Below are 72,089 nucleotides of genomic sequence, written 5' to 3'. Positions count from 1 at the left end.
AACAATGAGTTTGAGTGTGCAATGCAGGCAGACGTGCTGCAAATATCTTTGCACTAGTGGTACAATACAGTAGTCCAACAGCCACGTTTAGGATGCCACTAAGTTTACTCAGTGTTTGCTAGTATACTGGCTTAGTAACAATACGTTTGAGTGTGCAATGCAGGCAGACGTGCTGCAAATATCTTTGCACAAGTGGGACAATACAGAAGTCCAACAGCTACTTTTAGGATGCCATTAAGTTTACTCAGTGTTTGCTAGTATAATGGCTTAGTAACATTGAGTTTGAGTGTGCAATGCAGGCAGACGTGCTGCAAATATCTTTGCACTAGTGGACAATATAGAAGTCCAACAGCCACATTTAGGATGCCACTAAGTTTACTCAGTGTTTGCTAGTATAATGGCTTAGTAACAATGAGTTTGAGTGTGCAATGCAGGCAGACGTGCTGCAAATATCTTTGCACTAGTGGGACAATACAGAAGTGCAACAGCCACGTTTAGGATGCCACTAAGTTTACTCAGTGTTTGCTAGTATAATGGCCTAGTAAAAATGAGTTTGAGTGTGCAATGCAGGCAGACGTGCTGCAAATATCTTTGCACTAGTGGGACAATACAGAAGTCCAGCAGCAACGTTTAGGATGCCACTAAGTTTACTCAGTATTTGCTAGTATAATGGCTTAGTAACAATGAGTTTGAGTGTGCAATGCAGGCAGACGTGCTGCAAATATCTTTGCACTAGTTTGACAATACAGAAGTCTAACAGCCACTTTTAGGATGCCACTAAGTTTACTCAGTGTTTGCTAGTATACTGGCTTAGTAACAATGAGTTTGAGTGTGCAATGCAGGCAGACGTGCTGCGAATATCTTTGCACTAGTGGGACAATACAGAAGTCCAACAGCCACATTTAGGATGCCACTAACTTTACTCAGTGTTTGCTAGTATAATGGCTTAGTAACAATGAGTTTGAGTGTGCAATGCAGGCAGACGTGCTGCAAATATCTTTGCACTAGTGGGACAATACAGAAGTACAACCGCCACGTTTAGGATGCCACTAAGTTTACTCAGTATTTGCTAGTATAATGGCTTAGTAACAATAAGTTTGAGTGTGCAATGCAGGCAGACATGCTGCAAATATCTTTGCACTAGTTTGACAATACAGAAGTCCAACAGCCACGTTTAGGATGCCACTAAGTTTACTCAGTGTTTGCTAGTATAATGGCTTAGTAACAATGAGTTTGAGTGTGCAATGCAGGCAGACGTGCTGCAAATATCTTTGCACTAGTGGGACAATACAGAAGTCCAACAGCAATTTTTAGTATACCACTAAGTTTACTCAATGTTTGCTATTATAATGGTTTAGTAACAATGAGTTTGAGTGTGCAATGCAGGCAGACGTGCTGCAAATATCTTTGCACAAGTGGGACAATACAGAAGTACAACAGCCACATTTAGGATGCCACTAAGTTTACTCAGTGTTTGCTAGTATAATGGCTTAGTAACAATGAGTTTGAGTGTGCAATGCAGGCAGACGTGCTGCAAATATCTTTGCACTAGTGGGACAATACAGAAGTCCAGCAGCCACGTTTAGGATGCCACTAAGTTTACTCAGTATTTGCTAGTATAATGGCTTAGTAACAATAAGTTTGAGTGTGCAATGCAGGCAGACGTGCTGCAAATATCTTTGCACTAGTTTGACAATACAGAAGTCTAACAGCCACTTTTAGGATGCCACTAAGTTTACTCAGTGTTTGCTAGTATACTGGCTTAGTAACAATGAGTTTGAGTGTGCAATGCAGGCAGACGTGCTGCAAATATCTTTGCACTAGTGGGACAATACAGAAGTCCAACAGCCACATTTAGGATGCCACTAAGTTTACTCAGTGTTTGCTAGTATAATGGCTTAGTAACAATGAGTTTGAGTGTGCAATGCAGGCAGACATGCTGCAAATATCTTTGCACTAGTGGGACAATACAGAAGTCCAACAGCCACGTTTAGGATGCCACTAAGTGTACTCAGTGTTTGCTAGTATAATGGCTTAGTAACAATGAGTTTGAGTGTGCAATGCAGGCAGACGTGCTGCAAATATATTTGCACTAGTGGGATAATACAGAAGTCTAACAGCCACTTTTAGGATGCCACTAAGTTTACTCAGTGTTTGCTAGTATACTGGCTTAGTAACAATGAGTTTGAGTGTGCAATGCAGGCAGACGTGCTGCAAATATCTTTGCACTAGTGGGACAATACAGAAGTCCAACAGCCACTTTTAGGATGCCACTACGTTTACTCAGTGTTTGCTAGTATAATGGCTTAGTAACAATGAGTTTGAGTGTGCAATGCAGGCATACGTGCTGCAAATATCTTTGCACTAGTAGGACAATACAGAAGTCCAACAGCCACGCTTAGGATGCCACTAAGTTTACTCAGTGTTTGCTAGTATAATGGCTTAGTAACAATGAGTTTGAGTGTGCAATGCAGGCAGACATGTTGCAAATATCTTTGCACTAGTGGGACAATACAGAAGTCCAACAGCCACGTTTAGGATGCCACTAAGTTTGCTCAGTGTTTGCTAGTATAATGGCTTAGTAACTATGAGTTTGAGTGTGCAATGCAGGCAGACGTGTTGCAAATATCTTTGAACTAGTGGGACAATACAGAAGTCCAACAGCCACATTTAGGATGCCACTAAGTTTACTCAGTGTTTGCTAGTATAATGGCTTAGTAACAATGAGTTTGAGTGTGCAATGCAGGCAGACGTGCTGCAAATATCTTTGCACTAGTGGGACAATACAGAAGTCCAACAGCCACATTTAGGATGCCACTAAGTTTACTCAGCGTTTGCTAGTATAATGGCTTAGTAACAATGAGTTTGAGTGTGCAATGCAGGCAGACATGTTGCAAATATCTTTGCACTAGTGGGACAATACAGAAGTCCAACAGCCACGTTTAGGATGCCACTAAGTTTGCTCAGTGTTTGCTAGTATAATGGCTTAGTAACTATGAGTTTGAGTGTGCAATGCAGGCAGACGTGTTGCAAATATCTTTGAACTAGTGGGACAATACAGAAGTCCAACAGCCACATTTAGGATGCCACTAAGTTTACTCAGTGTTTGCTAGTATAATGGCTTAGCAACAATGAGTTTGAGTGTGCAATGCAGGCAGACGTGCTGCAAATATCTTTGCACTAGTGGGACAATACAGAAGTCCAACAGCCACATTTAGGATGCCACTAAGTTTACTCAGTGTTTGCTAGTATAATGGCTTATGAACAATAAGTTTAAGTGTGCAATACAGGCAGACGTGCTGCAAATATCTTTGCACTAGTGGGACAATACAGAAGTCCAACAGCAATTTTTAGGATGCCACTAAGTTTACTCAGTGTTTGCTAGTATAATGGCTTAGTAACAATGAGTTTGAGTGTGCAATGCAGGCAGACATGCTGCAAATATCTTTGCACTAGTGGGACAATACAGAAGTCCAACAGCCACGTTTAGGATGCCACTAAGTGTACTCAGTGTTTGCTAGTATAATGGCTTAGTAACAATGAGTTTGAGTGTGCAAAGCAGGCAGACGTGCTGCAAATATCTTTGCACTCGTGGGACAATACAGAAGTCCAACAGCCACATTTAGGATGCCACTAAGTTTACTCAGTGTTTGCTAGTATAATGGATTAGTAACAATGAGTTTGAGTGTGCAATGCAGGCAGACACGCTGCAAATATCTTCGCACTAGTGGGGCAATACAGAAGTCCAACAGCCACGTTTAGGATGCCACTAAGTTTAGTCAGTATTTGCTAGTATAATGGCTTAGTAACAATGAGTTTGAGAGTGCAATGCAGGCAGACATGCTGCAAATATCTTTGCACAAGTGGGACAATACAGAAGTCCAACAGCTTCTTTTAGGATGCCACTAAGTTTACTCAGTGTTTGCTAGTATAATGGCTTAGTAACAATGAGTTTGAGTGTGCAATGCAGGCAGACGTGCTGCAAATATCTTTGCACTAGTGGGACCATACAGAAGTCTAACAGCCACTTTTAGGATGCCACTAAGTTTACTCAGTGTTTGCTAGTATAATGGCTTAGTAACAATGAGTTTGAGTGTGCAATGCAGGCAGACGTGCTGCAAATATCTTTGCACTAGTGGGACAATACAGAAGTCCAACAGTCACGTTTAGGATGCCACTAAGTTTACTCAGTGTTTGCTAGTATAATGGCTTAGTAACAATTAGTTTGAGTGTGCAATGCAGGCAGACGTGCTGCAAATATCTTTGCACTAGTGGTACAATACAGTAGTCCAACAGCCACTTTTAGGATGCCACTAAGTTTACTCAGTGTTTGCTAGTATAATGGCTTAGTAACAATGAGTTTGAGTGTGCAATGCAGGCAGACATGCTGCAAATATCTTTGCACTAGTGGGGCAATACAGAAGTCCAACAGCCACGTTTAGGATGCCACTAAGTTTAGTCAGTATTTGCTAGTATAATGGCTTAGTAACAATGAGTTTGGGAGTGCAATGCAGGCAGACGTGCTGCAAATATCTTTGCACAAGTGGGACAATACAGAAGTCCAACAGCTTCTTTTAGGATGCCACTAAGTTTACTCAGTGTTTGCTAGTATAATGGCTTAGTAACAATGAGTTTGAGTGTGCAATGCAGGCAGACGTGCTGCAAATATCTTTGCACTAGTGGGACCATACAGAAGTCTAACAGCCACTTTTAGGATGCCACTAAGTTTACTCAGTGTTTGCTAGTATAATGGCTTAGTAACAATGAGTTTGAGTGTGCAATGCAGGCAGACGTGCTGCAAATATCTTTGCACTAGTGGGACAATACAGAAGTCCAACAGTCACGTTTAGGATGCCACTAAGTTTACTCAGTGTTTGCTAGTATAATGGCTTAGTAACAATGAGTTTGAGTGTGCAATGCAGGCAGACGTGCTGCAAATATCTTTGCACTAGTGGTACAATACAGTAGTCCAACAGCCACGTTTAGGATGCCAATAAGTTTACTCAGTGTTTGCTGGTATAATGGCTTAGTAACAATAAGTTTGAGTGTGCAATGCAGGCAGACGTGCTGCAAATATCTTTGCACTAGTTTGACAATACAGAAGTCCAACAGCCACGTTTAGGATGCCACTAAGTTTACTCAGTGTTTGCTACTATAATTGCTTAGTAACAATGAGTTTGAGTGTGCAATGCAGACAGATATGCTGCAAATATCTTTGCACTAGTGGGACAATACAGAAGTGCAACAGCCTTGTTTAGGATGCCACTAAGTTTACTCAGTGTTTGCTAGTATAATGGCTTAGTAACAATGAGTTTGAGTGTGCAATGCAAGCAGTCGTGCTGCAAATATCTTTGCACTAGTGGGACAATACAGAAGTCCAACAGCCACGTTTAGGATGCCACTAAGTTTACTCAGTGTTTGCTAGTATAATGGCTTAGTAACAATGAGTTTGAGTGTGCAATGCAGGCAGACGTGCTGCAAATATCTTTGCACTAGTGGGACAATACAGAAGTCCAACAGCCACGTTTAGGATGCCACTAAGTTTACTCAGTGTTTGCTAGTATAATGGCTTAGTAACAATGAGTTTGAGAGTGCAATGCAGGCAGACGTGCTGCAAATATCTTTGCACAAGTGGGACAATACAGAAGTCCAACAGCTTCTTTTAGGATGCCACTAAGTTTACTCAGTGTTTGCTAGTATAATGGCTTAGTAACAATGAGTTTGAGTGTGCAATGCAGGCAGACGTGCTGCAAATATCTTTGCACTAGTGGGACAATACAGAAGTCCAACAGTCACGTTTAGGATGCCACTAAGTGTACTCAGTGTTTGCTAGTATAATGGCTTAGTAACAATGAGTTTGAGTGTGCAATGCAGGCAGACGTGCTGCAAATATCTTTGCACTAGTGGTACAATACAGTAGTCCAACAGCCATGTTTAGGATGCCACTAAGTTTACTCAGTGTTTGCTAGTATACTGGCTTAGTAACAATACGTTTGAGTGTGCAATGCAGGCAGACGTGCTGCAAATATCTTTGCACAAGTGGGACAATACAGAAGTCCAACAGCTACTTTTAGGATGCCATTAAGTTTACTCAGTGTTTGCTAGTATAATGGCTTAGTAACATTGAGTTTGAGTGTGCAATGCAGGCAGACGTGCTGCAAATATCTTTGCACTAGTGGGACAATATAGAAGTCCAACAGCCACATTTAGGATGCCACTAAGTTTACTCAGTGTTTGCTAGTATAATGGCTTAGTAACAATGAGTTTGAGTGTGCAATGCAGGCAGACGTGGTGCAAATATCTTTGCACTAGTGGGACAATACAGAAGTCTAACAGCTCCTTTTAGGATGCCACTAAGTTTACTCAGTGTTTGCTAGTATAATGGCTTTGTAACAATGAGTTTGAGTGTGCAATGCAGGCAGACGTGCTGCAAATATCTTTATACTAGTGGGACAATACAGAAGTCCAACAGCCATGTTTAGGATGCCACCAAGTTTACTCAGTGTTTGCTAGTATAATGGCTTAGTAACAATGAGTTTGAGTGTGCAATGCAGGCAGACGTGCTGCAAATATCTTTGCACTAGTGGGACAATAGAGAAGTCCAACAGCCACTTTTAGGATGCCACCAAGTTTACTCAGTGTTTGCTAGTATAATGGCTTAGTAACAATGAGTTTGAGTGTGCAATGCAGGCAGACGTGCTGCAAATATCTTTGCAAAAGTGGGGCAATACAGAAGTCCAACAGCCACGTTTAGGATGCCACTAAGTTTAGTCAGTGTTTGCTAGTATAATGGCTTAGTAACGATGAGTTTGAGTGTGCAATGCAGGCAGACGTGCTGCAAATATCTTTGCACTAGTGGGACAATACAGAAGTCCAACAGTCACGTTTAGGATGCCACTAAGTTTACTCAGTGTTTGCTAGTATAATGGCTTAGTAACAATGAGTTTGAGTGTGCAATGCAGGCAGACGTGCTGCAAATATCTTTGCACTAGTGGTACAATACAGTAGTCCAACAGCCACATTTAGGATGCCAATAAGTTTACTCAGTGTTTGCTGGTATAATGGCTTAGTAACAATAAGTTTGAGTGTGCAATGCAGGCAGACGTGCTGCAAATATCTTTGCACTAGTTTGACAATACAGAAGTCCAACAGCCACGTTTAGGATGCCACTAAGTTTACTCAGTGTTTGCTAGTATAATGGCTTAGTAACAATGAGTTTGAGTGTGCAATGCAGGCAGACGTGCTGCAAATATCTTTGCACTAGTGGGACAATACAGAAGTCCAACAGCCACGTTTAGGATGCCACTAAGTTTACTCAGTGTTTGCTAGTATAATGGCTTAGTAACAATGAGTTTGAGAGTGCAATGCAGGCAGACGTGCTGCAAATATCTTTGCACAAGTGGGACAATACAGAAGTCCAACAGCTTCTTTTAGGATGCCACTAAGTTTACTCAGTGTTTGCTAGTATAATGGCTTAGTAACAATGAGTTTGAGTGTGCAATGCAGGCAGACGTGCTGCAAATATCTTTGCACTAGTGGGACAATACAGAAGTCCAACAGTCACGTTTAGGTTGCCACTAAGTGTACTCAGTGTTTGCTAGTATAATGGCTTAGTAACAATGAGTTTGAGTGTGCAATGCAGGCAGACGTGCTGAAAATATCTTTGCACTAGTGGTACAATACAGTAGTCCAACAGCCATGTTTAGGATGCCACTAAGTTTACTCAGTGTTTGCTAGTATACTGGCTTAGTAACAATACGTTTGAGTGTGCAATGCAGGCAGACGTGCTGCAAATATCTTTGCACAAGTGGGACAATACAGAAGTCCAACAGCTACTTTTAGGATGCCATTAAGTTTACTCAGTGTTTGCTAGTATAATGGCTTAGTAACAATGAGTTTGAGTGTGCAATGCAGGCAGACGTGGTGCAAATATCTTTGCACTAGTGGGACAATACAGAAGTCTAACACCTCCTTTTAGGATGCCACTAAGTTTACTCAGTGTTTGCTAGTATAATGGCTTTGTAACAATGAGTTTGAGTGTGCAATGCAGGCAGACATGCTGCAAATATCTTTATACTAGTGGGACAATACAGAAGTCCAACAGCCATGTTTAGGATGCCACCAAGTTTACTCAGTGTTTGCTAGTATAATGGCTTAGTAACAATGAGTTTGAGTGTGCAATGCAGGCAGACGTGCTGCAAATATCTTTGCACTAGTGGGACAATACAGAAGTCCAACAGCCACTTTTAGGATGCCACCAAGTTTACTCAGTGTTTGCTAGTATAATGGCTTAGTAACAATGAGTTTGAGTGAGCAATACAGGCAGACGTCCTGCAAATATCTTTGCACTAGTGGGACAATACAGAAGTCTAACAGCCACGTTTAGGATGCCACTAAGTTTACTCAGTCTTTGCTAGTATAATGGCTTAGTAACAATGAGTTTGAGTGTGCAATGCAGGCAGACGTGCTGCAAATATCTTTGCACTAGTGGGACAATACAGAAGTCCAACAGCCACATTTAGGATGCCACTAACTTTACTCAGTGTTTGCTAGTATAATGGCTTAGTAACAATGAGTTTGAGTGTGCAATGCAGGCAGACGTGCTGCAAATATCTTTGCACTAGTGGGACAATACAGAAGTCCAGCAGCCACGTTTAGGATGCCACTAAGTTTACTCAGTATTTGTTAGTATAATGGCTTAGTAACAATAAGTTTGAGTGTGCAATGCAGGCAGACATGCTGCAAATATCTTTGCACTAGTTTGACAATACAGAAGTCCAACAGCCACGTGTAGGATGCCACTAAGTTTACTCAGTGTTTGCTAGTATAATGGCTTAGTAAAAATGAGTTTGAGTGTGCAATGCAGGCAGACGTGCTGCAAATATCTTTGCACTAGTGGGACAATACAGAAGTCCAACAGCATTTTTTAGTATGCCACTAAGTTTACTCAGTGTTTGCTATTATAATGGTTTAGTAACAATGAGTTTGAGTGTGCAATACAGGCAGACGTGCTGCAAATATCTTTGCACTAGTGGGACAACACAAAAGTCCAACAGCCACTTTTAGGATGCCACTAAGTTTACTCAGTGTCTGCTAGTATAATGGCTTAGTAACAATGAGTTTGAGTGTGCAATGCAGGCAGACGTGCTGCAAATATCTTTGCACTAGTCGGACAATACAGAAGTCCAACAGCCACGTTTAGGATGCTACTACGTTTACTCAGTGTTTGCTAGTATAATGGCTTAGTAACAATGAGTTTGAGTGTGCAATACAGGCAGACGTCCTGCAAATATCTTTGCACTAGTGGGACAATACAGAAGTCCAACAGCCACGTTTAGGATGCCACTAAGTTTACTCAGTGTTTGCTAGTATAATGGCTTAGTAACAATGAGTTTGAGTGTGCAATGCAGGCAGACGTGCTGCAAATATCTTTGCACTAGTGGGACAATACAGAAGTTCAACCGCCACATTTAGGATGCCACTAAGTTTTCTCAGTGTTTGCTAGTATAATGGCTTAGTAACAATGAGCTTGAGTGTGCAATGCAGTCAGACGTGCTGCAAATATCTTTGCACTAGTGGGACAATACATAAGTCCAACAGCCACGTTTAGGATGCCACTAAGTTTACTGAGTGTTTGCTAGTATAATGGCTTAGTAACAATGAGTTTGAGTGTGCAATGCAGGCAGACGTGCTGCAAATATCTTTGCACTAGTGGGACAATACAGAAGTCCAACAGGCACGTTTAGGATGCCACTAAGTTTACTTAGTGTTTGCTAGTATAATGGCTTAGTAACAATGAGTTTGAGTGTGCAATGCAGGCAGACGTGCTGCAAATATCTTTGCACTAGTGGGACAATACAGAAGTCCAACAGCCACATTTAGGATGCCACTAAGCTTACTCAGTGTTTGCTAGTATAATGGCTTAGTAACAATGAGTTTGAGTGTGCAATGCAGGCAGACGTGCTGCAAATATATTTGCACTAGTGGGACAATACAAAAGTCCAAGAGCCACGTTTAGGATGCCACTAAGTTAACTCAGTCTTTGCTAGTATAATGGCTTAGTAACAATGAGTTTGAGTGTGCAATGCAGGCAGACGTGCTGCAAATATCTTTGCACTAGTGGGACAATACAGAAGTCCAACAGCCACCTTTAGGATGCTACTACGTTTACTCAGTGTTTGCTAGTGTAATGGCTTAGTAACAATGAGTTTGAGTGTGCAATACAGGCAGACGTCCTGCAAATATCTTTGCACTAGTGGGACAATACAGAAGTCCAACAGCCACGTTTAGGATGCCACTAAGTGTACTCAGTGTTTGCTAGTATAATGGCTTAGTAACAATGAGTTTGAGTGTGAAATGCAGGCAGACGTGCTGCAAATATCTTTGCACTAGTGGGACAATACAGAAGTGCAACAGCCACATTTAGGATGCCACTAAGTTTACTCAGTGTTTGCTAGTATAATGGCTTAGTAACAATGAGTTTGAGTGTGCAATGTAGGCAGACATGCTGCAAATATCTTTGCACTAGTGGGACAATACAGAAGTCCAACAGCCACGTTTAGGATGTCACTACGTTTACTCAGTGTTTGCTAGTATAATGGCTTAGTAACAATAAGTTTAAGTGTGCAATACAGGCAGACGTCCTGCAAATATCTTTGCACTAGTGGGACAATACAGAAGTCTATCAGCCACTTTTAGGATGCCACTAAGTTTACTCAGTGTTTGCTAGTATAATGGCTTATGAACAATAAGTTTAAGTGTGCAATACAGGCAGACGTGCTGCAAATATCTTTATACTAGTGGGACAATACAGAAGTCCAACAGCAATTTTTAGGATGCCACTAAGTTTACTCAGTGTTTGCTAGTATAATGGCTTAGTAACAATGAGTTTGAGTGTGCAATGCAGGCAGACGTGCTGCAAATATCTTTGCACTAGTGGGACAATACAGAAGTACAACAGCCAAAATTTAGGATGCCACTAAGTTTACTCAGTGTTTGCTAGTATAATGGCTTAGTAACAATGAGTTTGAGTGTGCAATGCAGGCAGACATGCTGCAAATATCTTTACACTAGTAGGACAATACAGAAGTCCAACAGCCACGTTTAGGATGCCACTAAGTGTACTCAGTGTTTGCTAGTATAATGGCTTAGTAACAATGAGTTTGAGTGTGCAATGCAGGCAGACGTGCTGCAAATATCTATGCACTAGTGGGACAATACAGAAGTCCAGCAGCCACTTTTAGGATGCCACTAAGTTTACTCAGTGTTTGCTAGTATAATGGCTTAGTAACAATGAGTTTGAGTGTGCAATGAAGGCAGACGTGCTGCAAATATCTTTGCACTAGTGGGACAATACAGAAGTCCAACAGCCACGTTTAGGATGCCACTAAGTTTACGCAGTGTTTGCTAGTATAATGGCTTAGTAACAATGAGTTTGAGTGTGCAATGCAGGCAGACGTGCTGCAATTATCATTGCACTAGTGGGAAAATACAGAAGTCCAACAGCCACGTTTAGGATGCCACTAAGTTTACTCAGTGTTTGCTAGTATAATGCCTTAGTAACAATGAGTTTGAGTGTGCAATGCAGGCAGACGTGCTGCAAATATCTTTGCACTAGTGGGACCATATAGAAGTCTAACAGCCACTTTTAGGATGCCACTAAGTTTACTCAGTGTTTGCTAGTATAATGGCTTAGTAACAATGAGTTTGAGTGTGCAATGCAGGCAGACGTGCTGCAAATATCTTTGCACTAGTGGGACAATACAGAAGTCCAACAGTCACGTTTAGGATGCCACTAAGTTTACTCAGTGTTTGCTAGTATAATGGCTTAGTAACAATGAGTTTGAGTGTGCAATGCAGGCAGACGTGCTGCAAATATCTTTACACTAGTGGGACAATACAGAAGTCCAACAGCCACTTTTAGGATGCCACTAAGTTTACTCAGTGTTTGCTAGTATAATGGCTTACTAACAATGAGTTTGAGTGTGCAATACAGGCAGACGTCCTGCAAATATCTTTGCACTAGTGGGACAATACAGAAGTCCAACAGCCACGTTTAGGATGCCACTAAGTTTACTCAGTGTTTGCGAGTATAATGGCTTAGTAACAATGAGTTTGAGTGTGCAATGCAGGCAGACGTGCTGCAAATATCTTTGCACTAGTGGGACAATACAGAAGTACAACAGCCAAAATTTAGGATGAGACTAAGTTTACTCAGTGTTTGCTAGTATAATGGCTTAGTAACAATGAGTTTGAGTGTGCAATGCAGGCAGACATGCTGCAAATATCTTTGCACTAGTAGGACAATACAGAAGTCCAACAGCCACGTTTAGGATGCCACTAAGTGTACTCAGTGTTTGCTAGTATAATGGCTTAGTAACAATGAGTTTGAGTGTGCAATGAAGGCAGACGTGCTGCAAATATCTTTGCACTAGTGGGACAATACAGAAGTCCAACAGCCACATTTAGGATGCCACTAAGTTTACGCAGTGTTTGCTAGTATAATGGCTTAGTAACAATGAGTTTGAGTGTGCAATGCAGGCAGATGTGCTGCAAATATCTTTGCACTAGTGGGACAACACAAAAGTCCAACAGCCACTTTTAGGATGCCACTAAGTTTACTCAGTGTCTGCTAGTATAATGGCTTAGTAACAATGAGTTTGAGTGTGCAATACAGGCAGACGTCCTGCAAATATCTTTGCACTAGTGGGACAATACAGAAGTTCAACCGCCACATTTAGGATGCCACTAAGTTTTCTCAGTGTTTGCTAGTATAATGGCTTAGTAACAATGAGCTTGAGTGTGCAATGCAGTCAGACGTGCTGCAAATATCTTTGCACTAGTGGGACAATACATAAGTCCAACAGCCACGTTTAGGATGCCACTAAGTTTACTGAGTGTTTGCTAGTATAATGGCTTAGTAACAATGAGTTTGAGTGTGCAATGCAGGCAGACGTGCTGCAAATATCTTTGCACTAGTGGGACAATACAGAAGTCCAACAGCCACGTTTAGGATGCCACTAAGTTTACGCAGTGTTTGCTAGTATAATGGCTTAGTAACAATGAGTTTGAGTGTGCAATGCAGGCAGACGTGCTGCAAATATCTTTGCACTAGTGGGACAACACAAAAGTCCAACAGCCACTTTTAGGATGCCACTAAGTTTACTCAGTGTCTGCTAGTATAATGGCTTAGTAACAATGAGTTTGAGTGTGCAATACAGGCAGACGTCCTGCAAATATCTTTGCACTAGTGGGACAATACAGAAGTTCAACCGCCACATTTAGGATGCCACTAAGTTTACGCAGTGTTTGCTAGTATAATGGCTTAGTAACAATGAGTTTGAGTGTGCAATGCAGGCAGACGTGCTGCAAATATCTTTGCACTAGTGGGACAACACAAAAGTCCAACAGCCACTTTTAGGATGCCACTAAGTTTACTCAGTGTCTGCTAGTATAATGGCTTAGTAACAATGAGTTTGAGTGTGCAATACAGGCAGACGTCCTGCAAATATCTGCACTAGTGGGACAATACAGAAGTTCAACCGCCACATTTAGGATGCCACTAAGTTTTCTCAGTGTTTGCTAGTATAATGGCTTAGTAACAATGAGCTTGAGTGTGCAATGCAGTCAGACGTGCTGCAAATATCTTTGCACTAGTGGGACAATACATAAGTCCAACAGCCACGTTTAGGATGCCACTAAGTTTACTGAGTGTTTGCTAGTATAATGGCTTAGTAACAATGAATTTGAGTGTGCAATGCAGGCAGACGTGCTGCAAATATCTTTGCACTAGTGGGACAATACAGAAGTCCAACAGGCACGTTTAGGATGCCACTAAGTTTACTTAGTGTTTGCTAGTATAATGGCTTAGTAACAATGAGTTTTGAGTGTGCAATGCAGGCAGATGTGCTGCAAATATTTTTGCACTAGTGGGACAATACAGAAGTCCAACAGCCACGTTTAGGATGCCACTAAGTTTACTCAGTGTTTGCTAGTATAATGGCTTAGTAACAATGAGTTTGAGTGTGCAATGCAGGCAGACGTGCTACAAATATATTTGCACTAGTGGGAAAATACAGAAGTCCAGCAGCCACTTTTACGATACCACTAAATTTTTTCAGTGTTTGCTAGTATAATGGCTTAGTAACAATGAGTTTGAGTGTGCAATGCAGGCAGACGTGCTGCAAATATCTTTGCACTAGTGGGACAATACAAAAGTCCAAGAGCCACGTTTAGGATGCCACTAAGTTTACTCAGTGTTTGCTAGTATAATGGCTTAGTAACAATGAGTTTGAGTGTGCAATGCAGGCAGACGTGCTGCAAATATCTTTGCACTAGTGGGACAATACAGAAGTCCAACAGCCACCTTTAGGATGCTACTACGTTTACTCAGTGTTTGCTAGTGTAATGGCTTAGTAACAATGAGTTTGAGTGTGCAATACAGGCAGACGTCCTGCAAATATCTTTGCACTAGTGGGACAATACAGAAGTCCAACAGCCACGTTTAGGATGCCACTAAGTGTACTCAGTGTTTGCTAGTATAATGGCTTAGTAACAATGAGTTTGAGTGTGCAATGCAGGCAGACGTGCTGCAAATATCTTTGCACTAGTGGGACAATACAGAAGTGCAACAGCCACATTTAGGATGCCACTAAGTTTACTCAGTGTTTGCTAGTATAATGGCTTAGTAACAATGAGTTTGAGTGTGCAATGCAGGCAGACGTGCTGCAAATATCTTTGCACTAGTGGAACAATACAGAAGTACAACAGCCAAAATTTAGGATGCCACTAAGTGTACTCAGTGTTTGCTAGTATAATGGCTTAGTAACAATGAGTTTGAGTGTGCAATGCAGGCAGACGTGCTGCAAATATCTATGCACTAGTGGGACAATACAGAAGTCCAGCAGCCGTTTTTAGGATGCCACTAAGTTTACTCAGTGTTTGCTAGTATAATGGCTTAGTAACAATGAGTTTGAGTGTGCAATGAAGGCAGACGTGCTGCAAATATCTTTGCACTAGTGGGACAATACAGAAGTCCAACAGCCACGTTTAGGATGCCACTAAGTTTACTCAGTGTTTGCTAGTATAATGGCTTAGTAACAATGAGTTTGAGTGTGCAATGCAGGCAGACGTGCTGCAAATATCTTTGCACTAGTGGGACCATACAGAAGTCTAACAGCCACTTTTAGGATGCCACTAAGTTTACTCAGTGTTTGCTAGTATAATGGCTTAGTAACAATGAGTTTGAGTGTGCAATGCAGGCAGACGTGCTGCAAATATCTTTGCACTAGTGGGACAATACAGAAGTCCAACAGTCACGTTTAGGATGCCACTAAGTTTACTCAGTGTTTGCTAGTATAATGGCTTAGTAACAATGAGTTTGAGTGTGCAATGCAGGCAGACGTGCTGCAAATATCTTTACACTAGTGGGACAATACAGAAGTCCAACAGCCACTTTTAGGATGCCACTAAGTTTACTCAGTGTTTGCTAGTATAATGGCTTACTAACAATGAGTTTGAGTGTGCAATACAGGCAGACGTCCTGCAAATATCTTTGCACTAGTGGGACAATACAGAAGTCCAACAGCCACGTTTAGGATGCCACTAAGTTTACTCAGTGTTTGCTAGTATAATGGCTTAGTAACAATGAGTTTGAGTGTGCAATGCAGGCAGACGTGCTGCAAATATCTTTGCACTAGTGGGACAATACAGAAGTACAACAGCCAAAATTTAGGATGAGACTAAGTTTACTCAGTGTTTGCTAGTATAATGGCTTAGTAACAATGAGTTTGAGTGTGCAATGCAGGCAGACGTGCTGCAAATATCTTTGCACTAGTGGGACAACACAAAAGTCCAACAGCCACTTTTAGGATGCCACTAAGTTTACTCAGTGTCTGCTAGTATAATGGCTTAGTAACAATGAGTTTGAGTGTGCAATACAGGCAGACGTCCTGCAAATATCTTTGCACTAGTGGGACAATACAGAAGTCCAACAGCCACGTTTAGGATGCCACTAAGTTTACTCAGTGTTTGCTAGTATAATGGCTTAGTAACAATGAGTTTGAGTGTGCAATGCAGGCAGACGTGCTGCAAATATCTTTGCACTAGTGGGACAATACAGAAGTTCAACCGCCACATTTAGGATGCCACTAAGTTTTCTCAGTGTTTGCTAGTATAATGGCTTAGTAACAATGAGCTTGAGTGTGCAATGCAGTCAGACGTGCTGCAAATATCTTTGCACTAGTGGGACAATACATAAGTCCAACAGCCACGTTTAGAATGCCACTAAGTTTACTGAGTGTTTGCTAGTATAATGGCTTAGTAACAATGAGTTTGAGTGTGCAATGCAGGCAGACGTGCTGCAAATATCTTTGCACTAGTGGGACAATACAGAAGTCCAACAGGCACGTTTATGATGCCACTAAGTTTACTTAGTGTTTGCTAGTATAATGGCTTAGTAACAATGAGTTTGAGTGTGCAATGCAGGCAGACGTGCTGCAAATATCTTTGCACTAGTGGGACAATACAGAAGTCCAACAGCCACATTTAGGATGCCACTAAGCTTACTCAGTGTTTGCTAGTATAATGGCTTAGTAACAATGAGTTTGAGTGTGCAATGCAGGCAGATGTGCTGCAAATATATTTGCACTAGTGGGATAATACAGAAGTCCAACAGCCACGTTTAGGATGCCACTAAGTTTACTCAGTGTTTGCTAGTATAATGGCTTAGTAACAATGAGTTTGAGTGTGCAATGCAGGCAGACGTGCTGCAAATATCTTTGCACTAGTGGGACAATACAGAAGTCCAAGAGCCACGTTTAGGATGCCACTAAGTTTACTCAGTGTTTGCTAGTATAATGGCTTAGTAACAATGAGTTTGAGTGTGCAATGCAGGCAGACGTGCTGCAAATATCTTTGCACTAGTGGGACAATACAGAAGTCCAACAGCCACGTTTAGGATGCCACTAAGTGTACTCAGTGTTTGCTAGTGTAATGGCTTAGTAACAATGAGTTTGAGTGTGCAATGCAGGCAGACGTGCTGCAAATATCTTTGCACTAGTGGGACAATACAGAAGTCCAACAGCCACATTTAGGATGCCACTAAGCTTACTCAGTGTTTGCTAGTATAATGGCTTAGTAACAATGAGTTTGAGTGTGCAATGCAGGCAGATGTGCTGCAAATATATTTGCACTAGTGGGACAATACAGAAGTCCAACAGCCACGTTTAGGATGCCACTACGTTTACTCAGTGTTTGCTAGTATAATGGCTTAGTAACAATAAGTTTAAGTGTGCAATACAGGCAGACGTGCTGCAAATATCTTTGCACTAGTGGGGCAATACAGAAGTCCAACAGCAATTTTTAGGATGCCACTAAGTTTACTCAGTGTTTGCTAGTATAATGGCTTAGTAACAATGAGTTTGAGTGTGCAATGCAGGCAGACGTGCTGCAAATATCTTTGCACTAGTGGGACAATACAGAAGTACAACAGCCAAAATTTAGGATGCCACTAAGTTTACTCAGTGTTTGCTAGTATAATGGCTTAGTAACAATGAGTTTGAGTGTGCAATGCAGGCAGACATGCTGCAAATATCTTTGCACTAGTAGGACAATACAGAAGTCCAACAGCCACGTTTAGGATGCCACTAAGTGTACTCAGTGTTTGCTAGTATAATGGCTTAGTAACAATGAGTTTGAGTGTGCAATACAGGCAGACGTGGTGCAAATATCTATGCACTAGTGGGACAATACAGAAGTCCAGCAGCCACTTTTTGGATGCCACTAAGTTTACTCAGTGTTTGCTAGTATAATGGCTTAGTAACAATGAGTTTGAGTGTGCAATGAAGGCAGACGTGCTGCAAATATCTTTGCACTAGTGGGACAATACAGAAGTCCAACAGCCACGTTTAGGATGCCACTAAGTTTACGCAGTGTTTGCTAGTATAATGGCTTAGTAACAATGAGTTTGAGTGTGCAATGCAGGCAAACGTGCTGCAAATATCTTTGCACTAGTGGGACCATACAGAAGTCTAACAGCCACTTTTAGGATGCCACTAAGTTTACTCAGTGTTTGCTAGTATAATGGCTTAGTAACAATGAGTTTGAGTGTGCAATGCAGGCAGACGTGCTGCAAATATCTTTGCACTAGTGGGACAATACAGAAGTCCAACAGTCACGTTTAGGATGCCACTAAGTTTACTCAGTGTTTGCTAGTATAATGGCTTAGTAACAATGAGTTTGAGTGTGCAATGCAGGCAGACGTGCTGCAAATATCTTTACACTAGTGGGACAATACAGAAGTCCAACAGCCACTTTTAGGATGCCACTAAGTTTACTCAGTGTTTGCTAGTATAATGGCTTACTAACAATGAGTTTGAGTGTGCAATACAGGCAGACGTCCTGCAAATATCTTTGCACTAGTGGGACAATACAGAAGTCCAACAGCCACGTTTAGGATGCCACTAAGTTTACTCAGTGTTTGCTAGTATAATGGCTTAGTAACAATGAGTTTGAGTGTGCAATGCAGGCAGACGTGCTGCAAATATCTTTGCACTAGTGGGACAATACAGAAGTACAACCGCCACATTTAGGATGCCACTAAGTTTTCTCAGTGTTTGCTAGTATAATGGCTTAGTAACAATGAGCTTGAGTGTGCAATGCAGTCAGACGTGCTGCAAATATCTTTGCACTAGTGGGACAATACATAAGTCCAACAGCCACGTTTAGGATGCCACTAAGTTTACTGAGTGTTTGCTAGTATAATGGCTTAGTAACAATGAGTTTGAGTGTGCAATGCAGGCAGACGTGCTGCAAATATCTTTGCACTAGTGGGACAATACAGAAGTCCAACAGCCACATTTAGGATGCCACTAAGCTTACTCAGTGTTTGCTAGTATAATGGCTTAGTAACAATGAGTTTGAGTGTGCAATGCAGGCAGATGTGCTGCAAATATATTTGCACTAGTGGGACAATACAGAAGTCCAACAGCCACGTTTAGGATGCCACTAAGTTTACTCAGTGTTTGCTAGTATAATGGCTTAGTAACAATGAGTTTGAGTGTGCAATGCAGGCAGACGTGCTGCAAATATATTTGCACTAGTGGGACAATACAGAAGTCTATCAGCCACTTTTAGGATGCCACTAAGTTTACTCAGTGTTTGCTAGTATAATGGCTTAGTAACAATGAGTTTGAGTGTGCAATGCAGGCAGACGTGCTGCAAATATCTTTGCACTAGTGGGACAATACAGAAGTACAACAGCCAAAATTTAGGATGCCACTAAGTTTACTCAGTGTTTGCTAGTATAATGGCTTAGTAACAATGAGTTTTAGTGTGCAATGCAGGCAGACATGCTGCAAATATCTTTGCACTAGTAGGACAATACAGAAGTCCAACAGCCACGTTTAGGATGCCACTAAGTGTACTCAGTGTTTGCTAGTATAATGGCTTAGTAACAATGAGTTTGAGTGTGCAATGCAGGCAGACGTGCTGCAAATATCTATGCACTAGTGGGACAATACAGAAGTCAAGCAGCCACTTTTAGGGTGCCACTAAGTTTACTCAGTGTTTGCTAGTATAATGGCTTAGTAACAATGAGTTTGAGTGTGCAATGAAGGCAGACGTGCTGCAAATATCTTTGCACTAGTGGGACAATACAGAAGTCCAACAGCCACGTTTAGGATGCCACTAAGTTTACTCAGTGTTTGCTAGTATAATGGCTTAGTAACAATGAGTTTGAGTGTGCAATGCAGGCAAACGTGCTGCAAATATCTTTGCACTAGTGGGACCATACAGAAGTCTAACAGCCACTTTTAGGATGCCACTAAGTTTACTCAGTGTTTGCTAGTATAATGGCTTAGTAACAATGAGTTTGAGTGTGCAATGCAGGCAGACGTGCTGCAAATATCTTTACACTAGTGGGACAATACAGAAGTCCAACAGCCACTTTTAGGATGCCACTAAGTTTACTCAGTGTTTGCTAGTACAATGGCTTAGTAACAATGAGTTTGAGTGTGCAATGCAGGCAGACGTGCTGCAAATATCTTTGCACTAGTGGGACAATACAGAAGTACAACCGCCACATTTAGGATGCCACTAAGTTTTCTCAGTGTTTGCTAGTATAATGGCTTAGTAACAATGAGCTTGAGTGTGCAATGCAGTCAGACGTGCTGCAAATATCTTTGCACTAGTGGGACAATACATAAGTCCAACAGCCACGTTTAGGATGCCACTAAGTTTACTGAGTGTTTGCTAGTATAATGGCTTAGTAACAATGAGTTTGAGTGTGCAATGCAGGCAGACATGCTGCAAATATCTTTGCACTAGTGGGACAATACAGAAGTCCAACAGGCACGTTTAGGATGCCACTAAGTTTACTTAGTGTTTGCTAGTATAATGGCTTAGTAACAATGAGTTTGAGTGTGCAATGCAGGCAGACGTGCTGCAAATATCTTTGCACTAGTGGGACAATACAGAAGTCCAACAGCCACATTTAGGATGCCACTAAGCTTACTCAGTGTTTGCTAGTATAATGGCTTAGTAACAATGAGTTTGAGTGTGCAATGCAGGCAGATGTGCTGCAAATATATTTGCACTAGTGGGACAATACAGAAGTCCAACAGCCACGTTTAGGATGCCACTAAGTTTACTCAGTGTTTGCTAGTATAATGGCTTAGTAACAATGAGTTTGAGTGTGCAATGCAGGCAGACGTGCTGCAAATATATTTGCACTAGTGGGAAAATACAGAAGTCCAGCAGCCACTTTTACGATACCACTAAGTTTTTTCAGTGTTTGCTAGTATAATGGCTTAGTAACAATGAGTTTGAGTGTGCAATGCAGGCAGACGTGCTGCAAATATCTTTGCACTAGTGGGACAATACAGAAGTCCAAGAGCCACGTTTAGGATGCCACTAAGTTTACTCAGTGTTTGCTAGTATAATGGCTTAGTAACAATGAGTTTGAGTGTGCAATGCAGGCAGACGTGCTGCAAATATCTTTGCACTAGTGGGACAATACAGAAGTCCGACAGCCACGTTTAGGATGCCACTAAGTTTACTCAGTGTTTGCTAGTATAATAGCTTAGTAACAATGAGTTTGAGTGTGCAATGCAGGCAAACGTGCTGCAAATATCTTTGCACTAGTGGGACAATACAGAAGTACAACAGCCACGTTTAGGATGCCACTAAGTTTACTCAGTGTTTGCTAGTATAATAGCTTAGTAACAATGAGTTTGAGTGTGCAATGCAGGCAGACATGCTGCAAATATCTTTGCACTAGTGGCACAATACAGAAGTCCAACAGCCACATTTAGGATGCCACTAAGTTTACTCAGTGTTTGCTAGTATAATGGCTTAGTAACAATGAGTTTGAGTATGCAATGCAGGCAGACGTGCTGCAAATATCTTTGCACTAGTGGGACAATACAGAAGTCCAACAGCCACGATTAGGATGCCACTAAGTTTACTCAGTGTTTGCTAGTATAATGGCTTAGTAACAATGAGTTAGAGTGTGCAATGCAGGCAGACGTGCTGCAAATATCTTTGCACTAGTGGGACAATACAGAAGTCTAACAGCCACTTTTAGGATGCCACTACGTTTACTCAGTGTTTGCTAGTATAATGGCTTAGTAACAATGAGTTTGAGTGTGCAATGCAGGCAGACGTGCTGCAAATATCTTTGCACTAGTAGGACAATACAGAAGTCCAACAGCCACGTTTAGGATGCCACTAAGTTTACTCAGTGTTTGCTAGTATAATGGCTTAGTAACAATGAGTTTGAGTGTGCAATGCAGGCAGACGTGCTGCAAATATCAATGCACTAGTGGGACAATACAGAAGTCCAACAGCCACGTTTAGGATGCCACTAAGTTTACTCAGTGTTTGCTAGTATAATGGCTTAGTAACAATGAGTTTGAGTGTGCAATGCAGGCAGACGTGCTGCAAATATCTTTGCACTAGTGGGACAATACAGAAGTCCAACAGCCACGTTTAGGATGCCACTGAGTTTACTCAGTGTTTGCTAGTATAATAGCTTAGTAACAATGAGTTTAATTGTACAATGCAGGCAGACGTGCTGCAAATATCTTTGCACTAGTGGGACAATACAGAAGTCCAACAGTCACGTTTAGGATGCCACTAAGTTTACTCAGTGTTTGCTAGTATAATGGCTTAGTAACAATGAGTTTGAGTGTGCAATGCAGGCAGACGTGCTGCAAATATCTTTGCACTAGTGGGACAATACAGAAGTCCAACAGCCACGTTTAGGATGCCACTACGTTTACTCAGTGTTTGCTAGTATAATGGCTTAGTTACAATGAGTTTGAGTATGCAATGCAGGCAGACGTGCTGCAAATATCTTTGCACTAGTGGGACAATACAGAAGTCCAACAGCCACGATTAGGATGCCACTAAGTTTACGCAGTGTTTGCTAGTATAATGGCTTAGTAACAATGAGTTTGAGTGTGCAATGCATGCAAACGTGCTGCAAATATCTTTGCACTAGTGGGACCATACAGAAGTCTAACAGCCACTTTTAGGATGCCACTAAGTTTACTCAGTGTTTGCTAGTATAATGGCTTAGTAACAATGAGTTTGAGTGTGCAATGCAGGCAGACGTGCTGCAAATATCTTTGCACTAGTGGGACAATACAGAAGTCCAACAGTCACGTTTAGGATGCCACTAAGTTTACTCAGTGTTTGCTAGTATAATGGCTTAGTAACAATGAGTTTGAGTGTGCAATGCAGGCAGACGTGCTGCAAATATCAATGCACTAGTGGGACAATACAGAAGTCCAAGAGCCACGTTTAGGATGCCACTAAGTTTACTCAGTGTTTGCTAGTATAATGGCTTAGTAACAATGAGTTTGAGTGTGCAATGCAGGCAGACGTGCTGCAAATATCTTTGCACTAGTGGGACAATACAGAAGTCCGACAGCCACGTTTAGGATGCCACTAAGTTTACTCAGTGTTTGCTAGTATAATAGCTTAGTAACAATGAGTTTGAGTGTGCAATGCAGGCAAACGTGCTGCAAATATCTTTGCACTAGTGGCACAATACAGAAGTCCAACAGCCACTTTTAGGATGCCACTAAGTTTACTCAGTGTTTGCTAGTATAATGGCTTAGTAACAATGAGTTTGAGTGTGCAATGCAGGCAGACAAGCTGCAAATATCTTTGCACTAGTGGGACAATACAGAAGTCCAACAGCCACGTTTAGGATGCCACTACATTTACTCAGTGTTTGCTAGTATAATGGCTTAGTTACAATGAGTTTGAGTATGCAATGCAGGCAGACGTGCTGCAAATATCTTTGCACTAGTGGGACAATACAGAAGTCCAACAGCCACGATTAGGATGCCACTAAGTTTACTCAGTGTTTGCTAGTATAATGGCTTAGTAACAATGAGTTAGAGTGTGCAATGCAGGCAGACGTGCTGCAAATATCTTTGCACTAGTGGGACAATACAGAAGTCTAACAGCCACTTTTAGGATGCCACTACGTTTACTCAGTGTTTGCTAGTATAATGGCTTAGTAACAATGAGTTTGAGTGTGCAATGCAGGCAGACGTGCTGCAAATATCTTTGCACTAGTAGGACAATACAGAAGTCCAACAGCCACGTTTAGGATGCCACTAAGTTTACTCAGTGTTTGCTAGTATAATGGCTTAGTAACAATGAGTTTGAGTGTGCAATGCAGGCAGACGTGCTGCAAATATCAATGCACTAGTGGGACAATACAGAAGTCCAACAGCCACGTTTAGGATGCCACTAAGTTTACTCAGTGTTTGCTAGTATAATGGCTTAGTAACAATGAGTTTGAGTGTGCAATGCAGGCAGACGTGCTGCAAATATCTTTGCACTAGTGGGACAATACAGAAGTCCAACAGCCACGTTTAGGATGCCACTGAGTTTACTCAGTGTTTGCTAGTATAATAGCTTAGTAACAATGAGTTTAATTGTACAATGCAGGCAGACGTGCTGCAAATATCTTTGCACTAGTGGGACAATACAGAAGTCCAACAGTCACGTTTAGGATGCCACTAAGTTTACTCAGTGTTTGCTAGTATAATGGCTTAGTAACAATGAGTTTGAGTGTGCAATGCAGGCAGACGTGCTGCAAATATCTTTGCACTAGTGGGACAATACAGAAGTCCAACAGCCACGTTTAGGATGCCACTACGTTTACTCAGTGTTTGCTAGTATAATGGCTTAGTTACAATGAGTTTGAGTATGCAATGCAGGCAGACGTGCTGCAAATATCTTTGCACTAGTGGGACATTACAGAAGTCCAACAGCCACGATTAGGATGCCACTAAGTTTACGCAGTGTTTGCTAGTATAATGGCTTAGTAACAATGAGTTTGAGTGTGCAATGCAGGCAAACGTGCTGCAAATATCTTTGCACTAGTGGGACCATACAGAAGTCTAACAGCCACTTTTAGGATGCCACTAAGTTTACTCAGTGTTTGCTAGTATAATGGCTTAGTAACAATGAGTTTGAGTGTGCAATGCAGGCAGACGTGCTGCAAATATCTTTGCACTAGTGGGACAATACAGAAGTCCAACAGTCACGTTTAGGATGCCACTAAGTTTACTCAGTGTTTGCTAGTATAATGGCTTAGTAACAATGAGTTTGAGTGTGCAATGCAGGCAGACGTGCTGCAAATATCTTTACACTAGTGGGACAATACAGAAGTCCAACAGCCACTTTTAGGATGCCACTAAGTTTACTCAGTGTTTGCTAGTATAATGGCTTACTAACAATGAGTTTGAGTGTGCAATACAGGCAGACGTCCTGCAAATATCTTTGCACTAGTGGGACAATACAGAAGTCCAACAGCCACGTTTAGGATGCCACTAAGTTTACTCAGTGTTTGCTAGTATAATGGCTTAGTAACAATGAGTTTGAGTGTGCAATGCAGGCAGACGTGCTGCATATATCTTTGCACTAGTGGGACAATACAGAAGTACAAACGCCACATTTAGGATGCCACTAAGTTTTCTCAGTGTTTGCTAGTATAATGGCTTAGTAACAATGAGCTTGAGTGTGCAATGCAGTCAGACGTGCTGCAAATATCTTTGCACTAGTGGGACAATACATAAGTCCAACAGCCACGTTTAGGATGCCACTAAGTTTACTGAGTGTTTGCTAGTATAATGGCTTAGTAACAATGAGTTTGAGTGTGCAATGCAGGCAGATGTGCTGCAAATATATTTGCACTAGTGGGACAATACAGATGTCAAACAGCCACTTTTAGGATGCCACTAAGTTTACTCAGTGTTTGCTAGTATAATGGCTTAGTAACAATGAGTTTGAGTGTGCAATGCAGGCAGACGTGCTGCAAATATCAATGCACTAGTGGGACAATACAGAAGTCCAACAGCCACGTTTAGGATGCCACTAAGTTTACTCAGTGTTTGCTAGTATAATGGCTAAGTAACAATGAGTTTGAGTGTGCAATGCAGGCAGACGTGCTGCAAATATCAATGCACTAGTGGGACAATACAGAAGTCCAACAGCCACTTTTAGGATGCCACTAAGTTTACTCAGTGTTTGCTAGTATAATGGCTTAGTAACAATGAGTTTGAGTGTGCAATGCAGGCAGACGTGCTGCAAATATCTTTGCACTAGTGGGACAATACAGAAGTACAACAGCCAAAATTTAGGATGCCACTAAGTTTACTCAGTGTTTTCTAGTATAATGGCTTAGTAACAATGAGTTTGAGTGTGCAATGCAGGCAGACATGCTGCAAATATCTTTGCACTAGTAGGACAATACAGAAGTCCAACAGCCACGTTTAGGATGCCACTAAGTGTACTCAGTGTTTGCTAGTATAATGGCTTAGTAACAATGAGTTTGAGTGTGCAATGCAGGCAGACGTGCTGCAAATATCTATGCACTAGTGGGACAATACAGAAGTCCAGCAGCCACTTTTAGGATGCCACTAAGTTTACTCAGTGTTTGCTAGTATAATGGCTTAGTAACAATGAGTTTGAGTGTGCAATGAAGGCAGACGTGCTGCAAATATCTTTGCACTAGTGGGACAATACAGAAGTCCAACAGCCACGTTTAGGATGCCACTAAGTTTACGCAGTGTTTGCTAGTATAATGGCTTAGTAACAATGAGTTTGAGTGTGCAATGCAGGCAGACGTGCTGCAATTATCATTGCACTAGTGGGAAAATACAGAAGTCCAACAGCCACGTTTAGGATGCCACTAAGTTTACTCAGTGTTTGCTAGTATAATGGCTTAGTAACAATGAGTTTGAGTGTGCAATGCAGGCAGACGTGCTGCAAATATCTTTGCACTAGTGGGACAATACAGAAGTCCAACAGTCACGTTTAGGATGCCACTAAGTTTACTCAGTGTTTGCTAGTATAATGGCTTAGTACAATGAGTTTGAGTGTGCAATGCAGGCAGACGTGCTGCAAATATCTTTACACTAGTGGGACAATACAGAAGTCCAACAGCCACTTTTAGGATGCCACTAAGTTTACTCAGTGTTTGCTAGTATAATGGCTTAGTAACAATGAGTTTGAGTGTGCAATGCAGGCAGACGTGCTGCAAATATCTGTGCACTAGTGGGACAATACAAAAGTACAACCGCCACATTTAGGATGCCACTAAGTTTTCTCAGTGTTTGCTAGTATAATGGCTTAGTAACAATGAGCTTGAGTGTGCAATGCAGTCAGACGTGCTGCAAATATCTTTGCACTAGTGGGACAATACATAAGTCCAACAGCCACGTTTAGGATGCCACTAAGTTTACTGAGTGTTTGCTAGTATAATGGCTTAGTAACAATGAGTTTGAGTGTGCAATGCAGGCAGACGTGCTGCAAATATCTTTGCACTAGTGGGACAATACAGAAGTCCAACAGGCACGTTTAGGATGCCACTAAGTTTACTTAGTGTTTGCTAGTATAATGGCTTAGTAACAATGAGTTTGAGTGTGCAATGCAGGCAGACGTGCTGCAAATATCTTTGCACTAGTGGGACAATACAGAAGTCCAACAGCCACATTTAGGATGCCACTAAGCTTACTCAGTGTTTGCTAGTATAATGGCTTAGTAACAATGAGTTTGAGTGTGCAATGCAGGCAGATGTGCTGCAAATATATTTGCACTAGTGGGACAATACAGAAGTCCAACAGCCACGTTTAGGATGCCACTAAGTTTACTCAGTGTTTGCTAGTATAATAGCTTAGTAACAATGAGTTTGAGTGTGCAATGCAGGCAGACGTGCTGCAAATATATTTGCACTAGTGGGAAAATACAGAAGTCCAGCAGCCACTTTTACGATACCACTAAGTTTTTTCAGTGTTTGCTAGTATAATGGCTTAGTAACAATGAGTTTGAGTGTGCAATGCAGGCAGACGTGCTGCAAATATCTTTGCACTAGTGGGACAATACAGAAGTCCAAGAGCCACGTTTAGGATGCCACTAAGTTTACTCAGTGTTTGCTAGTATAATGGCTTAGTAACAATGAGTTTGAGTGTGCAATGCAGGCAGACGTGCTGCAAATATCTTTGCACTAGTGGGACAATACAGAAGTCCGACAGCCACGTTTAGGATGCCACTAAGTTTACTCAGTGTTTGCTAGTATAATAGCTTAGTAACAATGAGTTTGAGTGTGCAATGCAGGCAAACGTGCTGCAAATATCTTTGCACTAGTGGGACAATACAGAAGTACAACAGCCACGTTTAGGATGCCACTAAGTTTACTCAGTGTTTGCTAGTATAATAGCTTAGTAACAATGAGTTTGAGTGTGCAATGCAGGCAGACAAGCTGCAAATATCTTTGCACTAGTGGGACAATACAGAAGTCCAACAGCCACGTTTAGGATGCCACTACGTTTACTCAGTGTTTGCTAGTATAATGGCTTAGTTACAATGAGTTTGAGTATGCAATGCAGGCAGATGTGCTGCAAATATCTTTGCACTAGTGGGACAATACAGAAGTCCAACAGCCACGATTAGGATGCCACTAAGTTTACTCAGTGTTTGCTAGTATAATGGCTTAGTAACAATGAGTTAGAGTGTGCAATGCAGGCAGACGTGCTGCAAATATCTTTGCACTAGTGGGACAATACAGAAGTCTAACAGCCACTTTTAGGATGCCACTACGTTTACTCAGTGTTTGCTAGTATAATGGCTTAGTAACAATGAGTTTGAGTGTGCAATGCAGGCAGACGTGCTGCAAATATCTTTGCACTAGTAGGACAATACAGAAGTCCAACAGCCACGTTTGGGATGCCACTAAGTTTACTCAGTGTTTGCTAGTATAATGGCTTAGTAACAATGAGTTTGAGTGTGCAATGCAGGCAGACGTGCTGCAAATATCAATGCACTAGTGGGACAATACAGAAGTCCAACAGCCACGTTTAGGATGCCACTAAGTTTACTCAGTGTTTGCTAGTATAATGGCTTAGTAACAATGAGTTTGAGTGTGCAATGCAGGCAGACGTGCTGCAAATATCTTTGCACTAGTGGGACAATACAGAAGTCCAACAGCCACGTTTAGGATGCCACTGAGTTTACTCAGTGTTTGCTAGTATAATAGCTTAGTAACAATGAGTTTAATTGTACAATGCAGGCAGACGTGCTGCAAATATCTTTGCACTAGTGGGACAATACAGAAGTCCAACAGTCACGTTTAGGATGCCACTAAGTTTACTCAGTGTTTGCTAGTATAATGGCTTAGTAACAATGAGTTTGAGTGTGCAATGCAGGCAGACGTGCTGCAAATATCTTTGCACTAGTGGGACAATACAGAAGTCCAACAGCCACGTTTAGGATGCCACTACGTTTACTCAGTGTTTGCTAGTATAATGGCTTAGTTACAATGAGTTTGAGTATGCAATGCAGGCAGACGTGCTGCAAATATCTTTGCACTAGTGGGACAATACAGAAGTCCAACAGCCACGATTAGGATGCCACTAAGTTTACTCAGTGTTTGCTAGTATAATGGCTTAGTAACAATGAGTTTGAGTGTGCAATGCAGGCAGACGTGCTGCAAATATCTTTGCACTAGTGGGACAATACAGAAGTCTAACAGCCACTTTTAGGATGCCACTACGTTTACTCAGTGTTTGCTAGTATAATGGCTTAGTAACAATGAGTTTGAGTGTGCAATGCAGGCAGACGTGCTGCAAATATCTTTGCACTAGTGGGACCATACAGAAGTCTAACAGCCACTTTTAGGATGCCACTAAGTTTACTCAGTGTTTGCTAGTATAATGGCTTAGTAACAATGAGTTTGAGTGTGCAATGCAGGCAGACGTGCTGCAAATATCTTTGCACTAGTGGGACAATACAGAAGTCCAACAGCCACGTTTAGGATGCCACTAAGTTTACTCAGTGTTTGCTAGTATAATGGCTTAGTAACAATGAGTTTGAGTGTGCAATGCAGGCAGACGTGCTGCAAATATCTTTGCACTAGTGGGACAATACAGAAGTCCAACAGCCACGTTTAGGATGCCACTAAGTTTACTGAGTGTTTGCTAGTATAATGGCTTAGTAACAATGAGTTTGAGTGTGCAATGCAGGCAGACGTGCTGCAAATATCTTTGCACTAGTGGGACAATACAGAAGTCCAACAGGCACGTTTAGGATGCCACTAAGTTTACTTAGTGTTTGCTAGTATAATGGCTTAGTAACAATGAGTTTGAGTGTGCAATGCAGGCAGACGTGCTGCAAATATCTTTGCACTAGTGGGACAATACAGAAGTCCAACAGCCACATTTAGGATGCCACTAAGCTTACTCAGTGTTTGCTAGTATAATGGCTTAGTAACAATGAGTTTGAGTGTGCAATGCAGGCAGATGTGCTGCAAATATATTTGCACTAGTGGGACAATACAGAAGTCCAACAGCCACGTTTAGGATGCCACTAAGTTTACTCAGTGTTTGCTAGTATAATAGCTTAGTAACAATGAGTTTGAGTGTGCAATGCAGGCAGACGTGCTGCAAATATATTTGCACTAGTGGGAAAATACAGAAGTCCAGCAGCCACTTTTACGATACCACTAAGTTTTTTCAGTGTTTGCTAGTATAATGGCTTAGTAACAATGAGTTTGAGTGTGCAATGCAGGCAGACGTGCTGCAAATATCTTTGCACTAGTGGGACAATACAGAAGTCCAAGAGCCACGTTTAGGATGCCACTAAGTTTACTCAGTGTTTGCTAGTATAATGGCTTAGTAACAATGAGTTTGAGTGTGCAATGCAGGCAGACGTGCTGCAAATATCTTTGCACTAGTGGGACAATACAGAAGTCCGACAGCCACGTTTAGGATGCCACTAAGTTTACTCAGTGTTTGCTAGTATAATAGCTTAGTAACAATGAGTTTGAGTGTGCAATGCAGGCAAACGTGCTGCAAATATCTTTGCACTAGTGGGACAATACAGAAGTACAACAGCCACGTTTAGGATGCCACTAAGTTTACTCAGTGTTTGCTAGTATAATAGCTTAGTAACAATGAGTTTGAGTGTGCAATGCAGGCAGACAAGCTGCAAATATCTTTGCACTAGTGGGACAATACAGAAGTCCAACAGCCACGTTTAGGATGCCACTACGTTTACTCAGTGTTTGCTAGTATAATGGCTTAGTTACAATGAGTTTGAGTATGCAATGCAGGCAGATGTGCTGCAAATATCTTTGCACTAGTGGGACAATACAGAAGTCCAACAGCCACGATTAGGATGCCACTAAGTTTACTCAGTGTTTGCTAGTATAATGGCTTAGTAACAATGAGTTAGAGTGTGCAATGCAGGCAGACGTGCTGCAAATATCTTTGCACTAGTGGGACAATACAGAAGTCTAACAGCCACTTTTAGGATGCCACTACGTTTACTCAGTGTTTGCTAGTATAATGGCTTAGTAACAATGAGTTTGAGTGTGCAATGCAGGCAGACGTGCTGCAAATATCTTTGCACTAGTAGGACAATACAGAAGTCCAACAGCCACGTTTGGGATGCCACTAAGTTTACTCAGTGTTTGCTAGTATAATGGCTTAGTAACAATGAGTTTGAGTGTGCAATGCAGGCAGACGTGCTGCAAATATCAATGCACTAGTGGGACAATACAGAAGTCCAACAGCCACATTTAGGATGCCACTAAGCTTACTCAGTGTTTGCTAGTATAATGGCTTAGTAACAATGAGTTTGAGTGTGCAATGCAGGCAGATGTGCTGCAAATATATTTGCACTAGTGGGACAATACAGAAGTCCAACAGCCACGTTTAGGATGCCACTAAGTTTACTCAGTGTTTGCTAGTATAATAGCTTAGTAACAATGAGTTTGAGTGTGCAATGCAGGCAGACGTGCTGCAAATATATTTGCACTAGTGGGAAAATACAGAAGTCCAGCAGCCACTTTTACGATACCACTAAGTTTTTTCAGTGTTTGCTAGTATAATGGCTTAGTAACAATGAGTTTGAGTGTGCAATGCAGGCAGACGTGCTGCAAATATCTTTGCACTAGTGGGACAATACAGAAGTCCAAGAGCCACGTTTAGGATGCCACTAAGTTTACTCAGTGTTTGCTAGTATAATGGCTTAGTAACAATGAGTTTGAGTGTGCAATGCAGGCAGACGTGCTGCAAATATCTTTGCACTAGTGGGACAATACAGAAGTCCGACAGCCACGTTTAGGATGCCACTAAGTTTACTCAGTGTTTGCTAGTATAATAGCTTAGTAACAATGAGTTTGAGTGTGCAATGCAGGCAAACGTGCTGCAAATATCTTTGCACTAGTGGGACAATACAGAAGTACAACAGCCACGTTTAGGATGCCACTAAGTTTACTCAGTGTTTGCTAGTATAATAGCTTAGTAACAATGAGTTTGAGTGTGCAATGCAGGCAGACAAGCTGCAAATATCTTTGCACTAGTGGGACAATACAGAAGTCCAACAGCCACGTTTAGGATGCCACTACGTTTACTCAGTGTTTGCTAGTATAATGGCTTAGTTACAATGAGTTTGAGTATGCAATGCAGGCAGATGTGCTGCAAATATCTTTGCACTAGTGGGACAATACAGAAGTCCAACAGCCACGATTAGGATGCCACTAAGTTTACTCAGTGTTTGCTAGTATAATGGCTTAGTAACAATGAGTTAGAGTGTGCAATGCAGGCAGACGTGCTGCAAATATCTTTGCACTAGTGGGACAATACAGAAGTCTAACAGCCACTTTTAGGATGCCACTACGTTTACTCAGTGTTTGCTAGTATAATGGCTTAGTAACAATGAGTTTGAGTGTGCAATGCAGGCAGACGTGCTGCAAATATCTTTGCACTAGTAGGACAATACAGAAGTCCAACAGCCACGTTTGGGATGCCACTAAGTTTACTCAGTGTTTGCTAGTATAATGGCTTAGTAACAATGAGTTTGAGTGTGCAATGCAGGCAGACGTGCTGCAAATATCAATGCACTAGTGGGACAATACAGAAGTCCAACAGCCACGTTTAGGATGCCACTAAGTTTACTCAGTGTTTGCTAGTATAATGGCTTAGTAACAATGAGTTTGAGTGTGCAATGCAGGCAGACGTGCTGCAAATATCTTTGCACTAGTGGGACAATACAGAAGTCCAACAGCCACGTTTAGGATGCCACTGAGTTTACTCAGTGTTTGCTAGTATAATAGCTTAGTAACAATGAGTTTAATTGTACAATGCAGGCAGACGTGCTGCAAATATCTTTGCACTAGTGGGACAATACAGAAGTCCAACAGTCACGTTTAGGATGCCACTAAGTTTACTCAGTGTTTGCTAGTATAATGGCTTAGTAACAATGAGTTTGAGTGTGCAATGCAGGCAGACGTGCTGCAAATATCTTTGCACTAGTGGGACAATACAGAAGTCCAACAGCCACGTTTAGGATGCCACTACGTTTACTCAGTGTTTGCTAGTATAATGGCTTAGTTACAATGAGTTTGAGTATGCAATGCAGGCAGACGTGCTGCAAATATCTTTGCACTAGTGGGACAATACAGAAGTCCAACAGCCACGATTAGGATGCCACTAAGTTTACTCAGTGTTTGCTAGTATAATGGCTTAGTAACAATGAGTTTGAGTGTGCAATGCAGGCAGACGTGCTGCAAATATCTTTGCACTAGTGGGACAATACAGAAGTCTAACAGCCACTTTTAGGATGCCACTACGTTTACTCAGTGTTTGCTAGTATAATGGCTTAGTAACAATGAGTTTGAGTGTGCAATGCAGGCAGACGTGCTGCAAATATCTTTGCACTAGTGGGACCATACAGAAGTCTAACAGCCACTTTTAGGATGCCACTAAGTTTACTCAGTGTTTGCTAGTATAATGGCTTAGTAACAATGAGTTTGAGTGTGCAATGCAGGCAGACGTGCTGCAAATATCTTTGCACTAGTGGGACAATACAGAAGTCCAACAGCCACGTTTAGGATGCCACTAAGTTTACTGAGTGTTTGCTAGTATAATGGCTTAGTAACAATGAGTTTGAGTGTGCAATGCAGGCAGACGTGCTGCAAATATCTTTGCACTAGTGGGACAATACAGATGTCCAACAGGCACGTTTAGGATGCCACTAAGTTTACTTAGTGTTTGCTAGTATAATGGCTTAGTAACAATGAGTTTGAGTGTGCAATGCAGGCAGACGTGCTGCAAATATCTTTGCACTAGTGGGACAATACAGAAGTCCAACAGCCACATTTAGGATGCCACTAAGCTTACTCAGTGTTTGCTAGTATAATGGCTTAGTAACAATGAGTTTGAGTGTGCAATGCAGGCAGATGTGCTGCAAATATATTTGCACTAGTGGGACAATACAGAAGTCCAACAGCCACGTTTAGGATGCCACTAAGTTTACTCAGTGTTTGCTAGTATAATAGCTTAGTAACAATGAGTTTGAGTGTGCAATGCAGGCAGACGTGCTGCAAATATATTTGCACTAGTGGGAAAATACAGAAGTCCAGCAGCCACTTTTACGATACCACTAAGTTTTTTCAGTGTTTGCTAGTATAATGGCTTAGTAACAATGAGTTTGAGTGTGCAATGCAGGCAGACGTGCTGCAAATATCTTTGCACTAGTGGGACAATACAGAAGTCCAAGAGCCACGTTTAGGATGCCACTAAGTTTACTCAGTGTTTGCTAGTATAATGGCTTAGTAACAATGAGTTTGAGTGTGCAATGCAGGCAGACGTGCTGCAAATATCTTTGCACTAGTGGGACAATACAGAAGTCCGACAGCCACGTTTAGGATGCCACTAAGTTTACTCAGTGTTTGCTAGTATAATAGCTTAGTAACAATGAGTTTGAGTGTGCAATGCAGGCAAACGTGCTGCAAATATCTTTGCACTAGTGGGACAATACAGAAGTACAACAGCCACGTTTAGGATGCCACTAAGTTTACTCAGTGTTTGCTAGTATAATAGCTTAGTAACAATGAGTTTGAGTGTGCAATGCAGGCAGACAAGCTGCAAATATCTTTGCACTAGTGGGACAATACAGAAGTCCAACAGCCACGTTTAGGATGCCACTACGTTTACTCAGTGTTTGCTAGTATAATGGCTTAGTTACAATGAGTTTGAGTATGCAATGCAGGCAGATGTGCTGCAAATATCTTTGCACTAGTGGGACAATACAGAAGTCCAACAGCCACGATTAGGATGCCACTAAGTTTACTCAGTGTTTGCTAGTATAATGGCTTAGTAACAATGAGTTAGAGTGTGCAATGCAGGCAGACGTGCTGCAAATATCTTTGCACTAGTGGGACAATACAGAAGTCTAACAGCCACTTTTAGGATGCCACTACGTTTACTCAGTGTTTGCTAGTATAATGGCTTAGTAACAATGAGTTTGAGTGTGCAATGCAGGCAGACGTGCTGCAAATATCTTTGCACTAGTAGGACAATACAGAAGTCCAACAGCCACGTTTGGGATGCCACTAAGTTTACTCAGTGTTTGCTAGTATAATGGCTTAGTAACAATGAGTTTGAGTGTGCAATGCAGGCAGACGTGCTGCAAATATCAATGCACTAGTGGGACAATACAGAAGTCCAACAGCCACGTTTAGGATGCCACTAAGTTTACTCAGTGTTTGCTAGTATAATGGCTTAGTAACAATGAGTTTGAGTGTGCAATGCAGGCAGACGTGCTGCAAATATCTTTGCACTAGTGGGACAATACAGAAGTCCAACAGCCACGTTTAGGATGCCACTGAGTTTACTCAGTGTTTGCTAGTATAATAGCTTAGTAACAATGAGTTTAATTGTACAATGCAGGCAGACGTGCTGCAAATATCTTTGCACTAGTGGGACAATACAGAAGTCCAACAGTCACGTTTAGGATGCCACTAAGTTTACTCAGTGTTTGCTAGTATAATGGCTTAGTAACAATGAGTTTGAGTGTGCAATGCAGGCAGACGTGCTGCAAATATCTTTGCACTAGTGGGACAATACAGAAGTCCAACAGCCACGTTTAGGATGCCACTACGTTTACTCAGTGTTTGCTAGTATAATGGCTTAGTTACAATGAGTTTGAGTATGCAATGCAGGCAGACGTGCTGCAAATATCTTTGCACTAGTGGGACAATACAGAAGTCCAACAGCCACGATTAGGATGCCACTAAGTTTACTCAGTGTTTGCTAGTATAATGGCTTAGTAACAATGAGTTTGAGTGTGCAATGCAGGCAGACGTGCTGCAAATATCTTTGCACTAGTGGGACAATACAGAAGTCTAACAGCCACTTTTAGGATGCCACTACGTTTACTCAGTGTTTGCTAGTATAATGGCTTAGTAACAATGAGTTTGAGTGTGCAATGCAGGCAGACGTGCTGCAAATATCTTTGCACTAGTGGGACCATACAGAAGTCTAACAGCCACTTTTAGGATGCCACTAAGTTTACTCAGTGTTTGCTAGTATAATGGCTTAGTAACAATGAGTTTGAGTGTGCAATGCAGGCAGACGTGCTGCAAATATCTTTGCACTAGTGGGACAATACAGAAGTCCAACAGTCACGTTTAGGATGCCACTAAGTTTACTCAGTGTTTGCTAGTATAATGGCTTAGGACAATGAGTTTGAGTGTGCAATGCAGGCAGACGTGTTGCAAATATCTTTACACTAGTGGGACAATACAGAAGTCCAACAGCCACTTTTAGGATGCCACTAAGTTTACTCAGTGTTTGCTAGTATAATGGCTTAGTAACAATGAGTTTGAGTGTGCAATGCAGGCAGACGTGCTGCAAATATCTTTGCACTAGTGGGACAATACAGAAGTACAACCGCCACATTTAGGATGCCACTAAGTTTTCTCAGTGTTTGCTAGTATAATGGCTTAGTAACAATGAGCTTGAGTGTGCAATGCAGTCAGACGTGCTGCAAATATCTTTGCACTAGTGGGACAATACATAAGTCCAACAGCCACGTTTAGGATGCCACTAAGTTTACTGAGTGTTTGCTAGTATAATGGCTTAGTAACAATGAGTTTGAGTGTGCAATGCAGGCAGACGTGCTGCAAATATCTTTGCACTAGTGGGACAATACAGAAGTCCAACAGCCACATTTAGGATGCCACTAAGCTTACTCAGTGTTTGCTGGTATAATGGCTTAGTAACAATGAGTTTGAGTGTGCAATGCAGGCAGATGTGCTGCAAATATCTTTGCACTAGTGGGACAATACAGAAGTCCCACAGCCACGTTTAGGATGCCACTAAGTTTACTCAGTGTTTGCTAGTATAATAGCTTAGTAACAATGAGTTTGAGTGTGCAATGCAGGCAAACGTGCTGCAAACATCTTTGCACTAGTGGGACAATACAGAAGTCCAACAGCCACGTTTAGGATGCCACTAAGTTTACTCAGTGTTTGCTAGTATAATGGCTTAGTAACAATGAGTTTGAGTGTGCAATGCAGGCAGACGTGCTGCAAATATATTTGCACTAGTGGGAAAATACAGAAGTCCAGCAGCCACTTTTACGATACCACTAAGTTTTTTCAGTGTTTGCTAGTATAATGGCTTAGTAACAATGAGTTTGAGTGTGCAATGCAGGCAGACGTGCTGCAAATATCTTTGCACTAGTGGGACAATACAGAAGTCCAAGAGCCACGTTTAGGATGCCACTAAGTTTACTCAGTGTTTGCTAGTATAATGGCTTAGTAACAATGAGTTTGAGTGTGCAATGCAGGCAGACGTGCTGCAAATATCTTTGCACTAGTGGGACAATACAGAAGTCCCACAGCCACGTTTAGGATGCCACTAAGTTTACTCAGTGTTTGCTAGTATAATAGCTTAGTAACAATGAGTTTGAGTGTGCAATGCAGGCAAACGTGCTGCAAACATCTTTGCACTAGTGGGACAATACAGAAGTACAACAGCCACGTTTAGGATGCCACTAAGTTTACTCAGTGTTTGCTAGTATAATAGCTTAGTAACAATGAGTTTGAGTGTGCAATGCAGGCAGACATGCTGCAAATATCTTTGCACTAGTGGCACAATACAGAAGTCCAACAGCCACTTTTAGGATGCCACTAAGTTTACTCAGTGTTTGCTAGTATAATGGCTTAGTTACAATGAGTTTGAGTATGCAATGCAGGCAGACGTGCTGCAAATATCTTTGCACTAGTGGGACAATACAGAAGTCCAACAGCCACTTTTAGGATGACACTACGTTTACTCAGTGTTTGCTAGTATAATGGCTTAGTAACAATGAGTTTGAGTGTGCAATGCAGGCAGACGTGCTGCAAATATCTTTGCACTAGTAGGACAATACAGAAGTCCAACAGCCACGTTTAGGATGCCACTAAGTTTACTCAGTGTTTGCTAGTATAATGGCTTAGTAACAATGAGTTTGAGTGTGCAATGCAGGCAGACGTGCTGCAAATATCAATGCACTAGTGGGACAATACAGAAGTCCAACAGCCACGTTTAGGATGCCACTAAGTTTACTCAGTGTTTGCTAGTATAATGGCTTAGTAACAATGAGTTTGAGTGTGCAATGCAGGCAGACGTGCTGCAAATATCTTTGCACTAGTGGGACAATACAGAAGTCCAACAGCCACGTTTAGGATGCCACTGAGTTTACTCAGTGTTTGCTAGTATAATAGCTTAGTAACAATGAGTTTAATTGTACAATGCCGGCAGACGTGCTGCAAATATCTTTGCACTAGTGGGACAATACAGAAGTCCAACAGTCACGTTTAGGATGCCACTAAGTTTACTCAGTGTTTGCTAGTATAATGGCTTAGTAACAATGAGTTTGAGTGTGCAATGCAGGCAGACGTGCTGCAAATATCTTTGCACTAGTGGGACAATACAGAAGTCCAACAGCCACGTTTAGGATGCCACTACGTTTACTCAGTGTTTGCTAGTATAATGGCTTAGTTACAATGAGTTTGAGTATGCAATGCAGGCAGACGTGCTGCAAATATCTTTGCACTAGTGGGACAATACAGAAGTCCAACAGCCACGATTAGGATGCCACTAAGTTTACTCAGTGTTTGCTAGTATAATGGCTTAGTAACAATGAGTTTGAGTGTGCAATGCAGGCAGACGTGCTGCAAATATCTTTGCACTAGTGGGACAATACAGAAGTCTAACAGCCACTTTTAGGATGCCACTACGTTTACTCAGTGTTTGCTAGTATAATGGCTTAGTAACAATGAGTTTGAGTGTGCAATGCAGGCAGACGTGCTGCAAATATCTTTGCACTAGTGGGACAATACAGAAGTCCAACAGCCACGTTTAGGATGCCACTGAGTTTACTCAGTGTTTGCTAGTATAATAGCTTAGTAACAATGAGTTTAATTGTACAATGCAGGCAGACGTGCTGCAAATATCTTTGCACTAGTGGGACAATACAGAAGTCCAACAGTCACGTTTAGGATGCCACTAAGTTTACTCAGTGTTTGCTAGTATAATGGCTTAGTAACAATGAGCTTGAGTGTGCAATGCAGTCAGACGTGCTGCAAATATCTTTGCACTAGTGGGACAATACATAAGTCCAACAGCCACGTTTAGGATGCCACTAAGTTTACTGAGTGTTTGCTAGTATAATGGCTTAGTAACAATGAGTTTGAGTGTGCAATGCAGGCAGACGTGCTGCAAATATCTTTGCACTAGTGGGACAATACAGAAGTCCAACAGCCACATTTAGGATGCCACTAAGCTTACTCAGTGTTTGCTAGTATAATGGCTTAGTAACAATGAGTTTGAGTGTGCAATGCAGGCAGATGTGCTGCAAATATATTTGCACTAGTGGGACAATACAGAAGTCCAACAGCCACGTTTAGGATGCCACTAAGTTTACTCAGTGTTTGCTAGTATAATGGCTTAGTAACAATGAGTTTGAGTGTGCAATGCAGGCAGACGTGCTGCAAATATATTTGCACTAGTGGGAAAATACAGAAGTCCAGCAGCCACTTTTACGATACCACTAAGTTTTTTCAGTGTTTGCTAGTATAATGGCTTAGTAACAATGAGTTTGAGTGTGCAATGCAGGCAGACGTGCTGCAAATATCTTTGCACTAGTGGGACAATACAGAAGTCCAAGAGCCACGTTTAGGATGCCACTAAGTTTACTCAGTGTTTGCTAGTATAATGGCTTAGTAACAATGAGTTTGAGTGTGCAATGCAGGCAGACGTGCTGCAAATATCTTTGCACTAGTGGGACAATACAGAAGTCCGACAGCCACGTTTAGGATGCCACTAAGTTTACTCAGTGTTTGCTAGTATAATAGCTTAGTAACAATGAGTTTGAGTGTGCAATGCAGGCAGACGTGCTGCAAATATCTTTGCACTAGTGGGACAATACAGAAGTCCAACAGCCACGATTAGGATGCCACTAAGTTTACTCAGTGTTTGCTAGTATAATGGCTTAGTAACAATGAGTTTGAGTGTGCAATGCAGGCAGACGTGCTGCAAATATCTTTGCACTAGTGGGACAATACAGAAGTCTAACAGCCACTTTTAGGATGCCATTACGTTTACTCAGTGTTTGCTAGTATAATGGCTTAGTAACAATGAGTTTGAGTGTGCAATGCAGGCAGACGTGCTGCAAATATCAATGCACTAGTGGGACAATACAGAAGTCCAACAGCCACGTTTAGGATGCCACTAAGTTTACTCAGTGCTTGCTAGTATAATGGCTTAGTAACAATGAGTTTGAGTGTGCAATGCAGGCAGACGTGCTGCAAATATCTTTGCACTAGTGGGACAATACAGAAGTCCAACAGCCACGTTTAGGATGCCACTGAGTTTACTCAGTGTTTGCTAGTATAATAGCTTAGTAACAATGAGTTTAATTGTACAATGCAGGCAGACGTGCTGCAAATATCTTTGCACTAGTGGGACAATACAGAAGTACAACAGCCACGTTTAGGATGCCACTAAGTTTTCTCAGTGTTTGCTAGTATAATGGCTTAGTAACAATGTGTTTGAATGTGCAATGCAGGCAGACGTGCTGCAAATATCTTTGCACTAGAGGGACAATACAGAAGTCCAACAGCCACGCTTAGGATGCCACTAAGTTTACTCAGTGTTTGCTAGTATAATGGCTTAGTAAAAATTAATTTAATTGTGTGCAATGCAGGCAGACGTGCTGCAAATATCTTTGCACTAGTGGGACAATACAGAAGTCCAACAGCCAATTTTAGGATGCCACTAAGTTTACTCAGTGTTTGCTAGTATAATGGGTTAGAACCAATGAGTTTGAGAGTGCAATGCAGGCAGACGTGCTGCAAAAATCTTTGCACTTGTGGGACAATACAGAAGTCCAACAGCCACGTTTAGGATGCCACTAAGTTTGCTCAGTGTTTGCTAGTATAATGGCTTAGTAACTATGAGTTTGAGTGTGCAATGCAGGCAGACGTGTTGCAAATATCTTTGAACTAATGGGACAATACAGAAGTCCAACAGCCACATTTAGGATGCCACTAAGTTTACTCAGTGTTTGCTAGTATAATGGCTTAGTAACAATGAGTTTATGTGTGCAATGCAGGCAGACGTGCTGCAAATATCTTTGCACTAGTGGGACAATACAGAAGTCCAACAGCCACATTTAGGATGCCACTAAGTTTACTCAGCGTTTGCTAGTATAATGGCTTAGTAACAATGAGTTTGAGTGTGCAATGCAGGCAGCCATGTTGCAAATATCTTTGCACTAGTGGGACAATACAGAAGTCCAACAGCCACGTTTAGGATGCCACTAAGTTTGCTCAGTGTTTGCTAGTATAATGGCTTAGTAACTATGAGTTTGAGTGTGCAATGCAGGCAGACGTGTTGCAAATATCTTTGAACTAGTGGGACAATACAGAAGTCCAACAGCCACATTTAGGATGCCACTAAGTTTACTCAGTGTTTGCTAGTATAATGGCTTAGTAACAATGAGTTTGAGTGTGCAATGCAGGCAGACATGTTGCAAATATCTTTGCACTAGTGGGACAATACAGAAGTCCAACAGCCACGTTTAGGATGCCACTAAGTTTGCTCAGTGTTTGCTAGTATAATGGCTTAGTAACAATGAGTTTATGTGTGCAATGCAGGCAGACGTGCTGCAAATATCTTTGCACTAGTGGGACAATACAGAAGTCCAACAGCCACATTTAGGATGCCACTAAGTTTACTCAGCGTTTGCTAGTATAATGGCTTAGTAACAATGAGTTTGAGTGTGCAATGCAGGCAGCCATGTTGCAAATATCTTTGCACTAGTGGGACAATACAGAAGTCCAACAGCCACGTTTAGGATGCCACTAAGTTTGCTCAGTGTTTGCTAGTATAATGGCTTAGTAACTATGAGTTTGAGTGTGCAATGCAGGCAGACGTGTTGCAAATATCTTTGAACTAGTGGGACAATACAGAAGTCCAACAGCCACATTTAGGATGCCACTAAGTTTACTCAGTGTTTGCTAGTATAATAGCTTAGTAACAATGAGTTTGAGTGTGCAATGCAGGCAGACATGCTGCAAATATCTTTGCACTAGTGGCACAATACAGAAGTCCAACAGCCACTTTTAGGATGCCACTAAGTTTACTCAGTGTTTGCTAGTATAATGGCTTAGTTACAATGAGTTTGAGTATGCAATGCAGGCAGACGTGCTGCAAATATCTTTGCACTAGTGGGACAATACAGAAGTCCAACAGCCACTTTTAGGATGACACTACGTTTACTCAGTGTTTGCTAGTATAATGGCTTAGTAACAATGAGTTTGAGTGTGCAATGCAGGCAGACGTGCTGCAAATATCTTTGCACTAGTAGGACAATACAGAAGTCCAACAGCCACGTTTAGGATGCCACTAAGTTTACTCAGTGTTTGCTAGTATAATGGCTTAGTAACAATGAGTTTGAGTGTGCAATGCAGGCAGACGTGCTGCAAATATCAATGCACTAGTGGGACAATACAGAAGTCCAACAGCCACGTTTAGGATGCCACTAAGTTTACTCAGTGTTTGCTAGTATAATGGCTTAGTAACAATGAGTTTGAGTGTGCAATGCAGGCAGACGTGCTGCAAATATCTTTGCACTAGTGGGACAATACAGAAGTCCAACAGCCACGTTTAGGATGCCACTGAGTTTACTCAGTGTTTGCTAGTATAATAGCTTAGTAACAATGAGTTTAATTGTACAATGCCGGCAGACGTGCTGCAAATATCTTTGCACTAGTGGGACAATACAGAAGTCCAACAGTCACGTTTAGGATGCCACTAAGTTTACTCAGTGTTTGCTAGTATAATGGCTTAGTAACAATGAGTTTGAGTGTGCAATGCAGGCAGACGTGCTGCAAATATCTTTGCACTAGTGGGACAATACAGAAGTCCAACAGCCACGTTTAGGATGCCACTACGTTTACTCAGTGTTTGCTAGTATAATGGCTTAGTTACAATGAGTTTGAGTATGCAATGCAGGCAGACGTGCTGCAAATATCTTTGCACTAGTGGGACAATACAGAAGTCCAACAGCCACGATTAGGATGCCACTAAGTTTACTCAGTGTTTGCTAGTATAATGGCTTAGTAACAATGAGTTTGAGTGTGCAATGCAGGCAGACGTGCTGCAAATATCTTTGCACTAGTGGGACAATACAGAAGTCTAACAGCCACTTTTAGGATGCCACTACGTTTACTCAGTGTTTGCTAGTATAATGGCTTAGTAACAATGAGTTTGAGTGTGCAATGCAGGCAGACGTGCTGCAAATATCTTTGCACTAGTGGGACAATACAGAAGTCCAACAGCCACGTTTAGGATGCCACTGAGTTTACTCAGTGTTTGCTAGTATAATAGCTTAGTAACAATGAGTTTAATTGTACAATGCAGGCAGACGTGCTGCAAATATCTTTGCACTAGTGGGACAATACAGAAGTCCAACAGTCACGTTTAGGATGCCACTAAGTTTACTCAGTGTTTGCTAGTATAATGGCTTAGTAACAATGAGCTTGAGTGTGCAATGCAGTCAGACGTGCTGCAAATATCTTTGCACTAGTGGGACAATACATAAGTCCAACAGCCACGTTTAGGATGCCACTAAGTTTACTGAGTGTTTGCTAGTATAATGGCTTAGTAACAATGAGTTTGAGTGTGCAATGCAGGCAGACGTGCTGCAAATATCTTTGCACTAGTGGGACAATACAGAAGTCCAACAGCCACATTTAGGATGCCACTAAGCTTACTCAGTGTTTGCTAGTATAATGGCTTAGTAACAATGAGTTTGAGTGTGCAATGCAGGCAGATGTGCTGCAAATATATTTGCACTAGTGGGACAATACAGAAGTCCAACAGCCACGTTTAGGATGCCACTAAGTTTACTCAGTGTTTGCTAGTATAATGGCTTAGTAACAATGAGTTTGAGTGTGCAATGCAGGCAGACGTGCTGCAAATATATTTGCACTAGTGGGAAAATACAGAAGTCCAGCAGCCACTTTTACGATACCACTAAGTTTTTTCAGTGTTTGCTAGTATAATGGCTTAGTAACAATGAGTTTGAGTGTGCAATGCAGGCAGACGTGCTGCAAATATCTTTGCACTAGTGGGACAATACAGAAGTCCAAGAGCCACGTTTAGGATGCCACTAAGTTTACTCAGTGTTTGCTAGTATAATGGCTTAGTAACAATGAGTTTGAGTGTGCAATGCAGGCAGACGTGCTGCAAATATCTTTGCACTAGTGGGACAATACAGAAGTCCGACAGCCACGTTTAGGATGCCACTAAGTTTACTCAGTGTTTGCTAGTATAATAGCTTAGTAACAATGAGTTTGAGTGTGCAATGCAGGCAGACGTGCTGCAAATATCTTTGCACTAGTGGGACAATACAGAAGTCCAACAGCCACGATTAGGATGCCACTAAGTTTACTCAGTGTTTGCTAGTATAATGGCTTAGTAACAATGAGTTTGAGTGTGCAATGCAGGCAGACGTGCTGCAAATATCTTTGCACTAGTGGGACAATACAGAAGTCTAACAGCCACTTTTAGGATGCCACTACGTTTACTCAGTGTTTGCTAGTATAATGGCTTAGTAACAATGAGTTTGAGTGTGCAATGCAGGCAGACGTGCTGCAAATATCAATGCACTAGTGGGACAATACAGAAGTCCAACAGCCACGTTTAGGATGCCACTAAGTTTACTCAGTGCTTGCTAGTATAATGGCTTAGTAACAATGAGTTTGAGTGTGCAATGCAGGCAGACGTGCTGCAAATATCTTTGCACTAGTGGGACAATACAGAAGTCCAACAGCCACGTTTAGGATGCCACTGAGTTTACTCAGTGTTTGCTAGTATAATAGCTTAGTAACAATGAGTTTAATTGTACAATGCAGGCAGACGTGCTGCAAATATCTTTGCACTAGTGGGACAATACAGAAGTACAACAGCCACGTTTAGGATGCCACTAAGTTTTCTCAGTGTTTGCTAGTATAATGGCTTAGTAACAATGTGTTTGAATGTGCAATGCAGGCAGACGTGCTGCAAATATCTTTGCACTAGAGGGACAATACAGAAGTCCAACAGCCACGCTTAGGATGCCACTAAGTTTACTCAGTGTTTGCTAGTATAATGGCTTAGTAAAAATTAATTTAATTGTGTGCAATGCAGGCAGACGTGCTGCAAATATCTTTGCACTAGTGGGACAATACAGAAGTCCAACAGCCAATTTTAGGATGCCACTAAGTTTACTCAGTGTTTGCTAGTATAATGGGTTAGAACCAATGAGTTTGAGAGTGCAATGCAGGCAGACGTGCTGCAAAAATCTTTGCACTTGTGGGACAATACAGAAGTCCAACAGCCACGTTTAGGATGCCACTAAGTTTGCTCAGTGTTTGCTAGTATAATGGCTTAGTAACTATGAGTTTGAGTGTGCAATGCAGGCAGACGTGTTGCAAATATCTTTGAACTAATGGGACAATACAGAAGTCCAACAGCCACATTTAGGATGCCACTAAGTTTACTCAGTGTTTGCTAGTATAATGGCTTAGTAACAATGAGTTTATGTGTGCAATGCAGGCAGACGTGCTGCAAATATCTTTGCACTAGTGGGACAATACAGAAGTCCAACAGCCACATTTAGGATGCCACTAAGTTTACTCAGCGTTTGCTAGTATAATGGCTTAGTAACAATGAGTTTGAGTGTGCAATGCAGGCAGCCATGTTGCAAATATCTTTGCACTAGTGGGACAATACAGAAGTCCAACAGCCACGTTTAGGATGCCACTAAGTTTGCTCAGTGTTTGCTAGTATAATGGCTTAGTAACTATGAGTTTGAGTGTGCAATGCAGGCAGACGTGTTGCAAATATCTTTGAACTAGTGGGACAATACAGAAGTCCAACAGCCACATTTAGGATGCCACTAAGTTTACTCAGTGTTTGCTAGTATAATGGCTTAGTAACAATGAGTTTGAGTGTGCAATGCAGGCAGACATGTTGCAAATATCTTTGCACTAGTGGGACAATACAGAAGTCCAACAGCCACGTTTAGGATGCCACTAAGTTTGCTCAGTGTTTGCTAGTATAATGGCTTAGTAACTATGAGTTTGAGTGTGAAATGCAGGCAGACGTGTTGCAAATATCTTTGAACTAGTGGGACAATACAGAACTCCAACAGCCACATTTAGGATGCCACTAAGTTTACTCAGTGTTTGCTAGTATAATGGCTTAGTAACAATGAGTTTGAGTGTGCAATGCAGGCAGACGTGCTGCAAATATCGTTGCACTAGTGGGACAATACAGAAGTCCAACAGCCACTTTTAGGATGCCACTACGTTTACTCAGTGTTTGCTAGTATAATGGCTTAGTAACAATGAGTTTGAGTGTGCAATGCAGGCAGACGTGCTGCAAATATCTTTGCACTAGTGGGACAATACAGAAGTCCAACAGCCACTTTTAGGATGCCACTACGTTTACTCAGTGTTTGCTAGTATAATGGCTTAGTAACAATGAGTTTGAGTGTGCAATGCAGGCAGACGTGCTGCAAATATCTTTGCACTAGTGGGACAATACAGAAGTCCAACAGCCACGTTTAGGATGCCACTGAGTTTACTCAGTGTTTGCTAGTATAATAGCTTAGTAACAATGAGTTTAATTGTACAATGCAGGCAGAGGTGCTGCAAATATCTTTGCACTAGTGGGACAATACAGAAGTACAACAGCCACGTTTAGGATGCCACTAAGTTTTCTCAGTGTTTGCTAGTATAATGGCTTAGTAACAATGTGTTTGAATGTGCAATGCAGGCAGACGTGCTGCAAATATCTTTGCACTAGAGGGACAATACAGAAGTCCAACAGCCACGCTTAGGATGCCACTAAGTTTACTCAGTGTTTGCTAGTATAATGACTTAGTAACAATTAATTTAATTGTGTGCAATGCAGGCAGACGTGCTGCAAATATCTTTGCACTAGTGGGACAATACAGAAGTCCAACAGCCAATTTTAGGATGCCACTAAGTTTACTCAGTGTTTGCTAGTATAATGGCTTAGTAACAATGAGTTTGAGTGTGCAATGCAGGCAGACGTGCTGCAAATATCTTTGCACTAGTGGGACAATACAGAAGTCCAACAGCCACGTTTAGGATGCCACTAAGTTTGCTCAGTGTTTGCTAGTATAATGGCTTAGTAACTATGAGTTTGAGTGTGCAATGCAGGCAGACGTGTTGCAAATATCTTTGAACTAGTGGGACAATACAGAAGTCCAACAGCCACATTTAGGATGCCACTAAGTTTACTCAGTGTTTGCTAGTATAATGGCTTAGTAACAATGAGTTTGAGTGTGCAATGCAGGCAGACGTGCTGCAAATATCTTTGCACTAGTGGGACAATACAGAAGTCCAACAGCCACATTTAGGATGCCACTAAGTTTACTCAGTGTTTGCTAGTATAATGGCTTAGTAACTATGAGTTTGAGTGTGCAATGCAGGCAGACATGTTGCAAATATCTTTGCACTAGTGGGACAATACAGAAGTCCAACAGCCACGTTTAGGATGCCACTAAGTTTGCTCAGTGTTTGCTAGTATAATGGCTTAGTAGCAATGAGTTTGAGTGTGCAATGCAGGCAGACGAGCTGCAAATATCTTTGCACTAGTGGGACAATACAGAAGTACAACAGCCACATTTAGGATGCCACTAAGTTTACTCAGTGTTTGCTAGTATAATGGCTTAGTAACAATGAATTTGAGTGTGCAATGCAGGCAGATGTGCTGCAAATATCTTTGAACTAGTGGGACAATACAGAAGTCCAACAGCCACATTTAGGATGCCACTAAGTTTACTCAGTGTTTGCTAGTATAATGGCTTAGTAACAATGAATTTGAGTGTGCAATGCAGGCAGATGTGCTGCAAATATCTTTGCACTAGTGGGACAATACAGAAGTCCAAGAGCCACGTTTAGGATGCCACTAAGTTTACTCAGTGTTTGCTAGTATAATGGCTTAGTAACTATGAGTTTGAGTGTGCAATGCAGGCAGACGTGTTGCAAATATCTTTGAACTAGTGGGACAATACAGAAGTCCAACAGCCACATTTAGGATGCCACTAAGTTTACTCAGTGTTTGCTAGTATAATGGCTTAGTAACAATGAATTTGAGTGTGCAATGCAGGCAGATGTGCTGCAAATATCTTTGCACTAGTGGGACAATACAGAAGTCCAAGAGCCACGTTTAGGATGCCACTAAGTTTACTCAGTGTTTGCTAGTATAATGGCTTAGTAGCAATGAGTTTGAGTGTGCAATGCAGGCAGACGAGCTGCAAATATCTTTGCACTAGTGGGACAATACAGAAGTACAACAGCCACATTTAGGATGCCACTAAGTTTACTCAGTGTTTGCTAGTATAATGGCTTAGTAACAATGAGTTTGAGTGTGCAATGCAGGCAGACGTGCTGCAAATATCTTTGCACTAGTGGGACAATACAGAAGTCCAACAGCCACGATTAGGATGCCACTAAGTTTACTCAGTGGTTGCTAGTATAATGGCTTAGTAACAATGAGTTTGAGTGTGCAATGCAGGCAGACGTGCTGCAAATATCTTTGCACTAGTGGGACAATACAGAAGTCCCACAGCCACGTTTAGGATGCCACTAAGTTTACTCAGTGTTTGCTAGTATAATGGCTTAGTAACAATGAGTTTGAGTGTGCAATGCAGGCAGACGTGCTTCAAATATCTTTGCACTAGTGGGACAATACAGAAGTCCAACAGCCACGTTTAGGATGCCACTAAGTTTACTCAGTGTTTGCTAGTATAATGGCTTAGTAACAATGAGTTTGAGTGTGCAATGCAGGCAGACGTGCTGCAAATATCTTTGCACTAGTGGGACAATACAGAAGTCCAACAGCCACGTTTAGGATGCCACTAAGTTTACTCAGTGTTTGCTAGTATAATAGCTTAGTAACAATGAGTTTGAGTGCGCAATGCAGGCAGAAGTGCTGCAAATATCTTTGCACTGGTGGGACAATACAGAAGTACAACAGCCACGTTTAGGATGCCACTAAGTTTACTCAGTGTTTGCTAGTATAATGGCTTAGTAACAATGAGTTTGAGTGTGCAATGCAGGCAGACGTGCTGCAAATATCTTTGCACTAGTGGGACAATAGAAAAGTCGTACAGCCACGTTTAGGATGCCACTAAGTTTACTCAATGGTTGCTAGTAAAATGGCTTAGTAACAATAAATTTGAGTGTGCAATGCAGGCAGACGTGCTGCAAATATCTTTGCACTAGTGGGACAATACAGAAGTCCAACAGCCACTTTTAGGATGCCTCTAAGTTTACTCAGTGTTTGATAGTATAATGGCTTAGTAACAATGAATTTGAGTGTGCAATGCAGGCAGACGTGCTGCAAATATCTTTGCACTAGTGGGACAATACAGAAGTCCAACAGCCACGTTTAGGATGCCACTAAGTTTACTCAGTGTTTGCTAGTATAATGGCTTAGTAACAATGAGTTTGAGTGTGCAATGCGGGCAGACGTGCTGCAAATATCTTTGCACTAGTTGCACAATACAGAAGTCCAACAGCCACTTTTAGGATGCCACTAAGTTTACTCAGTGTTTGCTAGTATAATGGCTTAGTAACAATGAGTTTGAGTGTGCAATGCAGGCAGACGTGCTGCAAATATCTTTGCACTAGTGGGACAATACAGAAGTCCAACAGCCACGATTAGGATGCCATTAAGTTTACTTAGTGTTTGCTATTATAATGGCTTAGTAACAATGAGTTTGAGTGTGCAATGCAGGCAGACGTGCTGCAAATATCTTTGCACTAGTGGGACAATACAGAAGTCCAACAGCCACTTTTAGGATGCCACTACGTTTACTCAGTGTTTGCTAGTATAATGGCTTAGTAACAATGAGTTTGAGTGTGCAATGCAGGCAGACGTGCTGCAAATATCAATGCACTAGTGGGACAATACAGAAGTCCAACAGCCACGTTTAGGATGCCACTAAGTTTACTCAGTGTTTGCTAGTATAATGGCTTAGTAACAATGAGTTTGAGTGTGCAATGCAGGCAGACGTGCTGCAAATATCTTTGCACTAGTGGGACAATACAGAAGTCCAACAGCCAAGTTTAGGATGCCACTGAGTTTACTCAGTGTTTGCTAGTATAATAGCTTAGTAACAATGAGTTTAATTGTACAATGCAGGCAGACGTGCTGCAAATATCTTTGCACTAGTGGGACAATACAGAAGTACAACAGCCACGTTTAGGATGCCACTAAGTTTACTCAGTGTTTGCTAGTATAATGGCTTAGTAACAATGTGTTTGAATGTGCAATGCAGGCAGACGTGCTGCAAATATCTTTGCACTAGTGGGACAATACAGAAGTCCAACAGCCACGTTTAGGATGCCACTGAGTTTACTCAGTGTTTGCTAGTATAATAGCTTAGTAACAATGAGTTTAATTGTACAATGCAGGCAGACGTGCTGCAAATATCTTTGCACTAGAGGGACAATACAGAAGTCCAACAGCCACGCTTAGGATGCCACTAAGTTTACTCAGTGTTTGCTAGTATAATGGCTTAGTAACAATTAATTTAATTGTGTGCAATGCAGGCAGACGTGCTGCAAATATCTTTGCACTAGTGGGACAATACAGAAGTCCAACAGCCAATTTTAGGATGCCACTAAGTTTCTCAGTGTTTGCTAGTATAATGGCTTAGTACCAATGAGTTTGAGAGTGCAATGCAGGCAGACGTGCAGCAAAAATCTTTGCACTAGTGGGACAATACAGAAGTCCAACAGCCACGTTTAGGATGCCACTAAGTTTGCTCAGTGTTTGCTAGTATAATGGCTTAGTAACTATGAGTTTGAGTGTGCAATGCAGACAGACGTGCTGCAAATATCTTTGCACCAGTGGGACAATACAGAAGTCCAACAGCCACATTTAGGATGCCACTAAGTTTACTCAGTGTTTGCTAGTATAATGGCTTAGTAACAATGAGTTTGAGTGTGCAATGCAGGCAGACATGTTGCAAATATCTTTGCACTAGTGGGACAATACAGAAGTCCAACAGCCACGTTTAGGATGCCACTAAGTTTACTCAGTGTTTGCTAGTATAATGGCTTAGTAACTATGAGTTTGAGTGTGCAATGCAGGCAGACGTGTTGCAAATATCTTTGAACTAGTGGGACAATACAGAAGTCCAACAGCCACATTTAGGATGCCACTAAGTTTACTCAGTGTTTGCTAGTATAATGGCTTAGTAACAATGAGTTTGAGTGTGCAATGCAGGCAGACGTGCTGCAAATATCTTTGCACTAGTAGGACAATACAGAAGTCCACCAATAAGTAAATACGCCTAAAATATAACTTTTAATAATAAATAAAAGGTAAAAGGACCAAAACAAACATATATAGCGCAAATGCGCCTAAAAATTGTCACCAGCTGTGATATCCTATGTCTCTGGTATTAGGATTGTACTGTCACAGACAACAATAAATAGTAGGCAGTAGAATAATCGGCAATATGTAACCCTCATCAGGTATCATATGATAGGGAAATAAAAGGCAACAATCTCACCCGTCTTCAATTCAATTCATCAGGGGTGTGTGTTCCTTAGCCGCAGTAAGTGTAAACAGACGGAGTTGCCACATTATATCGAGGTCCTATGGCTTCCACATATAATCCACGGAATCCCTCATAGACAACTCCGATGTCATATCAACGAAAACTTGTAATTCTCAACGCGTTTCAATTAATCATCAGGAGAATTAGAAGAAATTATGATGTCTTCCAGTAAAACGGCATATCCGCCGCAGAGTTCAGACACCCATCCACATCCAATGCCACATAAATGTGTCCCTCATGGGATCGGCACATCAGCCACTATATGGGTCCAAAAGGTTAAAATAAGTCATCAAGCAAAAATAGCTAGTCTCACATATATCAAATAGCCTCAGTTCAGAGGGCCAAATGTGAATTACGTACTCACCAGGGTCCCGACACGTGGCACTAACTGGTACTACGCCACCGTGCCGAGCGCCGGCATACAGTTTAAATAACAGAGCATTGCCGCTCTGAGGGTAGGCGTGTTTGTAAGCGAAAGTGAATTTGCGGCAAAAGAGACGGCTTTACAAAATACTATCGAGAAACACCAATACCATCTAAAAGAAAAAAAGCATAAATTTTATGTGAGGGATAAACAAGATTTCCGTGATAATAAAGCATACTTGTTCCCAATAAATAGATTCAATAAACCGAGTGACACAGAAGGGACCTCGACAGATACGGAAGCCTCAGATACAGAGGGTGGCAACCGTAACCGTAAAAATAAAAATAAAGGTAGAGGGAGATATCAGAACAGGGGTGGCCATAATCCAGGTCATTTTTTAGATCAGGGCCACTACCTGCGGAGCAAAAAGACCCCCCCGAATGTGTTCCCACAATCAGATCAAATCAGATAATTAATCTGTCTAGTAAAACTTTGTCCGCCCCAGCTATGACGGTCCTCAGCAAAGGACTCTCGTTTGTTCCTACGACGGACTTTAATTTGTTTGAGGCGGTCAAAGATTTGAATCTATTTATTAGAAAATTAAAATGGAAAAAACATTTTTCTCTTGAAAACAAAAAAGTCTCTAGGGAAATGGGGATACCTGAGGACATCCTTGAGGACGTGAGGTTCCTATTTAACCTGGCCGACCTGGATCCGAATTCGGTAGGAAAAGGTCCGTTTACTGACCTTAAATTGAAAAGCAAAAAGATGCCACCTATCACCAGTGATGTCAATCCCATTGACATTTTTTGTAACTTAGTGACTAGGGATCTTGAATCCCTCATGAGTAAACATAGGAGAAAGTTTAATTTAACCAAACCTGAAATGGACTCCCTGATGGATCTAGAAGGGGATGATGATATAGTCATTAAGGAATCTGACAAGGGGGGAAACGTTGTACTAATGGACACGTGTAAGTACAAGACCCTATGTCTAGATATCCTTAAGGATACAGACAATTATGAAAAACTTAATGGCAATCCCACCACTGGTTACATAAAGGGACTACGAGTAATTCTCGATAGAGCACTGGAGAGGAATCTCATAGTCAAGTCCGAGTTTGAGTTTTTGCTGCCAACCACCCCAATCATTCCAACTTTCTATTGTCTCCCAAAAATTCATAAGGGGCTTGATCCCCTACGTGGGAGACCTATAGTCTCCGGTATTGGCAGTGTGACCCAGAATGTGGGGATCTATGTAGACAAGGTATTGAGACCCTTTGTGTTGGCCCTTGGGTCATACCTGCGTGACACCACGGATCTTTTAAAAAAATTGGAGGGCGTGGTGTTGGACGATGAGACTCTACTTGTGAGTATAGATGTTGAAGCACTATATTCATCCATAAAACATCAAGATGGTTTGAGGGCAGTTGAATACTTCCTCAGTAGTAGAGGCAGACAGTATGATGGTCACAATGGTTTCATTTTGGAATTACTAGACTTTGGTCTCAGATGTAACACCTTTACCTTTGGGGGCTCTTTCTTCCACCAGCTCAGGGGTACAGCGATGGGGAGCCCTAGTGCCCCGTCGTATGCTAACCTGACCCTGGGCTGGTGGGAGGAGACTATTGTTTTTGGAGAGGACTCACCCATCCCAACTGACAAGATACTCCTCTGGTGTCGTTTTATAGACGATGTGTTCCTATTGTGGAGGGGTGATGAGTCTGAACTCTTAGATATGGTTGGAATGCTCAATATCAATACACTTGGCCTAAAATTCACTTTCGAATGGAACAAGGACAGACTTCCGTTTCTTGATGTGCTGATTGAGAGAGGTATGGACGGCCAAATCAGGACCAGCACATACCGAAAACCAACAGCAACAAACTCTCTTTTGAGGTGGGAGAGTGGCCACCCCAAGAGTCAAAAGAAGGGGATTCCAAAGGGCCAGTTTTTGAGACTCAGAAGAAACTGCTCGGAGACTCCCCTTTTTTTGGAACAGGCGGCTGACCTGAATAAGAGATTAAAACAGAGAGGATACCCGGAGGGGGTCATTGACCAAGCTTTTTCTGAAGCGAGTGTCAGAAACAGGACATCCTTGCTAAATTCGGCCTCACGGAACAGCCCGAAGGATGAGGTGGTACGCTTTATAACTACCTACAATAATGGGGCTGAGGACTTTCGTAAAATCCTCAAAAAACACTGGTCAATCCTTGGGATGGACAATGACATTGCACCCGCCCTAACACCGTCTCCCACCATTACCTTTAAAAAGGCACGTTCTTTAGGTGACAGATTGGTGCACAGCCATTTCATCCCCAAAAATTCTTCATGGATCCGAAGTGAGTTAAAAGGCTGCTACAAATGTAGTGGCTGCGTGGCATGTGGCTCCATAAAGGTGGGGAAAAAATTCCAATCTGTTGTGACCGGCAGGGATTACACCATTAAGCATTTTATCAATTGTAGATCAAAAGGCGTTGTTTATAAAGCTACCTGCACATGCCCAAAGGAGTATGTGGGAAAAACTAAAAGAGAATTTAGACGTAGAGTGGGGGAACATCTAAGGGACATCCGTAACAAAAGTGACACCCCATTGGCAAGGCATATTGCCGAAAAACACAATGGTGACCCCAACTCCGTCCATTTCCAGGGAATTGATCTGGTACCACAACCTTTGAGAGGGGGAGACTGGGACAATCTTATCCTAAAGCAGGAGACGAGATGGATTTTCTGGCTCAGGACAGTGAGTCCCCTGGGCCTAAACGAGATGCTATCCTTTGCACCCTTTGTGTAACCCAGTAACAGGGTGAGATTTCTGACAGGGCTATACGACGGCCGAGTGGGGGCACCATCCACCGTTTCCTTTTAGGGTGCCGACCCCCACATGATAGGCAGGTGTAAGATCAGACTTTAGGGCCATTTTACATGGTGATGGGTCTTTTTCTATTCCCATCCGTTTTGGCCCAGGTACCTTCTTAACTGTTCCTGACCGGATTTCCCCTTAAATTGGTCATTATAATCCTCGGGTCCCTTCTCCCCGCCCCTCGGCCCTTTCCCTCCCTCATCCCTCCCCCTCCCTCTCCCTAGCTTATCTGTACCATAACGTATGAAGTGTTGTTTAAGTTGTCCGCTTTACCATGATGGCACAGTCATATTTAACCTGGATCATCTGTGTCTGGGATAGTGTGTCCCAGGGCATGATGTCGTGGAATATTTACTATGTCAATATTCCTGTACACGATGACAGCAGGCGGATGCGCCGACTACAATGTAAGATGCAGCGGCCATACATCTGCGCATGCGCGGAGCGTCCTGCGTTCCAGGACTCTATCCTGGGTCGCATGCGTCTCAACACGGGATGACCCGCAGGAAGTGGGCGGGCACCCGTGGGACGGATGTGACGTCACACGCCTACCCTCAGAGCGGCAATGCTCTGTTATTTAAACTGTATGCCGGCGCTCGGCACGGTGGCGTAGTACCAGTTAGTGCCACGTGTCGGGACCCTGGTGAGTACGTAATTCACATTTGGCCCTCTGAACTGAGGCTATTTGATATATGTGAGACTAGCTATTTTTGCTTGATGACTTATTTTAACCTTTTGGACCCATATAGTGGCTGATGTGCCGATCCCATGAGGGACACATTTATGTGGCATTGGATGTGGATGGGTGTCTGAACTCTGCGGCGGATATGCCGTTTTACTGGAAGACATCATAATTTCTTCTAATTCTCCTGATGATTAATTGAAACGCGTTGAGAATTACAAGTTTTCGTTGATATGACATCGGAGTTGTCTATGAGGGATTCCGTGGATTATATGTGGAAGCCATAGGACCTCGATATAATGTGGCAACTCCGTCTGTTTACACTTACTGCGGCTAAGGAACACACACCCCTGATGAATTGAATTGAAGACGGGTGAGATTGTTGCCTTTTATTTCCCTATCATATGATACCTGATGAGGGTTACATATTGCCGATTATTCTACTGCCTACTATTTATTGTTGTCTGTGACAGTACAATCCTAATACCAGAGACATAGGATATCACAGCTGGTGACAATTTTTAGGCGCATTTGCGCTATATATGTTTGTTTTGGTCCTTTTACCTTTTATTTATTATTAAAAGTTATATTTTAGGCGTATTTACTTATTGGTGGATTACCAAGCTTTATTACTACTTTGTCCATACGGTATATCCATATCCAGTTGCTTTATTTATATTATTACAATACAGAAGTCCAACAGCCACATTTAGGATGCCACTAAGTTTATTCAGCGTTTGCTTGTATAATGGCTTAGTAACAATGAGTTTGAGTGTGCAATGCAGGCAGACATGTTGCAGATATCTTTGCACTAGTGGGACAATACAGAAGTCCAACAGCCACGTTTAGGATGCCACTAAGTTTGCTCAGTGTTTGCTAGTATAATGGCTTAGTAACTATGAGTTTGAGTGTGCAATGCAGGCAGACGTGTTGCAAATATCTTTGAACTAGTGGGACAATACAGAAGTCCAACAGCCACATTTAGGATGCCACTAAGTTTACTCAGTGTTTGCTAGTATAATGGCTTAGTAACAATGAGTTTGAGTGTGCAATGCAGGCAGACGTGCTGCAAATATCTTTGCACTAGTGGGACAATACAGAAGTCCAACAGCCACATTTAGGATGCCACTAAGTTTACTCAGCGTTTGCTAGTATAATGGCTTAGTAACAATGAGTTTGATTGTGCAATGCAGGCAGACGTGTTGCAAATATCTTTGAACTAGTGGGACAATACAGAAGTCCAACAGCCACATTTAGGATGCCACTAAGTTTACTCAGTGTTTGCTAGTATAATGGCTTAGTAACAATGAGTTTGAGTGTGCAATGCAGGCAGACGTGCTGCAAATATCGTTGCACTAGTGGGACAATACAGAAGTCCAACAGCCACTTTTAGGATGCCACTACGTTTACTCAGTGTTTGCTAGTATAATGGCTTAGTAACAATGAGTTTGAGTGTGCAATGCAGGCAGACGTGCTGCAAATATCTTTGCACTAGTGGGACAATACACAAGTCCAACAGCCACGTTTAGGATGCCACTAAGTTTACTTAGTGTTTGCTAGTATAATGGCTTAGTAACAATGAGTTTGAGTGTGCAATGCAGGCAGATGTGCTGCAAATATATTTGCACTAGTGGGACAATACAGAAGTCCAACAGCCACATTAAGGATGCCACTAAGCTTACTCAGTGTTTGCTAGTATAATGGCTTAGTAACAATGAGTTTGATTGTGCAATGCAGGCAGATGTGCTGCAAATATCTTTGCACTAGTGGGACAATACAGAAGTCCAAGAGCCACGTTTAGGATGCCACTAAGTTTACTCAGTGTTTGCTATTATAATGGCTTAGTAACAATGAGTTTGAGTGTGCAATGCAGGCAGACGTGCTGCAAATATCTTTGCACTAGTGGGACAATACAGAAGTACAACAGCCACATTTAGGATGCCACTAAGTTTACTCAGTGTTTGCTAGTATAATGGCTTAGTAACAATGAGTTTGAGTGTGCAATGCAGGCAGACGTGCTGCAAATATCTTTGCACTAGTGGGACAATACAGAAGTCCAACAGCCACGATTAGGATGCCACTAAGTTTATTCAGTGGTTGCTAGTATAATGGCTTAGTAACAATGAGTTTGAGTGTGCAATGCAGGCAGACGTGCTGCAAATATCTTTGCACTAGTGGGACAATACAGAAGTCCCGCAGCCACGTTTAGGATGCCACTAAGTTTACTCAGTGTTTGCTAGTATAATGGCTTAGTAACAATGAGTTTGAGTGTGCAATGCAGGCAGACGTGCTGCAAATATCTTTGCACTAGTGGGACAGTACAGAAGTCCAACAGCCACGTTTAGGATGCCACTAAGTTTACTCAGTGTTTGCTAGTATAATGGCTTAGTAACAATGAGTTTGAGTGTGCAATGCAGGCAGACGTGCTGCAAATATCTTTGCACTAGTGGGACAATTGAGAAGTCGTACAGCCACGTTTAGGATGCCACTAAGTTTACTCAGTGGTTGCTAGTATAATGGCTTAGTAACAATAAATTTGAGTGTGCAATGCAGGCAGACGTGCTGCAAATATCTTTGCACTAGTGGGACAATACAGAAGTCCAACAGCCACTTTTAGGATGCCTCTAAGTTTACTCAGTGTTTGCTAGTATAATGGCTTAGTAACAATGAGTTTGATTGTGCAATGCAGGCAGATGTGCTGCAAATATCTTTGCACTAGTGGGACAATACAGAAGTCCAAGAGCCACGTTTAGGATGCCACTAAGTTTACTCAGTGTTTGCTATTATAATGGCTTAGTAACAATGAGTTTGAGTGTGCAATGCAGGCAGACGTGCTGCAAATATCTTTGCACTAGTGGGACAATACAGAAGTACAACAGCCACATTTAGGATGCCACTAAGTTTACTCAGTGTTTGCTAGTATAATGGCTTAGTAACAATGAGTTTGAGTGTGCAATGCAGGCAGACGTGCTGCAAATATCTTTGCACTAGTGGGACAATACAGAAGTCCAACAGCCACGATTAGGATGCCACTAAGTTTATTCAGTGGTTGCTAGTATAATGGCTTAGTAACAATGAGTTTGAGTGTGCAATGCAGGCAGACGTGCTGCAAATATCTTTGCACTAGTGGGACAATACAGAAGTCCCGCAGCCACGTTTAGGATGCCACTAAGTTTACTCAGTGTTTGCTAGTATAATGGCTTAGTAACAATGAGTTTGAGTGTGCAATGCAGGCAGACGTGCTGCAAATATCTTTGCACTAGTGGGACAGTACAGAAGTCCAACAGCCACGTTTAGGATGCCACTAAGTTTACTCAGTGTTTGCTAGTATAATGGCTTAGTAACAATGAGTTTGAGTGTGCAATGCAGGCAGACGTGCTGCAAATATCTTTGCACTAGTGGGACAATTGAGAAGTCGTACAGCCACGTTTAGGATGCCACTAAGTTTACTCAGTGGTTGCTAGTATAATGGCTTAGTAACAATAAATTTGAGTGTGCAATGCAGGCAGACGTGCTGCAAATATCTTTGCACTAGTGGGACAATACAGAAGTCCAACAGCCACTTTTAGGATGCCTCTAAGTTTACTCAGTGTTTGATAGTATAATGGCTTAGTAACAATGAATTTGAGTGTGCAATGCAGGCAGACGTGCTGCAAATATCTTTGCACTAGTGGGACAGTACAGAAGTCCAACAGCCACGTTTAGGATGCCACTAAGTTTACTCAGTGTTTGCTAGTATAATGGCTTAGTAACAATGAGTTTGAGTGTGCAATGCAGGCAGACGTGCTGCAAATATCTTTGCACTAGTGGCACAATACAGGAGTCCAACAGCCACTTTTAGGATGCCACTAAGTTTACTCAGTGTTTGCTAGTATAATGGCTTAGTAACAATGAGTTTGAGTGTGCAATGCAGGCAGACGTGCTGCAAATATCTTTGCACTAGTGGGACAATACAGAAGTCCAACAGCCACGTTTAGGATGCCACTACGTTTACTCAGTGTTTGCTAGTATAATGGCTTAGTAACAATGAGTTTGAGTATGCAATGCAGGCAGATGTGCTGCAAATATCTTTGCACTAGTGGGACAATACAGAAGTCCAACAGCCACGATTAGGATGCCACTAAGTTTACTCAGTGTTTGCTAGTATAATGGCTTAGTAACAATGAGTTTGAGTGTGCAATGCAGGCAGACGTGCTGCAAATATCTTTGCACTAGTGGGACAATACAGAAGTCCAACAGCCACTTTTAGGATGCCACTACGTTTACTCAGTGTTTGCTAGTATAATGGCTTAGTAACAATGAGTTTGAGTGTGCAATGCAGGCAGACGTGCTGCAAATATCTTTGCACTAGTAGGACAATACAGAAGTCCAACAGCCACGTTTAGGATGCCACTAAGTTTACTCAGTGTTTGCTAGTATAATGGCTTAGTAACATTGAGTTTGAGTGTGCAATGCAGGCAGACGTGCTGCAAATATCTTTGAACTAGTGGGACAATACAGAAGTCCAACAGCAATTTTTAGTATGCCACTAAGTTTACTCAGTGTTTGCTAGTATAATAGCTTAGTAACAATGATTTTAATTGTACAATGCAGGCAGACGTGCTGCAAATATCTTTGCACTACGGGGACAATACAGAAGTACAACAGCCACGTTTAGGATGCCACTAAGTTTACTCAGTGTTTGCTAGTATAATGGCTTAGTAACAATGTGTTTGAATGTGCAATGCAGGCAGAGGTGCTGCAAATATCTTTGCACTAGAGGGACAATACAGAAGTCCAACAGCCAAATTTAGGATGCCACTAAGCTTACTCAGTGTTTGCTAGTATAATGGCTTAGTAACAATGAGTTTTAGTGTGCAATGCAGGCAGATGTGCTGCAAATATCTTTGCACTAGTGGGACAATACAGAAGTCCAACAGCCACGTTTAGGATGCCACTAAGTTTACTCAGTGTTTGCTAGTATAATGGCTTAGTAACAATGAGTTTGAGTGTGCAATGCAGGCAGACGTGCTGCAAATATATTTGCACTAGTGGGAAAATACAGTAGTCCAGCAGCCAAATTTAGGATGCCACTAAGCTTACTCAGTGTTTGCTAGTATAATGGCTTAGTAACAATGAGTTTGAGTGTGCAATGCAGGCAGACGTGCTGCAAATATCTTTGCACTAGTGGGACAATACAGAAGTCCGACAGCCACGTTTAGGATGCCACTAAGTTTACTCAGTGTTTGCTAGTATAATAGCTTAGTAACAATGAGTTTGAGTGTGCAATGCAGGCAGACGTGCTGCAAATATCTTTGCACTAGTGGGACAATACAGAAGTACAACAGCCACGTTTAGGATGCCACTAAGTTTACTCAGTGTTTGCTAGTATAATAGCTTAGTAACAATGAGTTTGAGTGTACAATGCAGGCAGACGTGCTGCAAATATCTTTGCACTAGTGGGACAATACAGAAGTCCCGCAGCCACTTTTAAGATGCCACTAAGTTTACTCAGTGTTTGCTAGTATAATGGCTTAGTAACAATGAGTTTGAGTGTGCAATGCAGGCAGACATGCTGCAAATATCTTTGCACTAGTGGGACAATACAGAAGTCCAACAGCCACTTTTAGGATGCCACTAAGTTTACTTAGTGTTTGCTAGTATAATGGCTTAGTAACAATGAGTTTGAGTGTGCAATGCAGACAGATGTGCTGCAAATATCTTTGCACTAGTGGGACAATACAGAAGTCCAACAGCCACGTTTAGGATGCCACTAAGTTTACTCAGTGTTTGCTAGTATAATGGCTTAGTAACAATGAGTTTGAGTGTGCAATGCAGGCAGACGTGCTGCAAATATATTTGCACTAGTGGGAAAATACAGTAGTCCAGCAGCCACTTTTACGATACCACTAAGTTTTTTCAGTGTTTGCTAGTATAATGGCTTAGTAACAATAAGTTTGAGTGTGCAATGCAGGCAGACGTGCTGCAAATATCTTTCCACTAGTGGGACAATACAGAAGTCCAAGAGCCACGTTTAGGATGCCACTAAGTTTACTCAGTGTTTGCTAGTATAATGGCTTAGTAACAATGAGTTTGAGTGTGCAATGCAGGCAGACGTGCTGCAAATATCTTTGCACTAGTGGGACAATACAGAAGTCCGACAGCCAAGTTTAGGATGCCACTAAGTTTACTCAGTGTTTGCTAGTATAATAGCTTAGTAACAATGAGTTTGAGTGTGCAATGCAGGCAGACGTGCTGCAAATATCTTTGCACTAGTGGGACAATACAAAAGTACAACAGCCACATTTAGGATGCCACTAAGTTTACTCAGTGTTTGCTAGTATAATGGCTTAGTAACAATGAGTTTGAGTGTGCAATGCAGGATGACATGTTGCAAATATCTTTGCACTAGTGGGACAATACAGAAGTCCAACAGCCACGTTTAGGATGCCACTAAGTTTGCTCAGTGTTTGCTAGTATAATGGCTTAGTAACTATGAGTTTGAGTGTGCAATGCAGGCAGACGTGTTGCAAATATCTTTGAACTAGTGGGACAATACAGAAGTCCAACAGCCACATTTAGGATGCCACTAAGTTTACTCAGTGTTTGCTATTATAATGGCTTAGTAACAATGAGTTTGAGTGTGCAATGCAGGCAGACGTGCTGAAAATATCTTTGCACTAGTGGGACAATACAGAAGTCCAACAGCCACATTTAGGATGCCACTAAGTTTACTCAGTGTTTGCTAGTATAATGGCTTAGTAACAATGAGTTTGAGTGTGCAATGCAGGCAGACGTGTTGCAAATATCTTTGAACTAGTGGGATGATACAGAAGTCCAACAGCCACTTTTAGGATGCCACTACGTTTACTCAGTGTTTGCTAGTATAATGGCTTAGTAACAATGAGTTTGAGTGTGCAATGCAGGCAGACGTGCTGCAAATATCGTTGCACTAGTGGGACAATACAGAAGTCCAACAGCCACTTTTAGGATGCCACTACGTTTACTCAGTGTTTGCTAGTATAATGGCTTAGTAACAATGAGTTTGAGTGTGCAATGCAGGCAGACGTGCTGCAAATATCTTTGCACTAGTGGGACAATACACAAGTCCAACAGCCACGTTTAGGATGCCACTAAGTTTACTTAGTGTTTGCTAGTATAATGGCTTAGTAACAATGAGTTTGAGTGTGCAATGCAGGCAGATGTGCTGCAAATATATTTGCACTAGTGGGACAATACAGAAGTCCAACAGCCACATTAAGGATGCCACTAAGCTTACTCAGTGTTTGCTAGTATAATGGCTTAGTAACAATGAGTTTGATTGTGCAATGCAGGCAGATGTGCTGCAAATATCTTTGCACTAGTGGGACAATACAGAAGTCCAAGAGCCACGTTTAGGATGCCACTAAGTTTACTCAGTGTTTGCTATTATAATGGCTTAGTAACAATGAGTTTGAGTGTGCAATGCAGGCAGACGTGCTGCAAATATCTTTGCACTAGTGGGACAATACAGAAGTACAACAGCCACATTTAGGATGCCACTAAGTTTACTCAGTGTTTGCTAGTATAATGGCTTAGTAACAATGAGTTTGAGTGTGCAATGCAGGCAGACGTGCTGCAAATATCTTTGCACTAGTGGGACAATACAGAAGTCCAACAGCCACGATTAGGATGCCACTAAGTTTATTCAGTGGTTGCTAGTATAATGGCTTAGTAACAATGAGTTTGAGTGTGCAATGCAGGCAGACGTGCTGCAAATATCTTTGCACTAGTGGGACAATACAGAACTCCAACAGCCACATTTAGGATGCCACTAAGTTTACTCAGTGTTTGCTAGTATAATGGCTTAGTAACAATGAGTTTGAGTGTGCAATGCAGGCAGACGTGCTGCAAATATCTTTGCACTAGTGGGACAGTACAGAAGTCCAACAGCCACGTTTAGGATGCCACTAAGTTTACTCAGTGTTTGCTAGTATAATGGCTTAGTAACAATGAGTTTGAGTGTGCAATGCAGGCAGACGTGCTGCAAATATCTTTGCACTAGTGGGACAATTGAGAAGTCGTACAGCCACGTTTAGGATGCCACTAAGTTTACTCAGTGGTTGCTAGTATAATGGCTTAGTAACAATAAATTTGAGTGTGCAATGCAGGCAGACGTGCTGCAAATATCTTTGCACTAGTGGGACAATACAGAAGTCCAACAGCCACTTTTAGGATGCCTCTAAGTTTACTCAGTGTTTGATAGTATAATGGCTTAGTAACAATGAATTTGAGTGTGCAATGCAGGCAGACGTGCTGCAAATATCTTTGCACTAGTGGGACAGTACAGAAGTCCAACAGCCACGTTTAGGATGCCACTAAGTTTACTCAGTGTTTGCTAGTATAATGGCTTAGTAACAATGAGTTTGAGTGTGCAATGCAGGCAGACGTGCTGCAAATATCTTTGCACTAGTGGCACAATACAGGAGTCCAACAGCCACTTTTAGGATGCCACTAAGTTTACTCAGTGTTTGCTAGTATAATGGCTTAGTAACAATGAGTTTGAGTGTGCAATGCAGGCAGACGTGCTGCAAATATCTTTGCACTAGTGGGACAATACAGAAGTCCAACAGCCACGTTTAGGATGCCACTACGTTTACTCAGTGTTTGCTAGTATAATGGCTTAGTAACAATGAGTTTGAGTATGCAATGCAGGCAGATGTGCTGCAAATATCTTTGAACTAGTGGGACAATACAGAAGTCCAACAGCCACGATTAGGATGCCACTAAGTTTACTCAGTGTTTGCTAGTATAATGGCTTAGTAACAATGAGTTTGAGTGTGCAATGCAGGCAGACGTGCTGCAAATATCTTTGCACTAGTGGGACAATACAGAAGTACAACAGCCACATTTAGGATGCCACTAAGTTTACTCAGTGTTTGCTAGTATAATGGCTTAGTAACAATGAGTTTGAGTGTGCAATGCAGGCAGACGTGCTGCAAATATCTTTGCACTAGTGGGACAATACAGAAGTCCAACAGCCACGATTAGGATGCCACTAAGTTTATTCAGTGGTTGCTAGTATAATGGCTTAGTAACAATGAGTTTGAGTGTGCAATGCAGGCAGACGTGCTGCAAATATCTTTGCACTAGTGGGACAATACAGAACTCCAACAGCCACATTTAGGATGCCACTAAGTTTACTCAGTGTTTGCTAGTATAATGGCTTAGTAACAATGAGTTTGAGTGTGCAATGCAGGCATACGTGCTGCAAATATCTTTGCACTAGTGGGACAGTACAGAAGTCCAACAGCCACGTTTAGGATGCCACTAAGTTTACTCAGTGTTTGCTAGTATAATGGCTTAGTAACAATGAGTTTGAGTGTGCAATGCAGGCAGACGTGCTGCAAATATCTTTGCACTAGTGGGACAATTGAGAAGTCGTACAGCCACGTTTAGGATGCCACTAAGTTTACTCAGTGGTTGCTAGTATAATGGCTTAGTAACAATAAATTTGAGTGTGCAATGCAGGCAGACGTGCTGCAAATATCTTTGCACTAGTGGGACAATACAGAAGTCCAACAGCCACTTTTAGGATGCCTCTAAGTTTACTCAGTGTTTGATAGTATAATGGCTTAGTAACAATGAATTTGAGTGTGCAATGCAGGCAGACGTGCTGCAAATATCTTTGCACTAGTGGGACAGTACAGAAGTCCAACAGCCACGTTTAGGATGCCACTAAGTTTACTCAGTGTTTGCTAGTATAATGGCTTAGTAACAATGAGTTTGAGTGTGCAATGCAGGCAGACGTGCTGCAAATATCTTTGCACTAGTGGCACAATACAGGAGTCCAACAGCCACTTTTAGGATGCCACTAAGTTTACTCAGTGTTTGCTAGTATAATGGCTTAGTAACAATGAGTTTGAGTGTGCAATGCAGGCAGACGTGCTGCAAATATCTTTGCACTAGTGGGACAATACAGAAGTCCAACAGCCACGTTTAGGATGCCACTACGTTTACTCAGTGTTTGCTAGTATAATGTCTTAGTAACAATGAGTTTGAGTATGCAATGCAGGCAGATGTGCTGCAAATATCTTTGAACTAGTGGGACAATACAGAAGTCCAACAGCCACGATTAGGATGCCACTAAGTTTACTCAGTGTTTGCTAGTATAATGGCTTAGTAACAATGAGTTTGAGTGTGCAATGCAGGCAGACGTGCTGCAAATATCTTTGCACTAGTGGGACAATACAGAAGTCCAACAGCCACTTTTAGGATGCCACTACGTTTACTCAGTGTTTGCTAGTATAATGGCTTAGTAACAATGAGTTTGAGTGTGCAATGCAGGCAGACGTGCTGCAAATATCTTTGCACTAGTGGGACAATACAGAAGTCCAACAGCAATTTTTAGTATGCCACTAAGTTTACTCAGTGTTTGCTAGTATAATAGCTTAGTAACAATGATTTTAATTGTACAATGCAGGCAGACGTGCTGCAAATATCTTTGCACTACGGGGACAATACAGAAGTACAACAGCCACGTTTAGGATGCCACTAAGTTTACTCAGTGTTTGCTAGTATAATGGCTTAGTAACAATGTGTTTGAATGTGCAATGCAGGCAGACGTGCTGCAAATATCTTTGCACTAGAGGGACAATACAGAAGTCCAACAGCCAAATTTAGGATGCTACTAAGCTTACTCAGTGTTTGCTAGTATAATGGCTTAGTAACAATGAGTTTTAGTGTGCAATGCAGGCAGATGTGCTGCAAATATCTTTGCACTAGTGGGACAATACAGAAGTCCAACAGCCACGCTTAGGATGCCACTAAGTTTACTCAGTGTTTGCTAGTATAATGGCTTAGTAACAATGAGTTTGAGTGTGCAATGCAGGCAGACGTGCTGCAAATATATTTGCACTAGTGGGAAAATACAGTAGTCCAGCAGCCAAATTTAGGATGCCACTAAGCTTACTCAGTGTTTGCTAGTATAATGGCTTAGTAACAATGAGTTTGAGTGTGCAATGCAGGCAGACGTGCTGCAAATATCTTTGCACTAGTGGGACAATACAGAAGTCCGACAGCCACGTTTAGGATGCCACTAAGTTTACTCAGTGTTTGCTAGTATAATAGCTTAGTAACAATGAGTTTGAGTGTGCAATGCAGGCAGACGTGCTGCAAATATCTTTGCACTAGTGGGACAATACAGAAGTACAACAGCCACGTTTAGGATGCCTCTAAGTTTACTCAGTGTTTGATAGTATAATGGCTTAGTAACAATGAATTTGAGTGTGCAATGCAGGCAGACGTGCTGCAAATATCTTTGCACTAGTGGGACAGTACAGAAGTCCAACAGCCACGTTTAGGATGCCACTAAGTTTACTCAGTGTTTGCTAGTATAATGGCTTAGTAACAATGAGTTTGAGTGTGCAATGCAGGCAGACGTGCTGCAAATATCTTTGCACTAGTGGCACAATACAGGAGTCCAACAGCCACTTTTAGGATGCCACTAAGTTTACTCAGTGTTTGCTAGTATAATGGCTTAGTAACAATGAGTTTGAGTGTGCAATGCAGGCAGACGTGCTGCAAATATCTTTGCACTAGTGGGACAATACAGAAGTCCAACAGCCACGTTTAGGATGCCACTACGTTTACTCAGTGTTTGCTAGTATAATGGCTTAGTAACAATGAGTTTGAGTATGCAATGCAGGCAGATGTGCTGCAAATATCTTTGCACTAGTGGGACAATACAGAAGTCCAACAGCCACGATTAGGATGCCACTAAGTTTACTCAGTGTTTGCTAGTATAATGGCTTAGTAACAATGAGTTTGAGTGTGCAATGCAGGCAGACGTGCTGCAAATATCTTTGCACTAGTGGGACAATACAGAAGTCCAACAGCCACTTTTAGGATGCCACTACGTTTACTCAGTGTTTGCTAGTATAATGGCTTAGTAACAATGAGTTTGAGTGTGCAATGCAGGCAGACGTGCTGCAAATATCTTTGCACTAGTGGGACAATACAGAAGTCCAACAGCAATTTTTAGTATGCCACTAAGTTTACTCAGTGTTTGCTAGTATAATAGCTTAGTAACAATGATTTTAATTGTACAATGCAGGCAGACGTGCTGCAAATATCTTTGCACTACGGGGACAATACAGAAGTACAACAGCCACGTTTAGGATGCCACTAAGTTTACTCAGTGTTTGCTAGTATAATGGCTTAGTAACAATGTGTTTGAATGTGCAATGCAGGCAGACGTGCTGCAAATATCTTTGCACTAGAGGGACAATACAGAAGTCCAACAGCCAAATTTAGGATGCCACTAAGCTTACTCAGTGTTTGCTAGTATAATGGCTTAGTAACAATGAGTTTTAGTGTGCAATGCAGGCAGATGTGCTGCAAATATCTTTGCACTAGTGGGACAATACAGAAGTCCAACAGCCACGTTTAGGATGCCACTAAGTTTACTCAGTGTTTGCTAGTATAATGGCTTAGTAACAATGAGTTTGAGTGTGCAATGCAGGCAGACGTGCTGCAAATATATTTGCACTAGTGGGAAAATACAGTAGTCCAGCAGCCAAATTTAGGATGCCACTAAGCTTACTCAGTGTTTGCTAGTATAATGGCTTAGTAACAATGAGTTTGAGTGTGCAATGCAGGCAGACGTGCTGCAAATATCTTTGCACTAGTGGGACAATACAGAAGTCCGACAGCCACGTTTAGGATGCCACTAAGTTTACTCAGTGTTTGCTAGTATAATAGCTTAGTAACAATGAGTTTGAGTGTGCAATGCAGGCAGACGTGCTGCAAATATCTTTGCACTATTGGGACAATACAGAAGTACAACAGCCACGTTTAGGATGCCACTAAGTTTACTCAGTGTTTGCTAGTATAATAGCTTAGTAACAATGAGTTTGAGTGTACAATGCAGGCAGACGTGCTGCAAATATCTTTGCACTAGTGGGACAATACAGAAGTCCCGCAGCCACTTTTAAGATGCCACTAAGTTTACTCAGTGTTTGCTAGTATAATGGCTTAGTAACAATGAGTTTGAGTGTGCAATGCAGGCAGACATGCTGCAAATATCTTTGCACTAGTGGGACAATACAGAAGTCCAACAGCCACTTTTAGGATGCCACTAAGTTTACTTAGTGTTTGCTAGTATAATGGCTTAGTAACAATGAGTTTGAGTGTGCAATGCAGACAGATGTGCTGCAAATATCTTTGCACTAGTGGGACAATACAGAAGTCCAACTGCCACGTTTAGGATGCCACTAAGTTTACTCAGTGTTTGCTAGTATAATGGCTTAGTAACAATGAGTTTGAGTGTGCAATGCAGGCAGACGTGCTGCAAATATATTTGCACTAGTGGGAAAATACAGTAGTCCAGCAGCCACTTTTACGATACCACTAAGTTTTTTCAGTGTTTGCTAGTATAATGGCTTAGTAACAATGAGTTTGAGTGTGCAATGCAGGCAGACGTGCTGCAAATATCTTTGCACTAGTGGGACAATACAGAAGTCCGACAGCCAAGTTTAGGATGCCACTAAGTTTACTCAGTGTTTGCTAGTATAATAGCTTAGTAACAATGAGTTTGAGTGTGCAATGCAGGCAGACGTGCTGCAAATATCTTTGCACTAGTGGGACAATACAGAAGTACAACAGCCACATTTAGGATGCCACTAAGTTTACTCAGTGTTTGCTAGTATAATGGCTTAGTAACAATGAGTTTGAGTGTGCAATGCAGGATGACATGTTGCAAATATCTTTGCACTAGTGGGACAATACAGAAGTCCAACAGCCACGTTTAGGATGCCACTAAGTTTGCTCAGTGTTTGCTAGTATAATAGCTTAGTAACTATGAGTTTGAGTGTGCAATGCAGGCAGACGTGTTGCAAATATCTTTGAACTAGTGGGACAATACAGAAGTCCAACAGCCACATTTAGGATGCCACTAAGTTTACTCAGTGTTTGCTATTATAATGGCTTAGTAACAATGAGTTTGAGTGAGCAATGCAGGCAGACGTGCTGCAAATATCTTTGCACTAGTGGGACAATACAGAAGTCCAACAGCCACATTTAGGATGCCACTAAGTTTACTCAGTGTTTGCTAGTATAATGGCTTAGTAACAATGAGTTTGAGTGTGCAATGCAGGCAGACGTGTTGCAAATATCTTTGAACTAGTGGGATGATACAGAAGTCCAACAGCCACTTTTAGGATGCCACTACGTTTACTCAGTGTTTGCTAGTATAGTGGCTTAGTAACAATGAGTTTGAGTGTGCAATGCAGGCAGACGTGCTGCAAATATCTTTGCACTAGTGGGACAACACAGAAGTCCAAAAGCCACGTTTAGGATGCCACTAAGCTTACTTAGTGTTTGCTAGTATAATGGCTTAGTAACAATGAGTTTGAGTGTGCAAGGTAGGCAGACGTGCTGCAAATATCTTTGCACTAGTGGGACAATACACAAGTCCAACAGCCACGTTTAGGATGCCACTAAGTTTACTTAGTGTTTGCTAGTATAATGGCTTAGTAACAATGAGTTTGAGTGTGCAATGCAGGCAGACGTGCTGCAAATATATTTGCACTAGTGGGACAATACAGAAGTCCAACATCCAAATTTAGGATGCCACTAAGCTTACTCAGTGTTTGCTAGTATAATGGCTTAGTAACAATGAGTTTGAGTGTGCAATGCAGGCAGATGTGCTGCAAATATCTTTGCACTAGTGGGACAATACAGAAGTCCAACAGCCACGTTTAGGATGCCAATAAGTTTACTCAGTGTTTGCTAGTATAATGGCTTAGTAACAATGAGTTTGAGTGTGCAATGCAGGCAGACGTGCTGCAAATATCTTTGCACTAGTGGGACAATACAGAAGTCCGACAGCCACGTTTAGGATGCCACTAAGTTTACTCAGTGTTTGCTAGTATAATAGCTTAGTAACAATGAGTTTGAGTGTGCAATGCAGGCAGACGTGCTGCAAATATCTTTGCACTAGTGGGACAATAAAGAAGTACAACAGCCACATTTAGGATGCCACTAAGTTTACTCAGTGTTTGCTAGTATAATAGCTTAGTAACAATGAGTTTGAGTGTAGAATGCAGGCAGACATGCTGCAAATATCTTTGCACTAGTGGGACAATACAGAAGTACAACAGCCACATTTAGGATGCCACTAAGTTTACTCAGTGTTTGCTAGTATAATGGCTTAGTAACAATGAGTTTGAGTGTGCAATGCAGGATGACATGTTGCAAATATCTTTGCACTAGTGGGACAATACAGAAGTCCAACAGCCACGTTTAGGATGCCACTAAGTTTGCTCAGTGTTTGCTAGTATAATAGCTTAGTAACTATGAGTTTGAGTGTGCAATGCTGGCAGACGTGTTGCAAATATCTTTGAACTAGTGGGACAATACAGAAGTCCAACAGCCACATTTAGGATGCCACTAAGTTTACTCAGTGTTTGCTATTATAATGGCTTAGTAACAATGAGTTTGAGTGAGCAATGCAGGCAGACGTGCTGCAAATATCTTTGCACTAGTGGGACAATACAGAAGTCCAACAGCCACATTTAGGATGCCACTAAGTTTACTCAGTGTTTGCTAGTATAATGGCTTAGTAACAATGAGTTTGAGTGTGCAATGCAGGCAGACGTGTTGCAAATATCTTTGAACTAGTGGGATGATACAGAAGTCCAACAGCCACTTTTAGGATGCCACTACGTTTACTCAGTGTTTGCTAGTATAGTGGCTTAGTAACAATGAGTTTGAGTGTGCAATGCAGGCAGACGTGCTGCAAATATCTTTGCACTAGTGGGACAACACAGAAGTCCAAAAGCCACGTTTAGGATGCCACTAAGCTTACTTAGTGTTTGCTAGTATAATGGCTTAGTAACAATGAGTTTGAGTGTGCAAGGTAGGCAGACGTGCTGCAAATATCTTTGCACTAGTGGGACAATACACAAGTCCAACAGCCACGTTTAGGATGCCACTAAGTTTACTTAGTGTTTGCTAGTATAATGGCTTAGTAACAATGAGTTTGAGTGTGCAATGCAGGCAGACGTGCTGCAAATATATTTGCACTAGTGGGACAATACAGAAGTCCAACATCCAAATTTAGGATGCCACTAAGCTTACTCAGTGTTTGCTAGTATAATGGCTTAGTAACAATGAGTTTGAGTGTGCAATGCAGGCAGATGTGCTGCAAATATCTTTGCACTAGTGGGACAATACAGAAGTCCAACAGCCACGTTTAGGATGCCAATAAGTTTACTCAGTGTTTGCTAGTATAATGGCTTAGTAACAATGAGTTTGAGTGTGCAATGCAGGCAGACGTGCTGCAAATATCTTTGCACTAGTGGGACAATACAGAAGTCCGACAGCCACGTTTAGGATGCCACTAAGTTTACTCAGTGTTTGCTAGTATAATAGCTTAGTAACAATGAGTTTGAGTGTGCAATGCAGGCAGACGTGCTGCAAATATCTTTGCACTAGTGGGACAATAAAGAAGTACAACAGCCACATTTAGGATGCCACTAAGTTTACTCAGTGTTTGCTAGTATAATAGCTTAGTAACAATGAGTTTGAGTGTACAATGCAGGCAGACATGCTGCAAATATCTTTGCACTAGTGGGACAATACAGAAGTACAACAGCCACATTTAGGATGCCACTAAGTTTACTCAGTGTTTGCTAGTATAATGGCTTAGTA

The sequence above is a fragment of the Anomaloglossus baeobatrachus genome, chromosome 11, assembly GCF_048569485.1.
Source record: "Anomaloglossus baeobatrachus isolate aAnoBae1 chromosome 11, aAnoBae1.hap1, whole genome shotgun sequence".
Taxonomy (NCBI): Eukaryota; Metazoa; Chordata; class Amphibia; order Anura; family Aromobatidae; genus Anomaloglossus; species Anomaloglossus baeobatrachus.
This window is presented reverse-complemented; position numbering follows the sequence as displayed.